Source organism: Microchirus variegatus (genome assembly GCF_963457635.1).
Source record: "Microchirus variegatus genome assembly, chromosome: 13".
In the NCBI taxonomy this organism is placed as follows: domain Eukaryota; kingdom Metazoa; phylum Chordata; class Actinopteri; order Pleuronectiformes; family Soleidae; genus Microchirus; species Microchirus variegatus.
The window spans coordinates 8,622,516-8,683,463 of record NC_139814.1 but is presented as its reverse complement, the minus strand read 5'-3'; the positions used below and the strand labels follow the sequence as shown (position 1 = coordinate 8,683,463).

Here is a 60,948-nt window from a genome sequence, read left to right as displayed (position 1 = left end):
CCCCGGTAACATACAAAGCGGGGAACATAGGACAAAACTACGCAGATTAAATTCTACATCAGGAAAGTCTTCTCTGACTGCAAACTGAAGTTTGTGTCGCTTTGTAAAAGGTCACTCTCTGGCACCAAAGTCCAGAGAGAAAATGTGAGATTTTGAAGGCACACAGGAGTTGCTAATCCACTGCTGCCTCTATCAGTAAATTCAAATGTGTTATTTTGTAACTTTGATTGTTTGAAATCCTTTCTTCATATTTACCTAAGTAATACAATCTTAATAAATGAGGCAGCAGTAGACCAGCATCTCCCATATCCCTGTGAGCTAAAAACACTGATTTTCTCTATGGACTTTGGTATATGAGACCCAGAGACGTGCAGTGAGCTCTAGGGTAGGCAGGCAGTCACAGACCAAGACGTACACACACTAAATTAGTATTTCATACGTTGCAGACAGTGCATCATGCAATCTGAGAATATCAAGATTGTAGTATTGTACTATAACAGAAACTTAAACTGTGTGTGTGTGCGTTGCGTGTTACACAGAGGGAGTGCCCTCGCTTAGCTCATTTGAAGATGAAGTCCATGCGCCGTTCCTTCTTCACAAAGTTGTCGATGACAGAGTTATCAAAGTCTCTTGACTTGGCCTTCAGTTTACAGAGTCTACAGAGTTTACAGTTGCTCTGTCTGTTTTCTTATTCCACTCCTTTTGAAAAGAACGTATCATTTTCTGTCCCTTCCTTTGGAGAAGGTCCGGTAGCTCAGTCGTGGGTCTCCCCTCTAATAAAAGCTTCCGTTATCCATCAAATTCCAGCCTTAAGAAATGTTTAAGCCTCTCTTGTAGAGCCATCGTTACACCTCCCGCTAAATTGCTGGACGAAAAACAGCGAGAGGGCAGCGTAGCATTGTGCTTTTTGACGTACATTTTAACTATACAGGAAACATCAGTCAGTCACATACACGGCGATGAGACATAAAGGCAGAGCAGGTCTGTGCCTTTGCTCTGTAATCGAACGCTATGGCGAGCGACTTGTGCAGCCGCCGCTGCCTGACCAGAAAACAGCACTGTTGAGTCGCTTTTATTAGACTATGAAAATCACCAAATGCGGACACCTGAAACCTGAAATTAAAAAACACAAAATTTAAAAAAAATAATCCAACCTTACATGAACGTCACTGATGAGACTGAGCTTTAAAATATAAAGGTATTTGTAGTACCCAATTGAGTCGAGTGGTTTCCTTTCTAATGCACCCATTACAAATTCTCACCTCACACACTCTGCAGAGGTTTTATGTGAATGTTTTAAAAGCAGTGGGGAAAACACCTAATTGCACAGTACTGTTATTTTCCTGTTGACCTCAAAAGTCAACAAACCACTCAGCTCTTTTTCCCTTTACTGCAAAAAAATCATTCCGCAAACACAAATAAGAAGACAGTCACACGGTTAAGAACAATATTTTACTCTGTGGAGATGTCCACACACACATCGACATTAACTTGACTTACAATATTTTACGGTCACACCCAGCAATAACACACGTCAACTGCATTTTTTTTTTACAGGTTTAAATGAAAAACGACTGGACATCTCATAAGGTGCTTCGTAATATGCAACGGGAATGTCACGAAAAATGTCCACACATCCTACAGAAACACCAATACTGCATCTACATAATATGCATAATATAAAACAATCTACACAAAAAAATAAAGCAAATATTTACAGAACAAACTATTTACAACATCCAAAAAGAACGAAAAGGATAAAGCATGTATACAGTATAAGTTTATATATATATATACTGTATATGCATGCTGTAAATATAATTATTTGTGTTAGATTAATGTACACATGGAGTCTGTGGTGAAATGTTGAAAATCATGAATTAGCCATTTGCAGCAGCTGTTCTTTGAACTGCTGCGAGTGGTGTGAGAGATCGGTGACTCTGTCCACCATGTCCTGGATGGCGGCCGTGTTCGGGTAGTTCAGGGCGGCCGTTTTGGTCGCAGTCACCACCGTCTTTAACAAGTCACACAGCACGTTGCTGGAGTTCATCACCCTGTTTGCCACGTCGGGCGCCGACGCCTGCCTGGACAGAGTGTCCCCGATGAAGACCAGCTTGTGTGCGCTGAGGATCACGAACTTGCTGTGTGCCACGAAGATGCGAGGAGGCTGCCCGGCGCTGACGCACGCGAAGAAGGCGTCGACGGCGCTGAGGAGCGTGACGAAGTGCTGCTCGCACTGCTCCGAGTAGAAGCCGAGCAGCTGGCGGTCCCGAGCGCACACCTCAGCGGACGGAGGCGGGGGGGAGGAGGAGGAAGAGTCCGAGGTTACAGGCAGGTTCTGTTGAGGCGCCCACTGTGTGATGTCGTTCTCCACGGGTTTGATCACTTCCTGCTCCAGCTTCTTGAACTGATTGATCTGTGAAGGGTTAAAGGAATCAGATTATTCTACATCATGCTTATTTTAGCATGTACAATATCGAATTTCAGGGACATTTGAGGTCATGTTCTGTGAAATTTCATTTCTGGCCTTTGCTGTAAGACAAACTCATGCCAAATGACATGCCAAATATTTGCTGGTTACATTTTCTTAAAGCTCACATAGAGTGGTCCTGTTGCACATATATGTTAGTTATGGAGGTCTACTTAAATACATGAAGTTGTTTTTATGGTCAAAAACCTCCTAGTTGCTGTAAACGAGCCGATAGAAATCCTCTTTTCTGAAGGTGTTTCCCAGCCGCGAGACTTGAGACTCAAATCTCTCAACCCGGAAGTGACATAATCAGCACACCCGCTCTCAGAAGCACAGCTCCCCCCCTGGGACGGTGGATGCACTGCTCCTCATTATCAAAACATTATTTTAACAATGTTTAAAAATAGCTTCTTCATGACTCCCCGCTGCAGTCCCTTTTATGACTTTGACCCGGAGTCATACCCAGAGTCAGAAGACACGGTCACTCGTGAAACACCTCCACAGCGGACGTTATTCTTCTTCTGCGGTTCAATGTACGCAACCGGATGTGCCCGGACTAGTGCCCGGAGCAGGAGGATCTGCTGTTCAGGAGAACCCCTGCTTACGTAACTTTAACGGGTTTTTTCAGAGATCTCACTGAGCCCGAGATTACAATAAAACACAGCGTTCTCAGCAGTGACTGAACTGTTTGTTTAGAACCTTCAGGGCTTCTTAAACAAGGTAATGACGCAGATACACACTAAAAAACAGCGTTAATTGGAACTTCCGGTCTAGTTCCGCTTTAAATATGAAGCATTTCTGATTGTTTTTAGAACTTATTTTTTTCATTTTGTCCTAAAGACTCTTGGTAAAAAGGTTAAATTAAATCAAGTGAAACTAAAGCCCGTCTTCTGCAGCTAACGCCACTCGATGCCTGCTTTTGATTAGGCAAAGAATCCAAACGAAGAACAATTTCCTTATTTATTCATTTTAATCCACAAAATTCTTCTTCAACGATCTGCTTCAGCCCATCATCTGTCATCAGATTTTGATTTAAACACTGCTTAATCCTAAATTGGTAGCATATTAAGAATAGCGCAGAGAAATCTCCCTCCAGAAGGATCCAAAGAACACTTGGCAGAGTATTGTGTGTTCATGTAGCACTGTAGCGCTCATAGTAAGAAGCTGATTGAGAACATATGCTCTCAGGGTTTTAAATATCTAAGATTATTCTAAGTATATATCTATGAGGTAATGTGGTTACAACAATGTTTGACTTCCACCGATCGGGTTTTTGTCTCGCTAAGTCTTTGCTCCCATGAGACACAAAAGGCTCTTTGTCACAGATTACATGGTAAATTAATATCTTAACATTTACAGCAGAGGATGAAGAATTACACAGAAGCTACATTGAATAAAAGAAACAAGAAGCCTCACTTGTTCTTGGCCCAGTTGGACTTGACTCTGCTTGATAATGTTTTCTTTCTCCAACAGCTCCTTCTGCTGTCGTTCAAAGTCCTCTTTACCCTGTGGAGGAAGGCCAACAAGTGAGAGAAGGCATGTGAGGTGAACTCCGTACACACCGGCCATGTTAGACCAATCATCCGCGCTTCGTGATTCAGACAACAGAGGGAATGAAACTCGGTAAACGTTAAGTAGGTAATGAGCTGTGAAATCCCAATAAACTGTTACTGGACTGTGAAAACCATTAACTCTTTTTTACTACACACTTAGGACAAAGGCCATTAGTTTATAAAATATTCTAAACATGCTGATCACAAAATGATGGGAGATTTATTGAAGCTCCCATGAGTATGATTTGAAAGAGTCTGGGTTTGGGGACTTGCTATACTGTGATCCCCCAATACATGGTTTGTCTGTGTCCGTTACGGTAGGGTGCTATGCAAAACCCATGGACACATAATGCGTGATGTATGGAGAGGCCTAATTGCGGTCACACCGAGTACAAATTATCACTCCATGCTTCACTTTTTTGCACTTTTTGAGCATTCGAGTCTAATGCGAGAGTGGCACGAATACCAGAATTCAATATATTTTGGCCGGAGAGAAGACAGGAAAAGTGGGTATTTCTTTTCACCACCAACATGGCTGAAGAAATGCGGATTGTGTGACTGTGTCTGATGAGACTACAGGAGAACATGGGCTAACAGCAAATGTTTTGAAGGTCCAGAGAATAAGAACTAGTCACATCTGATGATGAGACTGCAGGACTTGAGGGAAACTACGGTGGCCTTTGCATAACAATAATGGGTGTGAACACCCACTTAGTCTCTCATTTCTCTTTGTTTGCATAGTAAGCTTCTGCTTCAAAATGCAGAACGCACATCCATTTGGGCTGCTGTAGAAACTTAACGCCACAAAAGAGTATAAAAGGCTTATTTTAAGTCTACCAAAAAAACAAGTTTAGTTTTAAAGTAATTATACACCGAGTAGTAAATGTAATCTCTGCCAATAAACTCACCTAACAGTTACACACACTCTGTGTAATGTGTAATATTCACAACACACAGGGTCAACACTAGTGGTTAGCACTCTCGCCTTTGCAGCAAGAAGGCCTGGGTTCCTGGGTTCAAACCCCCTGTTGGAACAACTTCGAGCCACATTTGGAACAAGAGCCTTTCTGCAAAGAGTTTGCATGTTCTCCCCGTGAGTGTGCGTGGGTTTTCTCCTAGTTCTCCGGCTTCCTCCCACAGTTTTCGAAAAAACATGTAATGTATGTATGAATGATGGTGGTGGTCGGAGGGACCGTTTGGCGCACATTGGTAGCCACGCTTCCGTCAGTCTGCTGCAGAGCAGTTGTGGCTACACGTAGCTTACCACCACCAGTGAGTATGTGTTCATTAATAATGGCGCTCTAGAAATGTAATGAATAATAATAATAAAAGTACTTATACTGTGTCTTGTTTACCTGCAGATGTACGTAATCGTAGTCCTCCATCCAGCTCTTCACACACTTCTCACTGTGGTTCATGTTGTCTTTGTCTTGGCTGGATGGAACAGGGAAGGGCTTGGTCTGCTCCCTGTAGTTGTCGTTATCTGAGGAGGGGGACGTGAGCGGGTGGATCATGTTCTCATCAGGTGTGCTCCCGTTAGAGAAAGACCCGTCCATGTGCGTCTGCCTGAACAGCAGCTCAGCGTTGCTGCCTATAGTGGAGACCAGCTGCTTGGCGTCATCGGGGACGGTTCTTGAGACCATGACGAAGCGGTCCAGGTCGTCACTCTTGTTGTGGTGCTTTCCAGAGGAGGCCAGTGTGTTCAGAGCCCAGCTGCAGTTCTCCAGAACTTGATAGATCTGCAGGAGGATCTGCTGCGAGTCCTCCAGGCGTCCCAGCTGCCGCCTCATCTTACTATGCAGGCTGGAGTCTGACAGAGACGTAGCGTTTGCCGCAGCCCCTCGGCCAAACACAATGAAGTCCCCCAGAGCAGCCCGGACCCTGTCAAGCACTGTGCGGACATCATTAGCATGACGCTCCATGAAGGGAAATGTTCTCCAGTGAGGGGAAGCTGCCATTGAATGCAAAGCCCAGACCGAAGCCTCCACCGCCTGCTGAAGGCGGTATAATCTCTGGACAGCAGCATCCACATCCAGAACGAGGCGGCTCTCAGAGCTGGAGCCTGTGGAGGATGAGGACGTGGACATGCTGCTGCGTGTGCTGCCAGTGCTGGAGAATGACAGACGGTTCACACCGTCCGTCACGTCTCCTACAGCTCGGGCATCCTGAGGGGGGATGTCGTAGATGCCTTTGCTTCCGTCTCTGTCAGTGGGCAAAGTTTTGTGATGGGAGGGCTGTTTACTTCGGGGGATGTCATATATGTCTGTTTGAGATGCTGCCCCCGAATGAAGGGCCGGCGGAGGCACGTCATAAATGCCTTCATTGCTGTTGGTATTTGTTTGTTGGTGATGGGCAGCAGGCTCAACACTGGGAGGGAAGTCATAATGCGACTGGGGGCTCTGTGTTGGCTTGGTGAGGGCAGGTGGTGGAACATCGTAGATGCCCTCCTGCTTGTGTTTGAGAGGCTGGGGAAAGTCGTAGTTTCCCTCCTGGAGTGCAGGGTTGGTCCTGCAGGGAGGCACTGAGTAAACCTATGGAAGAGGACAAAAACATTTTTTTTTTTTATTTCCAGAGCAAAGTCATAAAAATGCAATCAGTGTAAATTCTCATTCATTCAGGTAACAGTTCTGCAAATGTCACAGAATCATTTGGAATAGAAAAAGGTCTCTCAAAGCACAAGCCTTTTAACATTCAGTCATGATACAACTACTAATAAAACAAAAATGTGTGTATCCTATGTCACACTTTTCGTAGTGTTCATTATTTAGCTTTGCAACGACAATATCTTTCTTGGTTCACCAGGAACACAAAAATAATCATAAGTAGGTAATGAGCTGTGAAATCCCAATACACTGTTACTGGATTGTGAAAATCCTTGACTCTAACAATAACTACAAATTTAGGAGAAACACCATCAGTTTAGAAAATATTCTAAATGTGCTGATCACAAAAGTATGGTGTTTTTATTGAAGCTCTCATCAGTGTGATTTAAAAGATTCTGGGTTTCGGGGACTGGTATGCTGTGACCCCACCATTGAGTTAATGCAGAGATTCTATAGAATTCCAGGTATGGAACAGTGGACATACAGAATATACATAAGCAGAACCCGTACATAACTCTTAGTGGAAACAAAATGTGAAAGTGTGGACAGGTCTGAGGAATATATGCTAAAACCAAATATATGAGGGCCCAGAGTATAAGCACTAGTGACAATGCAAACAGAGTGCAGCATTTGAAGGACTCCTTCCTTCGGTCTTCTTCTTCCAAGTGCTTTAGGAAACTACGGTGGACTTGACATACCAAAAACCGATTCATGGAATGGAACACCCATTTAAAAGTCTCTCATTTGTCTTTGTTTACATAGTAAATGCATATCTATTTTGGGCTGCTTTAGAAACGTTACGGCACAAAATGGCTACCTAAAGCTAGCTAGTTAGTTTTACCATCACACCTAACCCCTGATACAAACCTTTAGTGTCGAAAAATAAACATATGCGACACGTAAATGTTTGAATGTGGGCTGGTCTGACACTTGGTGCTAAGTGAGATATCGGAGCTTGGCAGAGCAGTCTTCCATGGCTAACTCCGTAAGGAAAACTAATCGATATGCCAAGTCCTTCATTGCTTCAGCCATTAGCTTACTAAACACAGCAGTCACTAGAGCTGCGATGTAGGCTATTGCTTGTTGAACACTGCCCTGTTGATGCTGCTTGCATGTGATGCTGATCTGATGTTTCTTATGTTTACATTTTTAGGACATACATCTTATTTACTATTTCCTGTTGTTGAATATGTATGACTGTGTTGTCTTATGTGCTTATCTCTGTGGATGGTTTAAGCTACGAATGAATTGCCCTTTTGGGACCAATAAAGTTGTTTGAATTGAATTGAGGTAGCAAGAGTTGCATAAGTGGTGGCCATGACTCTGTCTGACAAAAAAACAACAACAGTAACGAGGAGAACAGTATTAACCCAAAGCTCAGTTGTGTTGTGTTTGAGCTCAATGTTAAATGCGATATTTATATAACGTGATTAGCTGACAACCAAGCGGAAGCTTGACTCCGAACCACAATGCAATTGGGCTACACTTGACGCTATCATATCACAGCAGGATGCCGTTTCAAATCTCTGTCGCGCAAATGCAACGGTGCACAAAAGAACAACCTCACCGTTTCTGTGTTAAGCACCATGTTGTTGCTATCAGACATCATGTTACAAAGGGAAACCAGGTTACACAAGTGATCGTGGGACACGTGGACATGCACTGTAATAACACGGTTATTGGAAGCCTGTGCATACAGTAGTCTCTACTTGACCCTAACTTTATTTTGGAAAACCTGGTTTTCTTCTGATTTTGGATTGAATAATCTGACACAAGAACATGTTGCTACATGCAATATTATCCTTTCCTCCCGTCTCATTTCTGCTGCTTTGACTCTCTGCAGGCTATTGTCAGGCACATATGTGCACTCATCAAAATTGATGAGAAATCAACAGCTGACCTCAATTATAAAAGCCGGTTCATACAAGACAATATAGGAATCAGCTTAGTGAGAGCAGTCAACATGAAAAGCATTTTGTGTAACAGTGCTGCAGTTAGAGGCTGGGGAAGTAAAGACGACTTCTGGCTCTTCTCAATTTGAAACCTCAAACTATCAACATTTGATTCCTTCCTCTAAAGCAGCAGCAGACAGAGCAGAGTGTGTTTCTTGATGTACATGACACAAAGCATGACGGTAACACAGTAAGGTGAATAAAATGGTGGCCAGTAAGTGATTTCCATCAGTGTTAAAAGTGCACTTTTTACAGCTCGACATGGCCGGCCTAAAACTGTAATTAAGAGCGACGCAAATAACAGGTCCCAGCATATTTCACGTTATTATAAACAAACGGATGGGGTTCTGCCTGGTTGGGTCTGGAAGTCTGGCGAAATCTTAGAGGGCCTGGAAAGAAAAGAGTTATGTCCTTGACTTTTTATCCTTTCTTGGAGACTTCAGACAGAACCAGTCTCAAGGAATCTTGGTTAAACTCTCCTGGCAGGCAAAGCTTTCATTAAGTGCAGCCACAAGAATGTCATAAATATGACATTGGATGTATTATTCATTCATTGCAGACAATTAAGAGAAATACTAGGAACTGTATCAATAAACATGAAATAACATTTTCCGGACGTAAGCGCCCATCGCTTCCTCAATCCATCTTTGTTTTTGCCGAAAACAAATGGTGTGTCTGAATAATGCGCACTTTCAATGTGGTGAAATGTTCTCTTACTCCTTGCGAAGACGAAGGTATGTCGTAAATGCCTTGTGTCCTGGGGTCCATTTGAGAGGGGGGCACATCATAGACGCCCTGGTTTCTGGCTGTGTTGTGCTGACCTCCGAACATCTGACCAGGTGGAATATCATACACCTTGAAGGAGAGGTAAAGTTTAACAAGTGAGGTGAAAGAATCTTACAATGTTTTAAAACTACTATGCCATTTAGAAATTTCAGTTAATTTGATTAGGTTAAGGTAAATTATAGTCTTTATCAAAAACAAAATCTTCAATAATCTTCCTTTAAATAATGCAGTAAACCAAAAACAAGCTCTACTTAATGAGTGAAACTACAGCGTTGTAGGTTAACAAGCTAAAGACAACAATTTGAAGGATCTTTTGGGACAAAATAGGATAGAAGCAGTTGTTCAAATGCTTTTCTTTTCTTTTCATACAACATGGAACTCTGACAAAACCTAGTGCAGAATGAATGTAATCAATCTGATACATAACAGAAGGAATATATCCTGTAATTTAATTGTATGGAAAGCTGTGGATGTCTTACAGGTGGGAAAATGCATTCAAATGTTTGAACACACATCGACATAGAAGACAATGGTGATAATGAATGTGAAGTATGTGATATTTGTAGTACAAAGACAAGAGCATACTGGTATGATCCATTAAACTATATGTTAAAGAATGTTTTCATTTCAACATTTCATGCAAACATGACTTGAACATTTTACCTCAATCTTACAAATATAATTTCATTCGCTTTTGTAATTACGTCGTAACCCTCATGGATGATTATTTACATTATTAGATGATTCAACTGTCCAGCCATAAGTAGACAGAATAGGTCCTGCTGTTGTACAGTACATGCTGTGGACATGTGGGACACCTACCCCCTGCGGTCTACTGGGTGGGACATCATAGAGGTCCGGTTGGTTGTGTTGGCCCGGGCTGTAAGTGTAGGACTGTCCCACTCTGGTCGGGGTCACCACCTGTCCAATCACAGCAGGAGGACAGACAAACAATGAGTGCTTCTGCTTGAATAAGGACATCAGTGCTCACTCAGTCGGTCACAAATGCTGAGTCAGTCACAAACGACAAACCCACTGCTGTCCCCTGTGTCCTCGCACTCTTGCTGTTTTGCTCGTTTGTAATCCCAGACTTCAAACGGCACAGAGACAGATAGTGATAACAACAGAGGTAAGATATATGTTCTGTGACAGACGTACCCTCCCTGTTTCAGGATATTGTGAAGAACCCAGGAAATAAAGTGATAAACAGCTAAACCTGAAGATACAGAGAGATAAAAAAAAAAAAACCTTCACAGAGCATCCTGGTGGTCTAGAATTTAGGAGTCCAGCTATGTATCCCAATGACCCAGGCTTCCTGTCAGATTTATTAATCAATGTCTTGTTAAAAAGAGGCAGAAAATATAAGACTATTCTTCTTTTCGCTCATTTTTTATTCATGTTTTGGGTTTTTCTTTGTTGTGCTTGTGCTTGGTTTGAAGAATGAAGCAAAGATATAAAATTGAGACAAAAACAATGGACATGGAGAAAAATAAGAAAGAAACGTTTCGTGTGCGCACGTGATCGTTTCGGGTGCTCACCAGATACTGTTAGAGGCTAAGCTAAGCTAACCAACTATGTGTGTGAGTGACGTCAGTGAGTGAAACAGGAAGTGTGTGTGCGCCGTGTTGTTGTTTATGTTGGAGAGCCGCAGCGAGAGACTGTCACGCTTCATACTGTTGCTTGGTTATTTTCTCCCCTTTACGAGAGAGTCTCTTTGTACCCAGAGAGGCTGTGCATCACCCTGCAGTAATGAAATAAAGTGCCGTGTTCAACGCAGACGGAGTCCCGCAGCTGTTGTGTTGTTGCCGAACGAGCTAACCCAAGCTAAGGAGTTAGCGGTCCCTTTACTACGGTTCGGGGAACTGCCGGATTGGCGTTGTTAGCGTGTTAATACTTTCTCGTGCTCATCAGAAAGTAATTGCATGTGGGCATGATGTCCGTGAGATCATCTACTGCAGCCATTTCGGTTTGTGTTTCTGTGTGAAAATGACAGTAGCTGAAGGAGTTATTTCGGCTATCTTTTAGCTCTACTTGCTGTCTACGTCACAGTCAGGTTGTGTCTGAAATACATTTAAAACATGTTTTGAAGTCTTTGGAGTCTGTTTCGACGCAAAGGATACATCACTTTGGATCGTGTTGTTCATTTTATTCATTAACAGTTACAAACGCCAGCCGCTCCAACATTTCGAGTTGCGCCTTTTCTGCCAACACTATGGCAAATACTTAGACAACTGGCAAAGACAACTGGGAAAGTCAACGTGTTGGCACTTTATTTCATTACTGCAGGGTGATGCACAGCCTCTCTGGGTACAATGAGAATCTCTCGTAAAGCAGAGAACATAACCAAGCAACAGTATGAAGCGTGACAGTCTCTCGCTGCGGGTCTCCAACATAAACAACACATTTCTTCCTGTTTCACTCACTGACGTCACACGCACGCACACACATAGTTGGTTAGCTTAGCTTAGCCTCTAACAGTATCTGGTGAGCACGCGAAACGATCACGTGCGCACGCGAAACTATCTGGTGAGCACTCGAAACATTTCTTTTTTTCTCCATGTCCCTTTAGGGGCCTCCGTAAAACTATTTTAATGAGCAAAACCAAAACAATATTAGATTCACTTTATAATCAATAATAACTTGTAATTTTATAAAGCTGGTAAAATGTGATCAAATGTGGAACAGAATACATTTGTTTTCCGTTTCAGTAATTGCTATTTTGGCAACTTTAGCTTACTTTACGCCACATTAGTAAGCAAGACCACAACAAGACAGTGGTGTTTTATTTAATCCCTTTCATTTTAATATAATTTGATTGATCTACTTAGTGCTCTAATTGTGGTCTCAATTCAGAGGCGAAAAATATGAGACTTAAACAAAAAGAGAAACAAGTTTAAAGCTAAAGTTAGCTCATATTAGCCTGTAAATGCTACTGGTTCTTCTGCAGTACCCAAAAATGTGATGTTGTGAATAAATCTGTGCACATTTTTGCGTTAGGGACATTTTACTTCAATGTACAATCCATGCTGGATTGCACACTGGATGCAAAATAAAGCTGTGAATACAGAGTAAAAAAAGGCTTGTGATGGGCTGTTATTTCAGCAAAGTGCTCTACTGGGCAAAAAAAACAGATGAAGACTGCGGCTCAAGCAATAAAAAAGAAATAAAACATGAAACGAAATGTGGGTGTGCAGTAAAATAAGGTAAAGTAAAACTTTGAGCAGCACTTTCTGAGAACTTTAAGGCGATGCTATTTCGCTAGTGCTGACTTCATCAGAAAATATGTTTTTATGATTGAACGGGTGTTTGAGAAGGCGTTTCATCACAGTATTGCCTGAATTGAGAGATTTTAGATCACATACTCATTGGTACACATGACCACCACTATTAAAACACACCTCTACAATATTTTACACTGTGGTACAGACATGGCTTATTATAATGGTGTGATAACTGCTTGGGGTGGGGGAACCTCAGACACAACCAGACTCATCTATAGAATGTTTGTGACATTAATTTTAGCCCCTACTCATTTCTTTTTCATCAGATTTTCCCTCATTCTTGTCCTGTCAGTGTTAATCAATCCCTCCTCACCTAATCACAGGGTTTCCACCCCCATTTCCCCATGCTGTTGTCTTGCATCTCCTAAAAGCAGAGCTGCAGACCTCCTTGCTGCGTCAGACAGACGGAGGAATGCTGGGAATGTCATTCCCTCAGCCCAGCACTCGTCCTCCTGCCCCCACGCACCACTACTGCCACACTGGAACAAACAGGGTTCATTAACAGGGCTCGAAAATAGGAACCATACGCATGGCTTCCTGGTAAAGGGGAACGTCTCAAGGGAGGTATAAGACTGTCATTCCATTATTTGGTCACAAGTCGCCATATAGCGCAGCTCATATCCTAATATCATCTCCTGTACTGTGGACTCATTGATCGGAGAGTGAGCAGCAGGAGCCATAACCTCAGCCAACTGCGAATGGGATTAATGTATCTGAGAGAGAGGAGGAATTGGTTTGTAAAAGAGATTTATTTAAAAAAAACAGAAACAGTGGTGGAGGAGGGAGGGGAAAAAGAAAGGAACGGAAAATGAGAGTGCGTCGCCTAGTATGGAAAGGAATGCCATTCATCTGAGCTGGAGTCTGACTAACAGTAGTGCATATGGTTCTCATAAGTGTAATCTGAACAAGCCCATGGTGATTTAAGGTGTTCATTGTTGGCATTCCTGTCCATACATACATCATCCCAAAAGGGCCTGTGGGGTCAGCGCTGAAACCTACACTGTGGGCTTTAAATACGTCAACCAGCTCTGTTATAAGCCAGCAGAGGAATAAATAGCTGAACTGCTTTCACTCTTCTCACGCATGGTTGCTCATACATCTCTGGGTGTATACATTTGAAGATGTTTTATCTACTTGATAATAATGTATGTGGTGGATGACATACTGCTGTACATATGTGATATAAGGGGTTTAAGTCTGAAATCCAGAAAAAAACGTTAAATTGTATTTGAAAAAGTTAATATTAATGGATTTTGTGACTCCAATATTTGGTGTTTTGCTTCAATTTACAATTTTTTCAATTTCAATTTGGTCTGTTGTTTTTCATTTTCCTCTTGACAATACCCAATAGATACTCTATGGGGTTCAGGTCTGGTGAGTTTGCTGGAGATGGTGGTCAAGCACACCAATACCATGGTCATTTAACCAACTTTCAGTGCTTCTTGCAGTGTGAGCAGGTGCCAAATCCTGCTGGAAAATGAAATCAGCATCTTCAAAAAGCTCATCGGCAGGAGGAAGCATGAAGTGCTCTTAAATGTCTTGGTAAACGGGTGCAGTGACATTGGTTTTCAAAAAAACAAAGTGGACCAACACCAGCAGATGACATTGCACCCCAAACCATCACAGACTGTGGAAACTTAACACTGGACTTCAAGCAACTTGGGTTATGTGCTTCTTCGGTCTGCGTGTACTGAATGTATATAATACACAAGTTTCACCATTTGAGTTGAATTACTGAAATAAATGAACTCCTCCACGATATTCTAATTTATTGAGATGCACCTGTATATCCTTTGTTTATTTTGTACTCATTTGCAAACTAAATGTGCTGTGAATTTAAAAAAACAACCTCCTAGAGCTTGTAACCAAGCCCGGCTGACAGGGAGATGGCCTTTCACTAAGTAACAACAAAGCGATGCTTGGTAAAAGGTCACTTTAGCCCGGCTGTTTGTGTCCCTGCGGGTGGAGCCTGCATGCTGACGATAAGCAGATGTCTGGACTCCTCTGTCACACACAGATGGCAGCGAGGTGTCTGTCAAAGACCTTCACGACCTTTTCCACAGGTACGTGTCATTGCTCTCATGCCGTCAGCAGCTCCTCTCTGCCACTGCCAGATGCACAGTGCTCATTTATTTCCCATCTCCGTCCCTCTGTTTACCCAGCAGGCTGTTGCTCTGAGGCCGCTAGGCGCTGCTATAATTGCTGCTGGGTAAATATTTACCGCCTCCGATGAGGTTGATGCTTGCATGGCCGCGATAGCGGTCTTTAAAGAGAGCGATGATATCATGAAGAGCCGGGGCGACTGTGCAAACATTTGTTCCCACTCAGGTGATGGGCACTTAGGATTCTTTCATGGACGAGGCAGAGCAAACTACGAGTCTTAAGAGGGATCAGGTTTAGACTCGTGGCCGAGGAGGCAGATAGATGCCTTGTTAACGCTCCTACACATTACGATGAGTGATTCATGGCTCTTTCAGCAATACTGTGTTTACTTAGCATCCAGGCAGGCTCAGGTTTTGGCAGGCAAGACTTTTCAGCTTTACCCCAGAGTCATTTGAGAGGTGTCGTCATAGTGTCAACAACTACCTCACAACTTCGTTCTGTTGTGCACTGATGGGCAGCTCAACATTTAGTCAGTGCTGAAGGTGCGGTAGATAAATCAGTCATCTGTATCATATTATCACAATGCAATCACATGATGTTATTGTTGCTGTACATGATAGTAGAGATGAAACTGATGTTTGGTTTCTATTATAAAGGCCCACCTAGTTACATAAATACAACTCTGTATACAGAAGATACAACGTAACATCACCACAAACTGAATCGTTAAAGGACAGAACGTTCATGAAGCCGAGGTTTAAAATGTATGTTCATTTCAGTTATCTGATATTGAACTTAAAATCACAAAACTCATCCCTTTACATTATGTAAGGTGTTTTTCGTAGGTCCCGTAAGTGGTGGCTGCACCTTTTCCTCTGTTTATGTTTGTTTGACGTATTTAACTAGACGTCACATGGAAATAAATATCCTTTTTTACAAATGTTCTAAAATATCCCTAATTAGAGCTGAATCAAATCAATTGGAGGGTTGAGAATCTAACCAGTGGAGTAAATCAGTGGCGACACCAAGCCCCGAGCTGGACTGTTGTTATTCTGCTCCCATTTTACCTTGTTTAATCCTAATAAACTGGCAACATCTGTTTTGATTTAACTAGGTACATTTGTTTGTAAAGTGCCAAAAATGCACTTGTTTGAATTCTGCAACGTGAAATCTTTGTCGTACCATGATTTAATGCTGGACAGTTTTTTTTATGATAATAAAATAATCTGTGCGAGTAGAAATGAGTAGTTGTGATGGTCACTGTCTTACTATATTAAGCCAACCAATCAATTAAATAAATATAAAATGATAACAATCATTAGCTGCAGCCCTATAATAAAGTGGAACACAGTTAATTGCCTTGAGGGTCAATTTGCATATGTTTGCCACACTGCGTTATGCAGACAGATGGCCAATTAAAGGAAAGACCTGAATAAATAAGTGGAAAAACACACCGTGGCAACACTGGATTGTTTGAAAAGTGAAAATTATGCAAATCACGTGTATTTTCGGCCTTGGCATTCGATATGACTCAACCCAACCCAACACTATTTGGGGGTTTTGGAAACAGATCTCTTCAGCGTCATCATCATAACCACCAATTGGAGCTGTTATTGTTTCGAGGTGGCTCAATAAATTATGTAATATTTTCCCATATCATATTTTCCATCAAGGTGCCCAACCCTGCTTCATTTCTGCAAAAGCGCCAGTGGGTGAATAACAACAAGGTTTCAAAGGACGGCATCATTTCACGCCTTTTCATCGGTTACTTACACACACGCACATCTACTTCCCCTCTGCTAATGACTTGCTGACATGAATCAACAGCCCTGAAAAAAGGCTTTTCAACAGGGTTCCGGTTAAAGAAAAGATGGTGAGAATGATGCTGCCGTTGATGTGGCAAATGCACTATAGAATTTCATCCATCCATCTCCTTATTCAGACCTCCTCATCACCAAACTGGACGACACGCACCTGTTTCTACCGTTCCCTCTGTCAACGCAGAACTGTGAGTTCACCTTTAAAAGTAGGGCCACCAGAGGACAACCAACCTCAGCAAACCACACGTGCAATCACTCTTGTGTTATCTAAAATAGTTATATTTTGTAAATGACAGCATCCTTTAAATGTAGGGTGCATTTCTTCTCTGTAATAACCTGCCTTTTCTCTGCTTTGCTGAATCATATCATAAAGACGTGTCTTGCAGCATTGTGGGCCATTTTCCTTGCTCCTCAGAACAGCGTGGTAATGCCCCCCCCCCCCCCCCCCGCCTGCTGCTCGGAGCTGCACCAACTTATTAAAGTCACAAACTAATTAATGCGAGTAATTAAGTCTCGAATCCTGTGAGGCCTCAGCCGTCTTCATAACACCTCCAAGTAGCTAAACCTAAACAGACAGCAGGCTTAATGAGGAGCGTTAAAAGGGAAGATTTTATGCAGTAACAGAGATCGTCGCTTATCCTCTCAGATCAAAGCGGTTTCTTAATCTGGCGGCGCGATTATGTGCAGAGAAGTAATGACAAAAGATGCGTTTGACATTCAGCGTTTGCAACAATGTCAAAGGCATAATCCTTGAAGGAAAAAGGATAATGTGAAATGAGAAATGTCTTGAAGCTTAAATCGTAACAGGGAATAAGACAGAGTGTCCTCGTGAGGCTGAACTTTGGCATTCAGATCACAAATACAACCCAGCTGCATTCAGAATAATATTTCATAAAAAGAAATGTGGGTGACGATACAATTTCTGGTAGTTAATGTGGTTAGGTTTAAAAAAAAAAAAAAAAAATAGCACTTGGTAAAGGCAATGAAAAATATAAAGGTTTTCCATGAAAACAATGGAATATCCTCATAACAGAAACAATACACAACAAATCTTCTGGCATTTGGTGTCAAACTGCTCTGAAACTCTGGACTACTGCTTGGCGGACATTTTGCTAAGAAGACATTCTTGCATGGAGAACCACCCACTTTATCACCTCCTCCACTTGGAGATATATACACTAATATGGCAACACTGGTAATGGGTTTTGGAATGTGATAAAATGTACCTAACTCTTGAAAATTTGAGGTAAAAATGGGGCACGCTGAGGCTTTTTGAAGGACCATGGGCAAGTAAACTCAAAATGGAAAAAAACGGAAAAAACAAAATTAATTATTATGCCAATTCTGTAACATTGTCGCAGCCAAATTTTGCATGCGTCACCACAACATCGTTTCGGTGGAAACGGGAGGAAAAGATAGGGCATCTTTGGGGCGTCCTGCCTAAAAGTAGGAAGACTAATCTCTTATTATTTCCCCAGTCCCCAGGACGCCCAGACACCCTGCTGGCTAAAAGCCTGACCTAACTACTTCCTAACCTGAAACTGATCAAGAAGTAATTGCTTTCCCATGTATTTTGTCAAAAATAAGTCAATAAACACCCATACATGTCCACCTTTTTCTGGTGCCAGTACGATTCATCCTCTGGAAAACCATGACCTTCAGTCGTAGATTTTATTGGCAGTCTCTCCAATAGATGTTGTGATATTTGAGTCTGGAATAAAGTAATGGCTTGGCCAACAGAAGCAAAGGCGAAGACAAAAAATTAAATTGCTTTGGTTGCCTAAATCATAATTTTTACTGTTTTATGTGGAGTTCTGTTTCATGAAAACAACTCTCTTTGGGTTCAGAGCAATAGTTTAAAAAAAGCTATTTGACAACGTCCACTCATGTTAGTAGCAGCACAGCTAAAAATGTCCTGTTTTTCCTCCTTTTCATCATATTTTCAGTTTCTAAACTTTCAAGGGAGAGAGTTTGCAGTTGTACAACATATGTAACAAAAAGTATGTACAACGCAGTGCCGGCAACTTTTGTACAGCTTATTTACGACCTTGGCCCCTTGGTCACATTATCACGGGCCAGTGATTCATCACAAATGTGACAATGGGGAGCAGACAAGCATCTGAAGGAGCCGGCCTGCTCCAGGAAGAAATAACTCACTTATCTGTTACTGAGATCACTGTGTGGCTGATTAGGCAGAGAAAATATGGTGAAGGCAAACAAAAAAAAGCCAGGTTTTCTTTACACATAATCTTGTTACTTCCAAAAGGAGCTTTATCAAGGTAGATGGCACACCCTCATCATCCATAAACAGTTATCAGAGGACTTCCTTGAGTTGTGGGGTTGAGTTGTAGTTTATTAATCCTTTTGTTCCACCCCCTACCTCTTTATGACACCAATGAGCAGATTGAATCTATAGGTATGCCACAGTGAATGGAGGAAATGCCCATACAAGGAGCAAACCACATGAAGGCAGGAAGTGAGGAATGAAAAGGCCGTCTGGTGGGAGTAGATAAGACGGAGATCTTTGAACTCTGAACCCAACCAATCTCTGAACAAGCGTGACCTAAGAGTCTGAGTCAGAGAGGGGGAAGCACAGAGGAGACGGAAACAGACACACCTTTCAGAGCTGCAGAAGAAAGCGCTCACTGGAGAAGAAGTGGAGTGGGATGAAAAATGGGCCTTTAGGAGCAGAATGCTAAAAGGCGGTGACAAGACATCTCCTGGCCTTGGCGTGAGGGGGCTCATTGTGTGAACAGAGAGCTGCAGGCATATGCCGAACTGCATGGTCCCAACTCAGAGAGGCCTTAAGGAGTGTGGGAGAGCAGAGGGTGGGGGTAACTCCCAATAGGGTCACCCAAGGACAAGGCCGCAGCATCAAACCAAACAGCCAGAGAGGAAGAGAGCTCCAAACCCCAGTGTGCCTTTTATATACCAGAGCCCTACACCACATGAAGAGAAAATAACTAGACGCCAATCTGGATTTACACTGCAGAGCTGGCATGCAAACGGAGGACGCGTTCTGCAGGGTATGTGAAGCAGACATGCCTGACTCGACACACATGGCGAAGGACATGCAGGAATTGCTCTCTAAGAGAGGGGGATGAAGTCTTTAGAGGAATTTCAGAGGGTATTATCAGTCTAAGAAGCCTGCATCCGCCTACATAATCATTTAAAAAGAGGGTATATGCGCGTGTTTTGACATGCGCAGTCGTAATGGTAAACAAGAAAATGACACGTTACATTGACACACACAAGATGAGTCAACGCTCACAGTTTGTCATCAATAATATACACCAATTATCAATAACAATCGGTGTTTTGAAGGGCAAAAGTCAGGGTTTGATTACACATCATTATATTTTACATGGGGGGATTGAAATATTTATAGTGATTATAGTTCAGAAAAATCAAGTAGGAGAGTAAAATGTCCACCAAAGCAGTCATATCATTATAAATGCAACATATGACGATTTTTTTTAGCTTTTGGAACCGTTCTTATACTACTAGCAATTGTTCTCCATAAATTGGTCTTTTGCAATTTCATTACTAATAGCCCTCCTGCTGTTTGGCTTTAACAGGACTGACTGTAGTCACAGAGACTGAAGGTGCATCTGTCCAACAGCCAGACAGTCACTGGAAAACAACTGAGCCTTGTCTAGACTCCTGCAAATACACAGACATGCACACTCACAGTCGTACAAAAATCCTTCTATTTATCAGGACAGGACCAAATGCCAAAAATTGCAGCACTTTGATAACCACAGATTGGAGGGAAACGTCAGCGTCCAAGACTTAAATTAATCTCCCCAATAACATGATTGCAGCTCAACACGCATTGCTGTTTGAAGCACATTTAATTTTCCATGCTATCACCAAAGCGGTTTTTAATACCATTCCTCAGCTAAGCCTTGAGGCCTGTTACTGGAAAAGAGAGGTGTTGGTTGACAGGTCCATGAGTGTGGATGTGTGTGTGACTGTTCAGGTTGATTGGCAGGTCTCTAGTCACAGCACCACAGCTCTGACTGACTCTTTAACACTCACTCCTGTGCAGTGGACCAAACAAATCCCCTAAGCTCCTGGCGCCTGTTGACTATTTACCTACTTAAATGCACACCTTAGCTCATTTATATGATGACTGCAGCTGATTTGTATGAAAGAAAAAAAAAACCCTTAGGGTATCAAAATCTAATCCAGCATATAATTATTATCCGTCTCCTGGAGGAATGAGCCGGTCTGAGGTGCTGGAACTAGTTAAACAGTTGAATAAACAGGGAAATGATGCTTTTCCACACCTGGCAATGACTTTCCTTTAATGAGGATCACTCCTCTCACGCTCATGGTGCATTACAAGCAATTTTACATAGCATTTGCTAAGACATGGCCTATTTGTCCACAATTGAGCCAAAGTCATAACAAAATAGTTCACCAAGCTGCCATTACTAATGTAAAAATAGCTTATCCTAGCGAACATGAGTCCCTTACGGTTAATGTTGTCGAACATCAGCTAAAATTAGCCACCATGACAACTCCTAACCTAACAATTATGTTTATAGTTAGCTAATAACTGCAAACAGAACCTAAGCAGCCATTAACTAAAATCCACTTACATCTACTAAAACTAGTATTATTTAGCTAACATTAACTAACTTTCTTAAGTTAGTGACAAGATAGTAAGCTTATACTATCTTAAGTTGGTTAATGTCTGGTAACATTATCTACAATGACTATTGTTATCAAACATTATTTAAACTTAACACTTGCAATTATGTTATCTAATATCTGCAAACAGAACCTAAGTAGCCGTTTACTAAAATCCAGTGACTCACATCTACTAGTTATAAAAAGCTTACATGTCTTTGTGTTGCTTTTCCATGATACAGTTCTAGCACCATTCCATTAGGGAGAGTACCTGGTACCTGGGGCGAGGTGAGGAGGTACTATAGTAATGGAAAGCGACATGCCTGATACCAAACCGAGTAGAGTAGAGCCGAGCAGTGCTAGAACTGTATCATGGAAAAGTGCCATTAGTTTGGCTGTCAGGTAACATCATCTACCACAACTATTATTATCTAACATTTAGCTAACATTAGCTTACCAAAACAGCTATTAACCCAAATCAAGTCATTTGCTAAAGTGACAGATGCTAAGCTTAAGTTGGTCGGAGAACATCATCTAACATGACTACTGTTAAACATTTATGTTTTATGGCTAATGCTTGCTATCGTCAGCGAGCATTACATGGGCGACGGCAATGACCCACTCATTGAAACATAAAGCTTTTGTATATCTGAGTATTGTAAATAAACATGTGTGGATAATTCCTCTGCCTGTGTACAAGACCTAATGTGAGTGTCTGTAGAAAACTGGTTATCCTTCTTTGCTATATTATAGACTCTATGTACAGTGATTCAGTATATGCTGATCAAGCAAGTATAAAACTGATCTAGCCAATAAAACAAAACTATATTGGACACTCTGCATGGAAATGCACTACTGTAACCAGTCCAAGTTAAATGGGTAAGTACTGACCATATGCAGCATTTAAAAAAAAAAAAAAAATATATATATATTCAGGCTCCTGGGCTCCACCAAAATCCAAAACACATTTCTATGCTGTTTGCTTTTCCAAAGGTTTTTCCCACATTCACTGCCCTTCTGTGGCTTAGACTGGCTCAGCAACCCAAAATGTGCCAATATACAAGTAATATGGGAGCCTGGCTCAAAAACACTACCCTGCTCTGTGGTGAACGCCAGGCCCAGTTCACCCATGTTCTCTTTTCACATCCGACCCACAATCTCTCTATCGCACTGAGGAAAGCAGCTGCAAATTGCACGCCAACAGGTCACGTGTAAATGCATACACACCACATCCTATAACTAGTAATTCCCACATTCACCAGAACAGATCACACTCTACTGGGGCTGATGTTTTAAATCCACTGTGATCCACTCTATAATCACACCCCATTCCTCTATTTCTACCACTTTTTCCTCAGTTTTTCCTCTATTTCTACTAGTGTTTTCTTCTAGTCTGTATGAGAAGTAACAACTATGTGTAAACCATAGTACCAAATGTTCTCCAAGTGCAGAGACTTTGAATACTCCTGCAAGAATATTTTCTTCTAAAGCGGTTTAAATATGACACCTTTCCATACTTTACTTTTTAGACTATGAAAATGAACGGTTAACTATAGCAAGGTAACTCAATCAGGGATGGGAAATCTTGTGTTCACAAGTGTTCCACTGATTGGTTCTTCCTCTCTATTATATGGTTATCAGTGAAATCAGCCATTGGTATTTAAAACCTCCACATTGCTTGCTATCCATGGATTAATCACAAAAAGCAAATTGCAGATTAATTAGTAATGATAGTAGTAATAAGTTGCACTCCTCAGGGTAGGACTCCACTGTTTCTCACCTTGCTGGGTGTGTTGTCTGCAGCTAGTGTACTCCTTGGTGGGACTTGGTAGACGTCTTGTCCAGACGGAACCTGGTAGACACTCTGCTGTTGTGGACTCTGGAGGGATGGGGGCACCTGGTAGAGCCCCTGAGACCCTGAACCAGCCTTCTGCTGATAGCTCTGAGGAGAATGGGCAACAGTAGTAGCCGCGGAGGCAGCTGGTGACTGCGAGTCAAACATGGGTCCGATTAGCAGTTTCAGTCGGTTGCCTGGGGCGATGCCTTGGCGGCCGTGCAGGGAGCAGAGCCACCAGCCTTCCAGGCCTCCCGTGTTCTGCTCAATGACTGTCAGGATGTCCCCTTTACGGAAGGCCAGTTCCTCGGGGGATTCGGGCATATTGTCGTACAATGCTTTGGCCATCAGGTTCTGCAGAAAGAAAGAGATTTTCTTATTTCAAGTTTTGCCCACCAAAATCAAACAGATCTGAGAGCTAGTGAAATTAGCTTAGCACAAAAACTAGAAACAACATGAAGGTTCTGTCCTTTAGTATTTTAACTCCACTTATCCACACCACACCTAGGGCTAAACCATAACCTTATATCATCAGCTAAGCCAACTACAACATCATGTTCACTGTACAACATTGAGAGGGGTACCAGTTTCACAGAATACCAACAATTTGTTCAAAACAATAGAGGCTACCATGCTTAATTGTGCTTCTTTGGCGAGCGACATGCTGGTGAACTCTACACATTACCATACAGGACTGCTATTGGCCTACAGCTCCACGCCAGATGTCTTTCAAACCAAATCTAAACTTGATGGGATTTTCTCAGCTTGCGCGTTGTGCTCCAGGGCAGCTATCAAAAGGCCAGTGAGGGCTGAGGGATAATGACTCAAACCCACAGATTTTGGAGATAGGAAAAGCCCCAGAGTGTGCCACCTCTGTGTCTGAGAGAGAAGCATTTAAGGCTAATTGCCTCTGTAAATGCACCAGTCTCTTCCCTTTAGCTGTTATTCATCCACGGAAGGAGTTAACTGGGCATGAAAACCCCTTTTCAGCAGCTTGATACTTGAACAGATTTCACTCGTGGAAGTAGCCACACATGCTTTTGTTGTGTTTGTTGTATTGTTTTAATTTATCCATGAGCTTCACATTATTATCCAAATAATAATTAGCAAAAATGTATTTGTTTATTCTTTTACTTTCCAGTACCGGTATGACTTGATGATTTGTTTTTAGTTGTTCTGGGTTTTCCCATTAGATTAACTTTGAAACAGACAGTGGGATTTAAGATACATTCATCCTCATACACTCATCTATTAGTATAATGAGTCCGCAAAATGTCAAGAATGTTGAAAAACGGTGACCACTGTTTCCCAAACCTCAAAAAATGTTCTCAGAAGTGTTATTTTGTTCAAAAACTGAAATAAATCAGATGTAAGATGAAAACTAGAACTTAATTTATTATTAACTAACTAAATAACTAAAACCAATCAAAATGTCAATGACAATATTTGATGGTTCATTTAGTAATCGTTTGGATCACCAATACATATTCCAACAGACTTCTGAAGGATTATCAGAAAAACATGTAAGCAAGAGACTGGTTTGAAAAGTTTCTGGAAGATTTTCAAAATCAGGTAGTGTTTCATGTTGGTCTGTGTTATTAACACCTCACCCTTCAGTGGCTCAGTGTGGGAATCAGGAAGCCCACTTAGGTTTTAGGCTTTTCTTGAACCTTATTTGGCCTTCCTCTTTCTAACCCGCCTAATTCAGACAGTTCCCATGTGAAACTCTCTTTGATAGAAACACTGTTATCTCTTACTATGGGGCCTGGCTTCCCTGGCTAGTGTCGAATGACACTGACAGGGAAGCCATTAGCCAGCAACACCCATCAGACAATCAAACCCACAACCACCACCAACCAAACCAAATAGCTGCTTGATGTTGGACTGTGATTCCACAGCTCAGTGGTATCAGACCTGGATGTTTTTTTCACTTTTAACTGAAAAACATATCATACTTTATATAGAAGTTTATTTTTGGCAATCAATAACACTTCTACAGATTAACCAGTCACCCACCATCATATGTCATAAATGTATTGGTGATGTCATGATGACATGACATGACCCCCAGTGTCACTACTGCTCTTAAATCAGTTCCAGTCATGAACTTATCCACGACTCTTGAATAATGCCTGTCCTGCTTTGGTTAACCTGGTCAGTGTATGATGCTCAGGGGAAATTAAATCACCTCACAGACACAAGAGCAGCACCTTCCATGCTTCTCTGTCCTCTTCTGTGTCTGACAGTAGTCAATGCCACGTGCACACACACCGTCACAAACAAACTCTGAAGTGAAAACCACTTGTATCTGAGCAGAGGAGGAACATTTCTGCCAAATATCTTAAAGATGTCAAGTCCTCAGTGACACATTCACAGACATGCAACAAGCATCGCTGCAGATTTGAGAAAATAACACTATCACTGCATTGATCATATAGCTAATACCTGGCTAGAGGATGTGTGTAGTGCCAGTTTGTTTCTTGCAAGACATTGATTCTGAGGAGCCTGGGTCGCCCTGATCTTGCAAGGCTGTTTTTCTACTATCAGACAGTAGGGAGAGTGCCGACACCCCCTAATTAAGGTGAACCTCGTGCTTAGTTCTGCTTTAAGGTTTCTACAGTCAATTTTAACATACTTCCCACTTCTTTCATATTCGTGACTCTCATTTACTTTTATGAGAATTGCATTTAAGCATAATTTTGAACAGATTGACCTTCAAAATCACATTTCAGCAGCTCATCTTTGCACGTTCTGCTTATCCAGATAGAAATTAGCTGCCTGCTGAATCTCGCTGCTTGTAGGAAACATCTTTCATCATTTGAGATTAATGCACTTCTACACAGACTCAGACCTTTGTTTTACAAGGTTACCAAACACATACATCGTGAACATCTTAATATTTCAGAGGCCGAACACATTTTCGCACACAAAACAGGATTTTTCAATTTGACTCAAACAACATGGTGACTGTCAAAATAATTTCCTACAGTAGTTCTGGTTAATATTAGTTGGTAAATGACTATGACTTTGACAGGAGGCACAAACATCTGGTCTTGTGCAGAGGTCCACCATCAGTGTGTGTACATGAACATCATCTGTTGTGGTGAACGCGGGCACCACAAAGATCCCAATGAGAGCAGCTCAAAAGTATTTTCACACATTTACACTTTTTTTTCTTGCCGTGGCCTGGTTTTTATTTGAGCTTGCGGTTGGTTAAACATACAGACTTTATACAAACAGGTGATTGGTTATTTAACGTTGCGGTGGATCAGTGTGTTTTTCTCTGTCTAGCCATGAGCATTATTGAAAATGTAAAAATAAGCTTAATTTGATATTACAGATAGTTGAAGCCTTATAAACAGAGGTACAGACATGCACTGCTTTGCCGTAATGTGGTTGATCGGGTACATTTATGACGCCTCGACTTGGAGCGATCCCCTCATGATCCACCAGATTTGATTCCAAACATGACAACCCACACTAACACCAGCCTGAATCCCACTGAACAAACAGGTTGTTTGCTGTAATTACCAGCAGCTCGAGCTCATGCAGATCTGTTTGAAGGGATGCAGATGGTTGGAAACGCTCAGCCCCTTTAGTCTTGTTTTTGTTTGTTTCAGTCCGCTACACCACTGTAATCGTCACAGGTGAAACTGACTATTAAAGCGGGCGTCAGATCTCTGGCATAAACACCGGTTACTCACAACACGGTGACTCCATCACTTACCACTGATCCGCCTATAAACACATGTGTTTGCCATTTGTCAGGCATAGGCAGGGCATGGAGAGAGGGAGGGGAGGGTGAGGCCCTTGAGTGTGAGCTTCCAGGAAGTTATCTGTTATAAGTCAGCCAAGCGGGAGATGATCTACTGCTTCCTCATGTCAATATGTTGTGTTTCTGGTCCAGGAATTTGATTTTTAGTGGGTTAAACAGAAAAAAAGGTCTTTTCAAGCCTCAGAGCTCTTATTTTGTGTGTTACATGCTCTGAAAACACTAAAGGGACAATTGCCTCTTTCATTATTCAGATTTAACTTTTTCTTAAAACTGATTTACAGTAGTTACATGTCTGTTATTTGTTCAGATTTAGTCCACTGGTTGCAGATGATTTGACTCACAAAACCACATCACTGCAGTCTGTTAAATAAAAAAAAAACAAGTTTTCTTTCTCCAACTCTTTATAACATTGAGTTTACTCTTCTGGAACATAATGTTTGCTATTTTTTACACATTTAGCTTGAAATCCATTTAACCATAAATGACAAAGTTGCGGATATTTTCTTTGTTTATTGTTAGCTTGATTAATGGTTTTGATATTTTTCGAGCAGAAAACCTCAAACACACGTGTGTTTTCCTCATGCTTCCCTTGACAACAACTGGCTTTGAGAAGGTGCCACGGCCTGGTATGTTTTTGTCATTAAAAAGTAAAAAAATCGTGCAAAGGTGAGCCATCCATATTGGCACCTGGAGGACAACATCCAGCCTGGGGACCCAGCTGTCTGAGCCCACCACCACATATCCCTCCAATGACTCACACATCTCTACATCAAAAGTGCAGTTTTATTTTCCCACTAGCGTCTCGCCTGAATATAAACACTGCGAACGTCCTTTCATTCATATGAACCTTCATTGACAAGTCCAGACCAAAAATAAAACCAATCTTATATAACTTGGAGAGGCCCATCATTGCTCTCTGGGTGGTTTCAGCTCTCCGGGGTACACATCAGTCTAATAATAATGAAGGTGGCTTTGGCTAAACAAGCTCACAAACACTCTAATTCCCCAGCTACTGTGGCCAAAAACACCACCACACCACATAGCAGAAACCCGCGTCTCCACAGCAACGGGGGCTAGTGCTGCTTTCAAAGACACGAGGACGTTTCAACCCAAACAAAATCAGCCTGCTCCCAAAAAAAGTGGTACACTCTGACTGCGAGACCACTGCCAGGTACTGGTGCAGCAGGGGGCTGGTGTGAAAATGAGGGCTGTACCACTGTAGCACGTGTCCCGGGGTTTTTCATACACACTCATTTAGCCTCATTTCACATGGTTAAATATAGAAAATAATTATAGTAATGACGATAATGAGGACCTGATGACTTTTACGAGTCTTTCCTTAGAGTGCAGCTTGGTGCGGGTGAGAGCCAGTTCAAATAACTGGGCCGTGTGAAGGGTTCTGGGTAGAAAAGGCTCATGGGATGCGGTTGAGAGCTTAGTGTACATGGTAGTTTCTTAATTTGGACAGTTTTCAGGAAAGCTGACCCTCTGATTACAGCCTCTTTATAAGTCCTGCCAGTGGCTGTGTATTAACATGATTACACAGCAGGCTCGGTGAAATTTTACCTTCTCTGTTTCTGAAAATCGTCTTGTGGAAAAAAGTGTTTGTGTCAGTGTGGAGCTTTCCTTTTAAACCTCAGCAACACAGAGAGACATGATCCAACACATGCACAGATGCCGCACTAACACTGATATGTTGATCAATACTTATTTACACCACAGTTACAGAGAGAGAAAGAGAGTTGTAACCAACTAATCAAAAACCCCACTGGGTGGATATTTCAGAGCGTTTACTTCCTCATTTGTCCTTGTTTTGCGACTTAAATATACATATTGTGTTTTCATTCAACGGCAACTACAGAGACAGAACAAACCAGGCTCCTCTGAACTGACAGAAAAGGCTCCATTCAGTGTATAACACTGAATAAAAGACTATTGTATCCTCAGGGTAAATATGACACCCACCCCTATTTGTGATTCACAAGCCGCAGCACTTTGACAGCATCAGTCGTGGCGACTGTCTCTTCAACGGGATCTCTGTCGATCCCACAGTGCAAGCTACGACAAAACCACCGCAGCTCAAAACATCAGAGTTTGAGAGATTGCATGTTTGTTTTGTCGGTGGCTGAAACTCTGTGTCATAATGGTGGTTTCCCTGACGACAAAACGCAAGAAGACAGCACTCAGCTCTTTTAAAAATGTAACTGTATGTAAAATGTAAATGTGATTGATGGATTGTTTGAATTATAGATCACCAATATGACCATTTTCTTTAAAATTAGTTTTAGTCTTAAGTTTTATAGAACAAACAATTAACCAATTATTAATTTTTATGGAAGATACAATAAGGTATACTTTACTTTAACACCATCTTGCAAAAGTTGTCTTAATTAGTTCATCATTATTGTACCAGTTGTGCAGTTTCTACAAAAAAAATATGTAATCAATGTTATTCTTACACTGTATCTGAGTTTCAGAGTGACAGTTATGAAGAAACAGTGCAGTACGACGTGAAAGTGACAGGTGCATGCATTCTGAACACAACAGGAAGTTCACTATTGCAGCAGCAGCAATGGCTGTGACACAGATATGACAGACATTTTTTGTTTGAAATTCAATTTCAGCCTCACTTACATGCATTATTTAGATGTAATAAATGTCCATAAACCTGCCATGAAACTAGGGCCCGACCAATGTATTGGTTGGCTGATGTAATTAGCCAACAGAAGCCTTGATACAGACATACTGGTGTTGACATTTACGACTGCCTGAAAGACATTTATTGGTCAAAAGGGTTCGTGGTAATCACAGGGACATCGGAGGCATTGTCATTTTTTTTCTATATGGACCAATATATTAGAACAATCTGACATTTGTTATTAATACTTGAAATCATCTTCTTTCTTATTGCCACAGCAGCTCATCTGCCTCCATCTCGTCTTATCCCTTGTGTCCTCTTCTGTTACACAAGCTGTCCTCCTTCACAACATCAACTTCTTGAAATATATATCAGTCCCAAAAATCTATATTACTTGAATAGAAAAATCCACAAATACAAGCAGGTGCTTAGTGATGCAGAGCTTCCCGAGAAAGAGCAGCTTTTGAAGTTGTCTTTATTGATGGCTACTTTCTTGTTTTGCCCTTTGTCATGATTGAGTGCGTTCAGGGCTGTAATTGGACTTTTGTCCATAAAAGAACAAACTCATGTACACTATATAACCTCCATTTTATGGAAAATATGTTGTCACTGTGAAGGTTATACTGATTTTGACACAAAAAAATGTAAAATCAATTACCAACCAAATTAATATTCACTTGTATACAACAGCGGTTCTACCTTCCTGGCAGTGACCTTTGCTTTGGTCAAACTCCACACTGAAGCTCATCAGTCTATAGTAGTAAAACTTATGAGTCAACTGGACACACCAGCAACCTTTACGATAACTCACAGGAAATGATCTGACTAACTTCAGCTCCTCCTCACTGTTCCTATTAATCACAATTGTATTACTAAAAGTAGTATTATTACTACTGTCATGTTAACCACAAGGTAACTTGACATTTCCAGCCCACTCCTTAGCCTGCAGCATTTCCTGCCTCCTGTACAATCCAAAGATATCCAGGCTACAAACGACCAGTTCTTATCATTTCACATCTTGGACTCTTGCTCTGGCCATGAACGCCATGTGTAACCTATAATTAGACATAAAAGCCATGCTGGAGACACATTCTGTGAACTGCAAAGGCTGCTGGGGAAGTTACATTGTGCAACGTTGACTCTTGTTCACTGCCAAGTCATTCTGAGGCCTGAGAAAAGCAGCAGGAAGAGAAACTGTCACTCAAACTGAAGACCCATACATCCACACTGCTGAATCCCTGCTAAGTCGAGGGTTTCTCTTTGACATCTGACTTAAAATGGACAATTTACTGCATCCACGGGGGGTTTAAGATCCGTCAGAAAGACAAGAAGACAACGGTATGGATGGTACTCATGGGTCCTCAGCCAAAATGCACTCAAGCTTGGCGGTGCAGAGACAACATGGATTATTTCCAAGCCTATAGTGCCAATGCCAAAAGAAGGCACACAAGTGCATCATGGTAACCCCCAGAGATTGGAGCTAATCCCTCTAAAAGGGAACCAAGATGTAAAATATGTTTAGCAGTATCTTTGCGGGGCCACATTTGATGGCTTTACATATAGGAATAACTAATGAGGTGGAGATGCACCCCAGTGTCAACCCGATTTCACGCTACGCGCAAGGATCTCATAGACAAACAACTGAGGCTGCCATCATCTGCCTCTGAGACATGAAGGCTTCCACGGATTAAAGGACACTCTTCACTAGAGGGAAAATATTCACTTGAACAATTACTGTTTAGAACATCTACATATGGTGCTGTTTGCTTCTAGATTTCTTCATTTTTGCAAGTAAGAACTGATTATGTCTGCAGCAATAAAATCCACAAGTATTTGTGGTTGAAACAGAGAAAAGACAGTAGTTTTAATATTGAAGATGCTGAAGCAAATTTAAAATCAAATGATTTAAATTGTCAACAGTGAACTGTTGTGTCTCTTTCTCGGAAAATATTCTTCCTGTTAATCATTGGCCTCGGTTTCATTGACTTCCAACAATCAGGCAGAAGTGTTGAATACAAAAGCACTAGATTCCCATTTCACCACCAACAGAAGCTTCAATAAACCACAAAAGTCCTGCTGTCAGTCTTATTTTTTTTGTGGGATTCCATTTTAAAAAAACAAAATAAAACAAAAAAAACATTTGTTTTTAATGGATGTGCAGGCCATCAGGATTCATCAGTCATTGTTTCATTAATTAATTCACAAAGTTGCAAACACAATCATTAGTTTATCATCTGGTATGACAAAGAATAACAGCCATTGTTCACATTTAAGGAGTTGCCAGCTAAGGAGTCTCTATTGAAATCTACACACTGGTTTATTGATCGCCATATTTTCAAAGGGTCAACTCAGGCGTTGACTCACTACGACTTGAGAGATGACCCTGCTAAATAGTTGGCATTCCTCAAATTAGAGGACTGGGGGTTGTATGGGTTGGCGAGAATTATTTCTGCCAAGCAGGTCAAGCAAACAAAAAAATGTAATTATGTGTTTAGAGCTGCTGACATTGGGTTGTCGCTCTAACTCTAAATGAATCTAGCACACATTGTATGCAGTTAGTCTACATGCTGACTGATTCAAAAATATTAATAGTTGGCTCATGGTGTGAGGGCACAGTGAGGGATGAGGGGTGGGGGTGCAGGAGGGACTGCTATTCATTCTCACTGGGAGAGAAGCTCTTCACACTCACTGGAATCCTGCACAGGAGCAACATCGCAGTGAGGGGATGGGAAAGTCAAGCAGCACAGCGTCACAGCACAACAATTCCACAACTTTTTTAACATGTGGTGGAATAATGAGGGGTCTGTGTTAAATTCGGTCTCAAATATTACATGACAGAAAGCCAGTGGGCTGGAAAAGCAATTTCGCTGCTGAAATGTGTGAAACGTGCAGCGAATTCTCAAAAAAAAAAGAGAGGAAGAAGCAGAAGCAACAAGAAGTTTTTTCATTTGTTAAATTGTTTGTTTTTTTTGGCACTGTTGTTGTGCCAAGGTAATACAAAAAAGTGTCTTCCTGCACAATTCCACCGCCCTACAGACACAGGAAAAAAAAGGACCGGGCATACCCTGCTGCCAGACTCATTAACTATGTAAAGAGGCACCTTGAAACAATCATGTGCATCTTCCGAACAACCTTCCCATGCACCATTGCCTGGTTTGCTCTCATTCTCACGGGGCGCCCCTAGACCTCCCAACTTCCATCCCCCCACCACAATACATCCAACTCTGTTTGCCCTCTTGTTCCCCCCACAACTTCCTCTCTCTTTCATTTTCTGCAGCCCCTTTCAGCATCACAGATCCTCCTCCTCCCCCTCTCTTCATCCTCCTCCTCCCTCTCACTCACAAAACAATGTCTGCTCTCCTCCAGCTCCCTTCGCTTTTGGACCAGTGCCTGGAACCTGAACCCATAAAAGAGAGAAAGTGAGGAGAAGACACATATTGGCCAGTGTATGGGTTCACATCTCCACTCCTCAGTGTGGTTGTGAAGCTATTTCTGCAACAGTTACGTCAGCTGCGAAAGAATGATTTGAAAGGTTGTGGAAGTCTCAAGGCAAGAGAGCACGCAAGAGGCTTTTGTTTAGCCATTGTGTCCCTGCAGTTAGGTTATCACACCACATAAACTGCCAAATATTAGCTTACCACAGATATAATAAGATGCCAAAGGATTCAGGGTACTTCAGTTTGTCAACAAAAGAGCAGGTTCCCTCTCAACATTCAGAGGTTAGTAAATTCACCATAGGTGTGAATGTGAAATTGTTTACATGTAGGTTGTCCTTGTGATGGACTGACGACTTGTCCAGGGTTTTCCTCACCTTCTGCCCCAATCTCAGCTGGGATTGGTTCCAGCGCCCCATGACTTTCAGATGGAGGATAAAGTGGTAGACAATGAATGAATGACTGAACAAACCAAAGTGTACAAAAGGTCAATTCATAGTTTCCGCTTCCGTCCTGAAGTCCACTATGGTCGGCAAATGTCATCCAATGTCTCCAGCGTTACTGTCAGACTCAATGTGGATGTCTACATTGAGTCTGACAGCCACACTGACCAGAACGTGAGTGCAAAACTTTAGCTGAGGCTGTGTCAAGTTTTGCCCAGGATCTTGGTTCCAATTCACAAAACAAATCTGAGGGGATCGGTATCTAGATGATTGTTTATGTGCTATCAGCTAAAATGACATTGACAATACTATGAGCCTCAGAAATACAGCATTGTTCAAGCTTGTTTGTGAAGGTTCTCAGTAATCCAGGTCACAGTCATCTCCTGTGGTTGGCTGTAGGCGACTGGACTTGCTTAAGTTAAGTTTAAAGGCGTCACCTCTCGTCCGAGAGTCTTCTTCACTTCTGACTAACTGGTGGAAAAACCCAAGTATTTAGCCTCTGAAGGCTGGATAACCTGACATTGTTCAAGGCTATTAATTTTCAAAGAGCCAGACACTAAATTTGAGTATAGTTCGATACTACACTACTACTACTACTACTACTAAGTGAAGAATAAAAACGTTTTTACTAGTTATTATCTATGCTGTGCTAATCTACCTGGCTGCTAGACTTAATGTTAATGTTGAACTACAACTTTAAACTTACTCATATTTTTTCTTAATGTATCTTCCATGCTGCTACTTCTCAGAAATCCCTGGGCCTCCCTAGAGAGAGAGGTTGGAGACCCATCTGTGCCCCCGGGTTCATCATGGGGATTATACGCATTAAGTGACCTATAGTGGAAAAGCCTTTCCTTCACACCTGAGCATCTGTTGGAAACTATCCGTAATGCCATTGACGTGGAGGAGGAGGAAGGCAGTGCCTTGTCAGACTGCAGCCGTACCATGGCTCAAGATGTGTGGCAGGGCAGCCGCCACTGGGGCAACCTTGTTAAGCTTCTCTTTAAATATTACAGCTCAACATGGAAAACAGTGCTTAAAATAGCTGTGAATTATTCATGGCGGTTGAGATCAAGAGAAAAAAAAAAAAGGGGGGGGGGGGTCATAAACTTTGACACTGTAAACTTCAGCAGTGATGTGAGCCAGAATAAACTTGATAAACAATCTATCCATGACAAGGTCGTGTTACCTGCCTGATTTGTCACCTCTCTCCCCAGCAACCTCTTGCTTCCCCTGGCAGTGTTACATAATAATGAAGATCAAAGAGCACAGGTTTCTATGCACCCATCTGGCCTGAATGTTCAACATAAACAAAGGCAAGGAGACACACTTCTACGTCGGAGAGTGTTCACGTGTATTTACATTAACCGTCTTGTTCAGAATGAGGTAAACAATCTTGAAGGTTGTGTTGAAGTTCCTTCCGCCTGCAAATTCCTTGCGACACTCACTGGCCTTGCACTTTCCCCATCACTGTCGACTTCCCCTGGTTCTGAGAAGTGTGTGCTCTCTTGAACATTTTAGTCAGTGAAGACTATGATACACATGTGGACATGTCCATCAAATCACAACCAAACCCTGACACCAGGCCCAGGCAGGGCAGGTTCCCGAAGAGTCCTGAATTACACAACTCACAGCTTGTGCTAGGTCACGTCTGCAGTCTGAGCCAAAACTCTGGCAAACAGCAGCTACAACACCGTTCAGGACACATCGAGTTAAAAAAGTGAAGACACTCCCCTCCAAACCCGTGAATCATGACTGCACGAGAAAGAGAGCAGTTATTACTTCCATTTTACTGTGAGGCAGAATTCTGACTAAAGAGAATGCTTTTCATGACAATTTGCCAAAAGTACCACAAATAATCTAAACATTTCCCAAGATGAACGGTGAAAGCAGACAAGCTGAAATGACTCGGACACAATAAACTGAATATGTTAAGGCTTCATACTGTAAAACAAGACTTCATGTGGACATATCAATAAAACCAGCAATTCAGAATACAATCAGTGGATTAAACAATAATAACAACAAACAACTTATTTTTGAAGCCTTTAGTCTCTGGGTAAACCTATATTTCAGTTGTAAAAAAAAGGCAAAACATATTTATCTTCTTTGTAATACAAGACAGTAATAGTATTGATTAAATATCTAGCATTTTTATTCAAATTGAATGCGTTACTATTCAGATAAACGTCAAATATAATTTATCTATTTGTCCATACTTCTACATGGGCGTGGGGGGGGGGGGGGGGGGGGGGGGGGGGGGGGCACGGAGGGAGCAGGGTTTGGGTTGCATCTTTACTGTATGTACGCCCCTGTCGGGAGCTGTATCACAGCTCACCGAGATGATACATATATACACACACACACACGTCAGCCTGGTACGTGTAACATGAAAATACCCAGCATCATCTTCTTGACATTCCGCCATTTTAAAAACGCCAACTTTAACAGTTAAGACCAAGCTTCGCATAAAGAAATTGACTGAGCGTCAAAGTCTCCAAACCATGAAACGGACTTACTTTGTATTTCATCTTGCTGCTCTTCCTCTGCGACTCCGGGAAAAGTGAGAAAATATCCGTTTTATCGCAGCAAAGTGCGACACATCTGAAGGAGAGAAGAGTTTGTGTGCGCCGTTAACGAACCATCCACCGCGTCAGTGACGCACGAGTACAGGGAGCAGCGAGCGAGTCCGCACCGAAAGATTTCTACCGCACAACTCCAGAATACTCTTCAGCACACTCACCGTCCAACTGCTCATTTACATACACGGCCGCTGATTGGATATAAAACAGGTCCTGTCCCCGCCCCTCCCCACTACAACCCCCCGCCCTAACAGCTGACGTCATTGTCACCGCAGCACAGTAGGATTAGAGTGTGTTTTTCTGGGGAAAAAAAGAGACACTTTGCAATAAAATAAAGTTGTTTTCTTTCATTCCTGTTTAATCTGAAATCACTGGAATGTAATGAAATTGGTATTTTTGGGTGATTGATAACCACCAACCAGAGGGAATAAGGCCTAAGGCCAAGGTTCATGCTGCAGACGCAATACGACTGAAAAATGACCACAAGATACAAGAACATTCAGAGACTCAAGAACAACCACAGAGAGATGAGATAACATCCACAGACACACAAATGACCAGTAAGAGAAATGCAAAATGACCAAAAGTCTTTCAAATGACTACAAAGAGATGCAAAAATGACCACAAGACGCAAAAATGAGCAGTGAGAGAAAGGAAAATGACCAAATTTCTTTAAAATTACTGCAAAGAGGTGCAAAAATGACCAGTGGGAGTGATGTAAAATGACAAAAGTCTTTAAAATGACTGCAAAGATGCAAAAATGACCACAAGACGCAAAAATGACCAGTGAGAGAAAGGAAAATGACCAAATTTCTTTAAAATAACTGCAAAGAGATGCAAAAATGACCAGTGAGAGTGATGTTAAATGACAAAAGTCTTTAAAATGACTGCAGAGATGCAAAAATGACCACAAAAGACCACAAGACGCAAAAATGACCAGTGAGAGAAAGGAAAATGACCAAAAAAAATTTAAATAACTGCAAAGGGATGCAAAAATGACCACAAGACACAAAAATGACCAGTGAGAGAGAGGGAAAATGACCAAATGTCTTTAAAATAACTGCAAAGAGATGCAAAAATTACCAGTGAGAGTGATGTAAAATGACAAGTCTTTAAAATCACTGCAGAGATGCAAAAATGACCACAAAAGACCACAAGACGCAAAAATGACCAGTGAGAGAGAGGGAAAATGACCAAATTTCTTTAAAATAACTGCAAAGAGATGCAAAAATGACCAGTGAGAGAGATGTAAAATGACAAAAGTCTTTAAAATGACTGCAAAGAGATGCAAAATGACTACAAGAACAAGAACAATTAGCACGACCCAAGAACAACTAGAGAGAGATGAGATAACAACCACATGAAGGCAAAACTACCATGAGACACAAACATGATCAGTGCGAGAGGCAAAATGACCAGTGAGAGAGAGGGAAAATGACAAGTCTTTAAAATGACTGCAAAGATGCAAAAATGACCACAAAAGACCACGAGACGCAAAAATGACCAGTGAGAGAAAGGAAAATGACCAAATTTCTTTAAAATAACTGCAAAGAGATGCAAAAATTACCAGTGAGAGTGATGTTAAATGACAAAAGTCTTTTAAATGCCTGCAGAGATGCAAAAATGACCACAAGACGCAAAAATGACCAGTGAGAGAAAGGAAAATGACCAATTTTTTAAAAAAATAACTGCAAAGAGATGTAAAAATGACCACAAGACACAAAAATGACCAGTGAGATAGAGGGGAAAATACCAAATTTCTTAAAAATTACTGCAAAGAGATGCAAAAATGACCAGTGAGAGTGATGTAAAATGACAAAATTCTTTAAAATGACTGCAAAGAGATGCACAAATTACCACAAAAATGACCACAAGACGCAAAAATTACCAGTGAGAGTGATGTAAAATGACAAAAGTCTTTAAAATGACTGCAAAGAGATGCACAAATTACCACAAAAATGACCACAAGACGCAAAAATTACCACAAAATGACCACAAGACGCAAAAATGACCAGTGAGAGAAAGGAAAATGACCAAATTTCTTTAAAATAACTGCAAAGAGATGCAAAAATGACCAGTGAGAGTGATGTTAAATGACAAAAGTCTTTAAAATGACTGCAGAGATGCAAAAATGACCACAAAAGACCACAAGACGCAAAAATGACCAGTGAGAGAAAGGAAAATGACCAAAAAAAATTTAAACAACTGCAAAGGGATGCAAAAATGACCACAAGACACAAAAATGACCAGTGAGAGAGAGGGAAAATGACCAAATGTCTTTAAAATAACTGCAAAGAGATGCAAAAATTACCAGTGAGAGTGATGTAAAATGACAAGTCTTTAAAATCACTGCAGAGATGCAAAAATGACCACAAAAGACCACAAGACGCAAAAATGACCAGTGAGAGAGAGGGAAAATGACCAAATTTCTTTAAAATAACTGCAAAGAGATGCAAAAATGACCAGTGAGAGAGATGTAAAATGACAAAAGTCTTTAAAATGACTGCAAAGAGATGCAAAATGACTACAAGAACAAGAACAATTAGCACGACCCAAGAACAACTAGAGAGAGATGAGATAACAACCACATGAAGGCAAAATTACCATGAGACACAAACATGATCAGTGCGAGAGGCAAAATGACCAGAAGGCTCAAGATCACCCACAAAGAAAAAAAACCCCACAGAGACGTGAAATTATCACAAGACACAAGAATGACCTCAAGGAGACCAAAGAACTACCTCAAAGATCAGAAAACAACCACAGCGAGTCAGAAAATGACCTCAAGACACAGAGACACACACACACACACACACAGAGAGGAGAGAGAGAGAGAGAGAGAGAGAGAGAGAGAGAGAGAGAGAGAGAGAGAGAACCAACCACAAATGCACAAAACAACATCAACACAAAAAACAAGACAGAGACCTTACAAAAAACACAGGGATGCAAAATGTCCACCAAACACAAGAATCACCAGAGAAAAGGAATCATTTTAAGAAGACCAACAATGACCCCAGGACACAAATAATAATATCGTCGATCAGAAAAATTCTAAATGACAAAAAAAGAGACGCAGAATGAGGAAGAGAGAAAATGTGACCACAACCTAAAGACCATAAAGAAACTCAAAACAACCACAAGGCTTAGAATAGAAGACCATGCATTTATGGGGTCGGGTCAGATATACATTTTACAGGCAGTGTTGCCACTTTAGCACTACTTCCTGTCAAAGTAGTTTGGTCAAATTTAGGAACCTTAAATTAAAATTTAATAGCTTACATTAACACACACACACACACACTCATTTCAACAGGCTGCTACTTTACTGTAGTGATGTCAGATTGAAGTTTCTCACATCCTGCTGAGCTGTTCGAACAACATGAATCACCTTTCATGATGTGATCATATTGTTGAATAAAAGATTGTAAAAACTCAAATTATACTGCTGGCAGTGCCTGAGTAGATGCAACCGAGTTCTATTTTAAAAGTTGTTATTTTCTACCATGTTTACTGATAGAAAGTATGAGTACTAACAAAGAGGAAGTTAAACATAGTAGTTAAAAAAAAGTACAGGTCAGATATTTACAATATCGACTAAGATAGATTATTTAAATGTTAATGTATTGCTCACCCTGACTTTAGTGAAGATATTGCAGATGTCTTCAGATGATATTGCAGATGTAAGCTGAGATGTCACCTCCACACATGCAGTTCAACGTTTGCTAGAGGTGAGAAAAAACACCCAGGGTGATCTGATCTGTGGCAGGAAGGTCTACATCAGCCCACTCAGTCCTTTCTCTGTAAAGTGTGACTGTGATCTGAGAAATGCACTTCTATTGTTGAGTTAAAAATCCAGTTTTAGTTAAATATTTAATGTTTAATAGGTTGAAAACTGGTTTAAGCACTCTTTATTCCAACGTAAAGAAGACAATTTAAAGACGTGACTTGATTCCAACACATACATGTGGCATAAGACAATAATATAAGGATACAACTTACATATAACCCAACAATTGAAGCCTTTGGAATTCATTAAGTTGTGTTTTGGAATTTTCTACAATTCATTGTTTGAACACAGCCTTGACAAAGACATATTCTGAATTATAGAACCTTTTTTCTGCTTTTATTCAGTTGTGCCGAATAAAAGTTGTGTCTCAAACTTGCAGCACTCGCGGGCAAATGCGGCCCTTTAAACGATTTCATGCCGTCCACCACTTTGTTTTTCATATTCATACATTAATTTTGCATGATAAATGTGTTTTTTTATAACCCTAACCCAAATTATGTTGCAGTAATTGCTAATATCGTTCACCCCTACTGAAGAGTTGTTGCTCATGTGGCCTCTGGGCAGGGGCGGAGGGTGTATAGGGAAGATTTGGGCGACGTCCTACCAACTAGGAGGAGAAATAGAATTTTCTTTCCAAAGCAATTCCAAAGATCCTTAGTACTACTATTCCTTTCAGCCATCTCTGCCAGAAAAAGTAGTTATTATCAGTGTTCTAGACATATTATCTGTCATTGTGCAATCAGAATCGTCAGATTCAAGTCATGTTTTGTGGTCCTGCCTCTTTTGGGGCGATTCGACTGACGTGAAGAACAATTCTCCCTTTGACTCTCATGTTAAAAAAGTTTGTTAGCTTATTTGCTAACATTGTTGATGTTTGTATCCTTCAGGGTTTAACTGCAGGTTAAACTTCAGACTCAGAAATCAGACTGTTTTGTGTAAGAGAGTATTGTTTAAAGATGCATTTAGCAACACATCCAACTCTGCACGTTCCTTTACACTTAATGAATCATTTGACTGCACTATCTTGTCATATGTTTGTTGTATGTATCTGGTAAAGGTTGTGAAAGCTCTTGATCCTTGGTCAGTTAATAAATACTTGACTTAACATTCTGCCCCTGTCTTTATGTTGTTGCTGGACACATCTCGTGTCCCGTTTAGCTATTTTACATCATACATTAGATTCATGTAAATAATTTTTGTTTATCAAGTTGCCATCTAGTGGACACAATCATCTAACAACAAATTGATACCGTCTTTCTTTATGCACTTATTGAATGGGTCACCTCAATTATCAGAAAAAATAGGCCACTGTCTCTGGGTCATTTGAGATTGAGACCCCTGCAATCGAGGGAAAACAAACTTTGTACATCCACTTCTTAAGACAAATGTGTTAAGAGAAAAACGTTGATCATTGAGAAGCAAGGAATGGTTTCCGCAAAACTTTCTTGCAAGTTCAGACAGTGTGTGAGAGTCCAAAAGGTCACTTCTGCTCTGTAAGTAGAAAATATTTATTTTTTGGAAGTCCAAGATCTTAATTAAAAGGTAGAAAACATGTATGCATTGGAATGCAAAGATTCTCTGGAAATGGTGCAGAGGTTCTTTAAGTGAGAAAGGAAATGTATACAGAAGTTGTTCCGGATGTTCTTCAAAAATTCCTCTGCCTGCCTTCTTCTTAAATCTTTACGTAACGTCCGAGTGAGCTCATGAAAGAGGGCCAAAGGAGAAACACTTGTGGGTGAATGGACACAAGCGTCCTACTCCCCTGCATTCTCAAGCCTGGTGCCAGCCCTCGTCTGGATCTCACCCAGATGAATGTGTTCTTCCTACGTGAATATCTCCAGACCAAGCACGTACCCAATTCTCTGGACATTATCAGCAGTACATCTGTAAAAAAAAGTCAAGCAACCACACAGAATTTTACCAATGCACTGAGCATAAGATAATCTCTGGAGGAACTGTATGTGAGAACACAACTTCCAACATTTTGCAGAACTTGTCCTGCAAGCACACATGTCAGAGTCAGCGTGAACGTATGAGAACACAGCAGGAAGATCTCCGGATAATTCAGAGAATGTCTGGAAAATCACCTGGACATTCTGGACATTCTGCTGCTGTTGTGAATGTGCCCGACAGTCAATCTCCTGCTGGTCATGTCTGGACCCAATCTTCTGGAGTCTGGAAACATCTGGAGAAACAACCACTTCACACAATCCAACCGTAATCCTTCGGACTGAAGGTCATGTGCAGGAGTGGGGAGTGGGGGGGGGGGGGGGTGCCCTTTCTGTTTGTGCCCATTTTCTCATAATCTGCCCTGTTGTTACAGAGACAGTTCTCTGTGCCCCTGCCCTCTTTAAAGCGGCAAACATCTCCTGTAATTAGCCTGCCTCTCATGTGTTTCCTACTGCTCTAGTTTGTGTCAGCTCATTTATCACAATCACAGGGACCCTATCGGCTCTCATTGTCCCCTGCGAACAGTCATATCCTCAGATGAATGCCTCTCATGAAAGCATGTTCAAAACACTTATTTGTGTAGTATACACTGTGCCCAGCTGGAGCCCATTCTCTGGGCCACAAGTGGGTATGGGGGACCATTCTTCTCTGAGTAAGGCATGTGATTATGTGCATGCGAGCACCTGTTTCCTCCGACAAACAGCTTGCTTTCCCATTTGTTTGTATCAGCGCTTCAGAAAAAAAACAGCCTGAAATTAGCCAAAAAGGGTTGTTTATTACCTTATACAACATCTGGCTGAACTGAATGAGTCCATTAGTCTTGTTTCTCCAGTGGCGCTTCATTTCAACTGGTGCCAAGTCGAGCTTGACATACAGTATGTTATCAGATTGTTGTCACTGGTAGAATGTCTGGTATGGTAAATGGTCTATGCACGGTTTTAAAGACCACTGAAAGTGCTCCATGCGACTGTTTTGCCCTTCAAACAGTCACATGCACATCCAGCGCAAAGGACACTGGCAGATGAACGAGGGATCACGCCGCCTATCCACTGGTTAGAAGATGACTAACTTGAGATGGGGTCACAGCAACATCCCCCTAATCTGGGGCCCCATTGCACACAAACTCAAATTTCTTTTTTAGCTTTAAATTGACATTGTTCTTTTTTTGTCTTGCCTCTATATTGTTTTATTGTCTTTGTGTGTGTTAATATGAAATGTGATGAAGGACCCACTGACATCACATGTAGTGTGGCTTGGGAGCTCATTTGCCAGACAAGGTTCACCTGGAGACTGGGGACAAACGATGGTGGGAAAAGAATTGGCTTTGGCCATGTGAGTGCTGTTCACTGTCTCAAGGCAAATTTCCACTGGGCGCGTAACAGACGTGCCGCGGTTCTGCTTCGTCCTCTGCCCGGCGTCAATCCCCCTCCGGGCGCGTTACGGCAGCGGCGCGGTGCCTTGGGAGCCAGCGGTATTCACGGAAGATCGCGCGATAATCTCGAACGGACGCGAGTTTGCGAGATCATGTGATAGACTGTGTGTATAAAGGAAACAACAACAACAGCTTCTTTTCATTCTCCGACATGGAAGAACTGTTGATCTGGTGTCAAAACTGATTTTATGTTTCTCCACTTCAACAATCAGTCTCTCGTCGTACATTATGACTCTCAGAGACGCTCTGATTAATTGACTGTTGACCTGGCAGCACCGGTCACGACGTAATGTTGATGTGAAGGTGTGACAGGCTATATGACCTGCGTATTGTGTTTTATTTTGAAAAGGGGGGCGGAAATGTTTTACTTTGAGTCTGTGGCAGACTTCCTGTCTGGTACAATCTGTTGAAATTAACGCGGTTCAGCAGCTGCAACGGCAAAAAGGGGTTAGTTAGTTTTAAAGTTATTATACTTAATTATGATAATACTTTTTAGCTGGGCACAACTAGCTAATGTTCACCGAAAAATAATTTTAACACCAACTGCATGATCCTGTGTCTCAACTATATTGTGTGTGTGTGTGTTTTTGTGATTAAAATTGGTTCCATCTTTTGTTATGTCTGTATAGTGCACATTTGGAAATCCTCTAGTTTGCACCAGAAAAAAAGCGGATTTGAAGCTTGAGGTGCTGCCCAAAATCCTCATTTTGAATCTCAGCAGCCAAGGGAAGAGCGTAGAGTCTCAGTCGCCATGACAACTGCCACCACGGCTGGAGTATTTGCGCTCTAATACAGTCTGTATTTCATGGGCAGAGCAAGCCTCCGGTCTTTATGGGCTCACAGGTCTCTAGGTGTTATTATGGCACATTTCAGCGTGGAAATAGCGAGTGAAAAATGAGCCTGGCGTCTTTCATCTCCGCCAGGTGTCTGTGATGTTTAGGTTACATAAGTGCCCCTGCAGAACTGACCCTGGGTTTAACGGAGGGCAGAACAGCCATACATCTTCCATAAGTGGAGATCACAGGGCTCTGTAGCCTGGAGCAGGGATCATCACTGCGGCGCTGGGCGGATGGACAGAAGCAGGAGGTGCTGTGGAGGACAGAAGGCTGACAACAGCTCCTCTGTTGAGGCCCCTCACTGCTTCCCCGTGAAAGTCCGTCCCTCAAACTCTCGCAAAACCGGCTCAGGCAGATTTATGGGACCACCGTCCCTCTACCCCCCTCTTCAACATCACCACCCTCCTTGTTGCTACACAGTCGGCACTCAGAGAGGGGAGGCCCCCCCACTCGTCTTCAGTGTCTCCCTCTTTGTGCCCTGTGACCCTGTGCTGCCTCGTGGCCGAGCAGCAGCAGAGAGGAATGCACAAAACACACAAGACAGAGGAGAGTGAGAAAATATGAGTCTGACACAGTTGGGGCCTTGATGTTTTTCTGCCATTTGTGTTTTAAACTTTGCATATAGTTGCCTTACAAGGGTCATTTTTCTCAATAGCAACAACAACTAAAAAAAACCTAAATATTTAACTGTCAGTAGCGGGGGAAAAAAACACACGGAGCTTCGTACATAAGTAGCCTCAGGAGCCTCCTTACTTTTTAAATATTGAGCGTTAAAACTGTGACTATATTTTAGATTTAAAACTCAACATATCTGCTGTGGCATCAATATGGCTAAAACAGCCGCTAAAACAAGGAAAAACTAGAAAAGCTGCTGATGTTTTAATTCGAAAATGCCTTCTGGAACACAACGATTCTTTCATCAATTCATTGTCTACTGCTTTATCCTCCATACGAGGGTCACAGGACCACTGGTGCCAATCGCAGCTGACATAGGGTGAAAGGTAGGGTCCATCACAAGGCCAACACATGGACAACCTTGTTTTTATGCTCAAAAACCTTCTAGTTGCTGTAAACGAGCCGATAGAAATCCTCTTTTTTAATGCTGTTAGTGACAGACTGAACTCTCACACCCAGAAGAAGAGTGTGTTGTGATTGGCCAGCCAGCGTAGAGCCTTCTCAACTGTCTTGTGATTGGCCATTAACCGGAAGTGACATATTCAGCACACCCGCTCTCAGAAGCGCAGCTCCCCCCTCTTTTATGACTTTGACCCGGAGTCAGACCCAGAGTCAGAAGACACTGTCGCTCGTGAAACACCTCCACAGCGGACGTTATTCTTCTTCTGTGGTTCAATGTACGCAACCGGATGTGCCCGGACTAGTGCCCGGAGCAGGACGATCTGCTGTTCAGGAGAACCGGTGTTTACGGAACCGGACCGGGTTTTTTCAGAGATCTCGCTGAGCCCGAGATTACAATAAAACACAGCGTTCTCAGCAATGGCTGAACTGTTTGTTTAGAACCTTCAGGGCTTCTTAAACAAGGTAATGACGCAGATACACACTAAAAAACAGCGTTAATTGGAACTTCCCGTCTAGGTCCGCTTTAAAGATAATAATAAAAGAACAGAATAGAATACAACATGTATGAAACATAACGCAACTCTACATAAACATGAAGGTTTAAACTGTGAAATGATAAACTGTATGCCAGTAAAAACTATATAATGATGGTATAATATTGAATATCATGCATTTTGCACTGCTGTAGAATAGTATGCATGCAAGTCAATGATAGACAATGGTGATGATAAACTTGAACGCATGTTTTGAAGAGAAGCTCTTTATGAGGACAGAGCCCCACTCTGAAACTCTGCTTTGCCTTTTCTTGTTTTAAACCTTTTTGTGTCACCATCACTACTTACTGGGATGGAATGTGGGATCAGGCGTGCCTGTGTGGAATAACAAACTGCTTCAGATGGTCATTTTGGTAAGAATTTATGGATGAATGTACACAATCAGTGGACACAGCATGTGAAAAGGATGGGAAGGTCTGGAGAAGGAGGTGGAGGAGGGACGGATTAACCTATGAGCAACTGCCTGTCTCAAACCTCCCACTCACACCTCTAAGGCATTTTGACGGCTACATTGTTTTTCTAAGGATTTGGTTTAAGTGATGAGTTATTCCCATTTTCAGAGCGAATGTTGGTCGAGGCAACACAATGAAATTGAGAGAAAAATGAGATCGGGCTTTCCAAGTCGCTGCACCATGACTGCTCTCACAGTCTTTATGGTCTGTGCTTGATGTTCTCAGTCACACTGCTCAAACATTACAGTAGATTAATTCCCTTCTGCGCCATTAGCTGAATCAGCCTCAGATCAGAAGAAACAGTCGCAGCTCTATTGCTCTGTAGCCTTTAGCGACTGTGCCAAGGCTCCAGTTTGACCAACCTCACTAACAAGAAGGGCTACATTTACGTCTGATTGTCACAGTTGTATTTCAATGATCTGAATAGCTCCTTGTGCACGGCTTGAGGCTTTTGCTTTATTTGGCCTCCAACTTGGCAGTGATATAAATGATCCACGGTCGCTGAAAAACAAGGCCATAAAAGTCTGTATTAGACCTAGATTGCGCTGCACACGTTACTGCTCACTGTGAGCGTGAATTACTCTTAACTGGGCACTGAGGCCATCTTTTAAAACCCAGAGTTCAATGATCGCTCTGTTTTTCATTCCTCTCGCTTGTTCATTCATTGTACATTGCCTGGGCACACCTTCCCCAGTGAGTAATTTGCCTCTAGATTGGTCTTGTATTCCGCTGCAGAGCTAACTGTTCATCATTCTGTCACCAGCTACTGCAGAATAATGCTTCAGTGTCAAGAGCAGTTTTTAAAATTCAGACGACATACAGATCCCTGCATACAACAGGGGTGCAGAAAAAAAGGAGAAGTGCAAAATCCCTTTTTTGCACTTGAAGTCCAAGGACACAGAGGTCATACATTTGAAATTGACACCATATAGACGTTAGGTCTTGCACTCAATCATATCCTCCAGTGAACAATAAGCCAAACACAGTACTGTATGCCCCCCTGGTCGACAGATGGGAGCAGATTGCAGTCAGAAAACAGCTCACATGAACGATTCTTTCTCCAGGCACGAGCATTATCCCCATGATTAAGCATCTTACAGTGAGCTCTAACAAGAATACTAACACCACAGGGTGTTCTGCTACTGCAAAGTGGTTAGGAGAACAACTGTAGTAGAACTCCTATTGAATGTCCATGAGGGGGCTATTTAAGCCTTAGGTAACATCACAATAACTTTTGATTTATTATGTCAAATATGTACCTGAGAAGTTTATTGTCTTAATTACCTGTGCATTGCATTAACTCGCCATTGTCTACTGCTTTATCCTGCACATGAGGGCCACAGGGCTATTGGCGCCAATCCCAGCTGACATAGGGTAAAGGCGGGGTACACTCTAGACAGATTGCCAGTCTTTTGCAGGGCCAACATTTAGAAAAAGAGCATGTTGGGTGCATGGGGATAGTGCATGCGTGAACTAAAAGTATAAGTATAAGCCCCACTCACCAAAAAGACATTCCAGCAACGGAAGAAGTAGTCGCCAAATATAGTCATCTGAGCCTTGACATGGCGAGCCAGGAACTAGCTGACACAACTCTCCTCATCTTTGGTAGTAATGCATCCTTTTCCCTGTGTCCAGACTTGATACGCAAGTCCGTGATATGCGACATGCACACTTTGGGGCACATGTCATGTGCAACGGCATGTGCACGGAAGTATACCGGGGCTTTTAGGTGTAACAAATGGTGGTATACCAAAATAACTGCATCTTAAGTCGCTACACAGACCCATGGTGGTACAGTAGTCCACTGAAATAGTTTTCATAGTCTAAAAGTATGTTAAATGTGTCAACTAAAAAAAGGAAATACATAATGCCTAATGGATAATCCTCAAATTGAAGGCTAATCGTGGCTGAAACGTCCAGGTATGAATGTTAAAGGATGAAAACTGACAATTAATTGCATGGAAACATATTGTAATGACACATTTTGATGTGATTAACAGTTGTAAACAACATAATGAATTCACATGAACACATGGTTGGCACTGATAAAGTGACCTGAGTTTGTCTGGTAGGGGTTGTGGGGGGAGGTCGGCAGTCTTGGATTTGGAGTCTGTGGCTGTGATTTGTGTGTGATGATGCCTGATAATGTGTTGACGCTCACATTTGTGCTGTGAGATTCTCCACCTGGCTTGATGTGTGATAAGACCTCATGTTGGCAGCGTGACAGACTGAGCTTATTGACCCCCTCCCCGTGTTCTCTGTTTGACTGGAGAGATGTGCACGTGACCATGTGTGTGTGTGTGTGTGTGTGTGTGTGTGTTTACTGTATACGGTGTGTGTTACAGGGATGTGTGAGCACATACAGCTTTAATCAGGCCACTAATCCCAGGGTGCTTGAAAGCTGCAGCACTGTGGGTAGTGAAATGAGACATGTTTAAAGCCAAGCATTCGTGGGTGAGGGTGTTTTTGTGAGCCTGCGTTGTCGAATTAAGTGGCTATTTTTTCTCATTAACCAATTGATTATTCAGTGTAGAGTCACATATCACCAACATGAGAAGTTGAAATGTTTAACTTATTTTTTATTTATTTTTTATAAATTTGAATCTTTTACACAAAGGTTTCCACAATTTTTTCAGTTTAGTTTATTTCGAACATGTGAATAATAACAACAACGAAAGAAGAAATGAAAATAAAAAAACAACAACAACAATAAAAATATATAAATTAAAAGAAACATACAAAATATAGCAACAATGGATTTCCTAATCATATGGTGACCAATTATGCAAACATAAGGTTGCTAGAACATTATCATACCATGCCATAACCAAAAGAATCAATTCATTCACTCATGGAATAAAGGATCAGTGTTGCAAATACAGATAAAATATCTAACATGAAATAATCCTATATATTCTTTGAAAGCTTAGCTCATTAATATGAGATATCATGTGACTCTGCTTCCTTGCAATAACAATAACGGTCTACTGTAGATCAGGTTTCATTCAATTTCAAATTCAAAAAACTTTATATGTCCCCAAGGGGGAATTCACAACAGTATTTTTAATGCCATAATGTCCCTTTTCTCGAGTGTGTCTTTATTTCACTTCACCATTCTTCCTGTAGACTTTATTAATGCTACATTTAATTACAGTCTGTTGGCCGATAAGCACAAACACAACAGAGCCACTGGTGTTTTGGTCTGAATGAGCCGACTGTTGAGTCTCTGTTTACCACGTTTCAAGTTCACAACTCCCACGGTGACGTATTTAATTCCGTTTTGTCTGACTAACACATATAAATTCACCATAATATTAAACTTACACAAAACCGACTGAACGTTTGAGGAGAGGAAAGAAGGCAGCGTGTGACAGTTTTGCATGATACATGTATTAAACTTATTTCCTTTCAGGTAAAAAAAAAGGGGCTTAACATCAACACATTCTAACCTTTTCACATTATTTATAATCATGTACAGACAAGTTGGACTACTCTGGTCATTTCAACCAACAGTTTTCTTCTCAATTGATCAAATTCAATGCTTTTGTTTCCCCCTGCGTTTAGATGTGTGCCAAAGATTTATCTGTCCCTGAGATGGATCCAGCACATTTGGACAGGAGCGAGTTTCTGGAGTGAACTATCTGGGGCTTTGAAACAAAGCATGGAGAGAAAAACATAGTGGTTTTGGCTCCGCTCTTCTAGTTATTTATGGAGAGGATCCATCCATCCTTTTGTGCTCTGCGGGCAGAGGCAATGCAGGAGGGGGATTCTGGGAAGTGAAACGATCTAAACGAGGCAACAACCCTCAGCTCCAAACATGCTGGGGTTTGGGGAGGACCACCAGCGCCTCTGGCTGAAACGTGTGATGTTCCAAAGTACAATTAGGGCACATTCTCGGTTTTAAAATGTGCATAGAGAGAGCAAACAAACACAATTGTAAGAGGAATTCCTAACTTCTGCTTCCACGTACATCTCGGTTACTCACATTGTGTTGGAAGCCAAACAATCCTCTGCCAATTGACCTACTTTTGGTGTCTTCTGACGACAGAGTACACATTAACCTTATCTCCCTCACGCTTTATTTAGCCAGCAATCCGAATGTTCTCCAAGACTTTGAGCCCCTCAAGTCCTACCTACGTGTAAGTGTTTCTGTAAGTTAATCTCTCAAATCAAAAGAATAAAGCACAATCATACATCATCACCAAAGAGCTTATATCTGAATATCTGAATAGGAAAGGAAAGTCAGTGATACATTGCAAGCCATCCGTGCCGGGGTCTTTGTGTGAGAGTATGACCGGCAGTGTATTGGAAATGAGGTTCTGGTTTCCTGCATACCCCTTCGAACAGAGATGAATGGGTGTAGTGTGGGCAGTTTCTTAATGGACTCATAGCAGGGTGTAGTCTAGGGCAGGCTGATTGCTCAACACCAGGTTTGGAGCAAAAACTGTACATATCCAATTGTGGCTCTTGAACGCAGTCTGATTACTTTCTGGTTGCTGTTGTCAGGACACAGAGCTCTGCCCGGTATCTGTGGCTGAAAAAGTACCTCTGGCTTACATCTGAATGTGTTGTTGGCTCTGGATGGAAGAGACATGAGGAGACACACTGAAATGAGGGAAATCTTTATTATTGATGCTGCAATGTTTTCCTTAGTGGAACATGGGAACAAACAGATTATACCAGAAAGGTTGTAGCTATGAGTGAAACCACATTGGATACCACCCAGTAGGTCAGGAGAAAGCGTACCTTAGTTTGGAACAGGGGCAGGCTTGAGCTAAATGTTTAGCAACTCGGTTAAATGTAAAAAAATTACATTTAAACCATCACACCACCTTTAAAACTGTTAGTACAGATTGTCTCACCCAATTAGCATTAGCATTTTTCACAACCACCTTCCGCACCTACCTACCTTTTCGTAGTGTTTTTAAAAGTCATGTAAAATAACATGGTCGCGGGCCACGGTTGCATTGTCACTGTTAGCATCGAGACGCCATGTTTCTACGGGAGCCTGTAAGGACAAACGCGAGAGAACAAATCAAGCGTCCCTTTACTTGTAGCGGAAGTCCCGCCTCCACACTCTCCGCTTCGTCTGCTACGGCCGCGGTAGCTCGCCCTCTCCCTCGCCTCACGAACCTCATCTGCTGACACGGAGAAAGACGACGAGGACGACATTTGACCGGCTGAGGATACCGTAGTGCTCAGGGAAGGGAGGGGGTGAGCAGAGGAGCAGTTCTTTGTTGTAAATTTCAGCCTCTCCTCTAGATGTCACTATAAACTACTTACTTCACCTTTAAGTAGTAGTTAGTAAGAGGTTAATAGTTAGGCTGCTATAGCTGCATAACTAAGGGATAGATCAGATAGTCCTGAGATAGCTCTGACATACACTTTATCAATGATGAGGATTTTAATTGGTTACTGAAGTTGAAGTTCTAGCTCTACTCGAATCGACTCTATGTGGTATCAAACACATTGTTTTCCAGTACCTCCATAGACAGTTCACCAGTCCATCGCAGGGCCACATACAGAGACAAAGAAGCATTCACTCTCACTCCCCACACTTATGGTCAATTTAGTGTGGCTAGTTTACCTAATTCCCATATTGAATTTTTTTTGACCAGCCAAGCCAGAGAACCCTGAGAACCCCCCCCCCCCCCCCCCCCACACACGGGGAGAACATGAAAACCAGAAAGTTATGTGAAAAATAAAAGGCACACCAGGAAAAGTTAAAATCAGCCATTTCAGACCACTGCAAACGACAGAGTCATTAGGGCAGAAGAAATCTGGTCATGGAGGCAGTGGAGATAAGGAAATGCAGACAGGACGATGAACCGGGATGAGGGAACTAACATGCTGTCACACACCTGGAGCCCTGTTCCGGGGGAGCGACCTGACAGCTGGAGGCGTGGTCGACCCTTCAAATCCACAGCAACAGCTGATAAGGCACGTCACCACCTGACATCAGGTGACAGTTCTGAGGAAGGCAAAAGATGCACACCGAAACTAACAAGTTAAAGAAAACCAACCAAAACAAAAAACAACAACTTTCACATTATGTCTACACAGCCATCAGGAGCAATGTGGGGTTAAGGTTCAGCATGCAGACTATAGTGGAGCTGGGAATCTAAGCCACAACCTTCCAGTTGAAAGACAACTTGCTCTACCGCCGATCCACCGTCCACCAATGATGTGTTCCGATTGGGACGTGGTCTACCATGTTTAGACTGTAAGTAGGAACACCAGATTCCATTCAGTAATTGGAAGAGGCTAGTACAGTAGTTAGATCTTTCTATGATTTGATTTTTTCAGTGACTCAAAAAGCTCTAGCTAAGTAATGGTTGTGGAAACCCTGGAATGGATATTCTTTCACCAAGTTTTATTGTAGGAACATATCTTATGCTTGTTCCACGTCTTTTGGTCGGAATTGTTTTTCGGACAAGCGGCTGCATTGAAAACATTCAACGGCTAGCACATTAGCGAGCACACAAAACAGATGTTTACAACAAAGGCTGTGATTGTTAGCACACAATAATCAATCCAAAAGTTCAAACCTCAGCAGCAATAACTGAACCCAAACTCAAAACATTTCACGTCTTTTCAAAGACGGCTGAGTTTTATATTTAGAAATTCCAAGGACTTCCAATATTTAAACCATCGCTTGAAAGTCCTCCACTTAAATCACTTCTGTCCTTTTCTCTCTGACCAGCACCGCCAAACTTGTGGTCAACAGCTTGATCCAGTTTCTGCTCTCCACCATCCGGAGTGGTTTTGTTGTAATGCCATGCCCCCCCCCCCCCCACACACACACACATATATGCAATCTGAGTAAAAGCAGCTACACATGTAGTAGTTATACATGGGCCTTCACATTTAACATGCATAGTTTTTGTTGACCAATGTTGTTGCATTGCAAAAAAATACTTTAAACACAATTTTATTCTCCTTTTACATGTGTATTTGCAGAATTTGGCTAAAAACGAACAAAGCGGAACAGCTAGTACTTTTGACCCCAGATACATTTATTTTGCATGGTCACTGTTTTGGAAAAATAAGTGGGTTTTTAAACATTTCTGATAAAGTGAGGGTTTTCTCAGCCAATGATGGAGAATCTAATCCTTCAGCAGAGGTACTTTTGTTTACGTCGACACACGGTTGACTGGTTTCAGTGATTATGTAACCGCATACATTTTCCATTCTGACCACACACCTTCATCATGTGGACAATATTATGCAACATCGATTACAGCGAGCTAAGATTTGACGAAGCCATGGATGTATGGACTCTAATTATGTATGTGAATAAATACCAGTTTCATGATTTTTTTGTGCAAAGCAAATGAAGTTGAGTCGAAAACATTGATTCAGAGGAAAGCTGAAGTACAGGCAAGAGGTCAAGTTAAGTCAAAAGTAATTTGTTTATGTTTGAAATAATGTTTAAGATTACACAGCAATCAGTGTATATGTCCCAAAATGAATTGTACTCACATTACATTCACTGGCAAAATCCACAAAACAACAGAGGGAAGGTTAGCAGACAGAATGTGGGATTGTCTGCAGGGGTGCTGCTGGAGTTAAAGCAGATCCACAAAGTGTGTCATCAGTGCAATCAAGACTGCTGCATGAAGTCAGCTCATCCATTTTTAACCATGCCAGAAACTCTAGGCGTGTCCCAAAAGTGATTCTGCTTTCTTCCCGATTCTTAATCTGCCGCCAACTATCTTAAAGAACGATTCTAATATCAAAATAATGATTATTTAGTTGTAAGTTAGTTGCAGTATAGTTTTCAGTCGGTTTTAGGTACGTTTTATATTCGTTTTAATTGAGTTTAGTTTGGATGGAGCCTTTAGATTTTGTCATATTTTTATAATAATAACAATAATAATAATAATAATATTACATATGAAGAAGATTCAACATATATGCCAGCGTGTGATGTTTCTCACATGGTTATGCTGTGAACTCTTAATCCTATAGAAACCTTAATAAATGTCACTTTGCAGCCATACAATCATATCATCATCTACAGCAGTAAATTCAACGGTAATATTAATCCAAGCTCATCAGATATAATACAATGGACATGTCGCTGTAATGTAGTTTACCTACTTCACCACAGAAATTAAACATAATCTTATATGTATATATCTATATATATATAGATATATATATATGCTGAGCAGAGAGGCCCTGGTCGTGCTTCTGGACCTTCTCAACCAAGACATTTATATACCATTGAATGTAAATGGTGTTAAAATTGTGTTAATAGTGCTTGTTTTGTGTTTTACACACACACACACACACACACACACATATATATATAGGCATAACATTATGCTTATCTTTTAGGAACGACAACGTCTTTGCCAGAGTGAAGAGGTGAGCTCATCTCTGAGGAGAATAAATCGAGCATCATTTTGTTAGAAAATAAAATGATTAACGTATGTTTTTTTTCTTGCCACCAACTACAAGCAGTGTACTTGGTGAAATAAGCATTATATAACACCGCCACATCTATGTTAATTCAAGTTTAACGTAAATCAAAGGTTTGAAAGTTACGCCGTGATTAAAACTACATAATAATAGATAGCGTAAATAAATAGCGGTACGACTTTTAAAACAGAAAAAACGTTTATTGTGTTTTGTGTGATTGATTTGTCATAGTTGCGTTTCAAAAACGAAAATCGCTTCCCCCAGCCGAAACACGTCCGCCATGTGGGATTGGAAAAGTTTTGCTACTGGCACGCAAAGAATAGTGGGATATGGTCGGCTGCGAACGACACCCCAGACCTATCCTTCAAAAACAAGCTATCGTCGGCCGTATATATCTCGGCCACATACGGAGCAGTCGAGGTGGACCGGTTCATTTGGAACAGCCGACGCCGCATCGCTGTGACGCAATTTGACGACATCCGGGCGACGAATCCACACTTCCTCGGCCACAACCTCGCTTTGGGGACACGCCTTGTGATTGTCAGTGATACATACAAATTTTTAGTTTTTTTATTAAATAAATCAAATGTAGTTTTTCTGTGTTTTCCCATTTCTTGATTTACTTGTTGCCATCCGTGTCTCTGACCACATTCACCTTATAGACCCTCACCTCCTTCTCTAGTGTCTGAGTCCCTCATCTCTGGCTCTTGTGTTTAATTCCTGTGAACATACTGTATATTCGTTCCAGTAAATTCATTTCGCCGATTCTTGTTTACTGCCCACTACTTTGGAATCATAAGATATATTGATTGACACTGAGACGGAGTTGTGTTTTGGGTCAAGGGAGACTTGGGAGAGGGAGAGGAGTCCATCTTGGTTTTTACTAACTCAATTTGAATATAGGAAGAGACGAGGAGTGAAGAGAGATGGATAGAGACGAATGGAAGGTGAGGAATGAGGTGGATGGGTTGATAAAATTGCAGGCTGATGGGCACAACCATCAGTAGGCTTGACAGGTAATTAGAGGAGTAATAAAGGTGTTGCTCTGCTCCAAAACAACCTTTAGAATTTGGCATAACGCTTCACAGTAATTATGAGCTTTTACCCTCTGACAGATGGTACAGTTCCAGCAGGCAAACTTAATTGTCTTAAAAAGTCCTTCGTTCCTACATCTGACTTATAGGTTGGTGACTTGAGGCCAGGGATGTGCAATGGTTTTAATGGTGTTTTTAACGATTGTTACTGCTTTAACTGAACTGTATTTTACTGTTGTGTTTTATAATTTTTTGTGGGACAATTTCCCTATGGGACAATAAAGTATATTGAATTAATTCTTAGCTTTTTATTTAAAGTTCTGATTGACACAATCCCACTTTCGCAGCACAAACCGTCATCTTTATTATTATAATAATTATTTTGGTTTTCCTTGCTGCTCCGTGTTTCTCTCTCCCTCTCTCTCTGCAGGAGGCGTGGCTGACCTACTTTCTGTGAAGACGCTGGTGATCAGCTCCACCTGCGCGGCTCCGCCCCAGCTGCTCCTGATGAGCAATCAGGAGACTTCTTAAGCCGGAGCCGCCTGCTCACAAGCGTCAGATCGTTGTTTGTTAGCAAATGGTCACCACGTCTCCTGCCTCCAGAGGCGGTTCTAGAGTCAGTTGGGGCCCTGAGCAAAGATTCCCAGGGGGCCCTTCTGACAAGTGTTCATCACCATTACGTTATAAATAATGTGATACCAGCGAAAAATGTATGAATTACTATTATTATTGTTATTAATAATATTAACATGGAAAAACCTTGTAATTTTGCAAAATCGATAAAGTATGTGAGAATATAAATGTTAAGAACATGTAAATAGTTTTTAAAAAACTAACTAAACTTAGTAAAAAATAAACACATGACTAAATATTCTAAATGTCCAAGGGGGGTGTTGAATGCAGTCTTCTATTCATCTCCCTCTCTGATCCAAACCAGGTGGTAAGCGTTAGCTAACCCTAACCCCGGTGAGTCGAATTGCGGGTTAATCAATGTTTGAGATGGAAATTAGCTTTTCAAAAATATAAGAGAAGTTATAAGTTCACCGCCTCTTTTCCCAGAATGCTTCTCAAATGATTCACACAAGCATGTGTATTTTTTTTTTCTTCTAAATATCTTTTTGCGCTAGTATGTTTTTAGACATTATCAAATCGCAAATGAATGTCGTAGTAAATCACAAAAAAACTTTTGTTTACAATTATTTTCACATTTCCAGAATTTTTATTCCACCTCAGACAAATTTCCGAGTAACAGATGCAGAGCACGAGACAAACCTTAACAACAGATGAAAAAGCCATTGGTGGAAGAATGTGCACCAGGCTCACTGCCTGACTTAACCAGTCATTTGTTTTTGCTATTGAGCTCATCTACGCGTAGGAATCTTAAGTGATGTTTATATTTGTATTTCCCTGGCTGGACGGAGCAGCTAGGATTTTAATGTGGGTGTAAAAATGTGCCTTTGCTGTAAATCATTTCATATTCTGAATCATTGTCGGAACCAGTGAAGCTTCACTCAGAGTTATGTTGTGATTCTGGGAAATAATGACTTTTTATTTTGGGACCCTTGCATGAAATATGGTATTGAGAAATTTATATCCCGAGCCATTTGTTCTGTATTTGATCCAAAGATCATTTCACCAATAGTGAATGTTTTTCTTGCATGCAGAGACACGAAGCAAACTGCAAAACCTTTGTCTCAGAGCCATACATGTCTGGTTTTACCACAGACGATTAAGTTGTTGCACTGCACAGGCAGACAGTGCAGATTTCCATATTTAGCTGCAAATATGGATTTCTCATCCACCACTGTACCCGGGGCTAAACCTATTCCACCAGAACTGCTCCCTGAGTGGAGGGTTGTAATGAAAACAGGGCAGCTGGGTATCCAGCTTCGATCATGACCTGATACAAACCCACATACACTTGTTCCCCCTACAGGCCTCACTGCTGCTGCTTCTGAACCAAACTTCACCCAAGACCATCTCATTATACATACAATAACTGTGAGAAGAACCACGTTAGGCTTTAAGCAAGGGCAGAGATGTTTTTTTCATTTTGTTGTTGCAGGAATGGAGGCCCAGGGGCGGGTTAACAAAACCCCTTTAAAAGGCTACAATATATATTTACCATGTGTTTTTTTGGGGGGGGGATTTTGAGCTTGTGTCTCTCATGAGACTATACTGTATATATCTGAGAGAGAGAGAGAGAGAGAGAGAGAGAGAGAGAGAGAGAGAGAGAGAGAGAGAGAGAGAGAGAGAGAGAGAGAGAGAGAGAGAGAGAGAGAGAGAGAGAGAGAGAGAGAGAGAGAGAGAGAGAGAGAGAGAGAGAGAGAGAGAGAGAGAGAGAGAGAGAGAGAAAGAGTTTCTCATGCTAACATAAACTTAGTTGGGTTAGTTGACATTTTGGGTCCATGTGGACAGAATAATGTATGACTGCCATGTGTCCTAAATGTGAATCCTGTGACCGGGTGAGATCAGATTTGGCTTCCCTGTCCTTTACTCAAATACAAAATGATGCTGAGACCAAGAATAATAGTGCTTTTAACTAGTCTGGCCAGTGTTTGAGCGTGCATTTCTGTGTCTGCATAAGATATTGTAAACACGTCTGGCAAGGAAGCCATTTTGGCCAACTTCAGAATGTAAAAAAAAAAGGGACCCAATAAGACTTCTCCTAACATTACAGATGCACAACTCAAACGTAAATTACATTATCTTTGGGATAGTGGAAGTTGCGATTGACTGGAAAATGGTAAGAAGAATGGTAGCACGGTAGCAAGTAATTCAGTTATTATAGTAATGAATAGCTGGAACCCCACCTCCATGAGCTAACCCTAACCCTAACCCACCACTTCATGTGGAGGAAGACAGTAGGTCCTCCATATTATTTCTTTCTTTTATCCTTTTTTCTCTCGTTTCCTTTTTTGTGCTTGCGTGCTGGAGGCTGGCTTAACACGATGACGACAGAAGTGATGCATCTTGAGCAGCTGTCTTTCCATTCGGTTGTTGCCTAAAGTGACTTGTTGCAAAAGTCATTAGATGCAATTACTGGATACCCTTTGCTCTTAGAAAACTACAATAAGCACGTTTCTTGATTGACATGTTTTCCATCTCTCTGCATATGTCATCCAGATCATTGGTCTGATTGGTTGTAGGTCTGTCCAACCAGAGGTATTTTGTCCGTTGGTCACCCCTCTGTGAAGAGGGAGATGACTGCACCCTTTCCAGACATGGGTTAGCCAGGCTAGATTTAACATTACAAAAATAAAAAAATATAGTTTTTTTTCCATGCTGTCAGATTAGTGTAAAAATAATTAAAAAAAACCCTGAAAGTACTGCATGTCAGAGGACAACTGTGATAGAAGCAGTCTCTAATTAGTCTTGAGGAAGGATTGTGTTCAAGAGTTAGGGGTGCTCAGGAGTGTGGTCACATGCATCCTCAAAACCACCTCGTGAATGTGCTTTTTTGTGATCAGAGGCTGGTTGCACCACCTCTCACTATGTGTTTAGTAAAGCCTGCCCCACATTAGCGAATAATTGTCCAGATTTTGGTCCCAATCCGGCCCTTCCGACAATCGTGGGTGTCTTCCGATTTTGGCCAAATTATGTAGTAGTGTGAGGGGTTAGCAGGTTTGATTTCAACGTCTTATCGAAGGTTTAAAACATGTTTGATATTCACGACTGAACGACGATTGGGGCGTGAGCAGAACCCATCAATAACCAATGAGAGCGAGTTGACAGGGAAATGGATGTTGCCTACTTTTGTTTCGAACTGTAACTTGTACAAGCCAATTAGACTCCATCTTCTCCACCATGACTTCATCCACAGTTTTTTGCCAGCTTGTTCACTCATAACTACTTGCACATTACTTTGAATTTACTAAATATTGATTGTTTGTTGCAACCAAAATTAGTTAACTACTACATGCAAATTAGCCACCCGGCCAGCAAGTCCATGTGGGCTCCATCAGGGTTATATTCAGGCTGGCTTTACACAGCAACGCTCCCGGGTGAAACCGACAAAATATTTTATCAGATGTTCCTTTCGGTTAGACAGCGACGGCGTTTTTGGGGCTTAAAAACTCAAAAAAATGAAACCCACCCTCCAGAGTGGAAATCTTAATAACGCTCCGCTGTCGCATTCCCGTCTAAAGGGTTGAAAACGCAAAAGTGTTTTCTGAGCTGCTCACGCTGGCACGACGCTGAAGTTGGTACCACATTCGACGCTGAAGTTGGCACCACATTCGCCTCAGGTTCTTTAAAGAGAACCGGGGGTGAATGTGGTGCCAACTTCAGCGTCGTCACGCTGGCTATCCTCCTGTACGCTGATGTCAGATCCATGTTCAGTACAGACAAACAACAACAAACATGTCGGATTCGATCCATCTGTCCGACATTCAAGCTGCCTTAGCTGCTCTGATACCTATCCAGGAGTCATTTCAGCAATTACGCCAAATTAATTTTGTGGTTTTTGACTGTGGGCAACTCAGCGCTACTAGAGAGAAGTAGAAGGACGTTTCAGCGCATTCGCGCGCTCCTGGTGTTGTTGTATGACCGTGCTTTACAGTGCCACCTAGCCACCTGGCATGCATACTACATCAAATTTCACACACTTTTGCGTCACCGTGTGCATGCAGATTTCCACCCAAAGACGCTCGTCTAAACGCGAAATAAAAAGTGGGAACGCAACGCCACTTTGGCGGTTTGTGTTCAGATCGCTGTCGTGTAAAGCCAGCCTCAGGCTGACAATATGGGTCCCAAACAGGTTTGTCTGTGGTTTCCATGGTGGCTCACCTGTGTTTGCTCACTTCAAGCCCATGTCCATTTAATACCCTTTCCAGGCTACCTGGGTACCAAGTGGGTACTTGGTGGGCGTGGGCTTGAAGTGGGCAAATTACACAGGTCTCATATGGTTTTAGTAACATGTGGCCCACATAGGAAGCCTCATCTGAGGACACATTCAGGACACATTAGGAGTGTTGTCTGTTGTTTATCTCCCTCATGACATTCTGTGGAGTTCAGTACTAACACAAAAAAAACAATGAAGAGAATAGTGTTGACTTCGATCTATCATGTTTTCACCCAATGTGTGCTTGTTATGTCACAAAAAACTATCCATGTCCTTACTGTTGTCTTGCTCCTGTGTGTGTACAACAATGACCAGACAGGAACCACCAGGGACACGAAAGTAGTCTTTTGCTCCTTTAACCTTGTGTTTCCAATCTGCGAACAAAGACACACACACACACACAAAGACACTTTTATTACACTGGTGCTCACGGCAACCTCGTGAAACCACGCTGTTGTTTGGACTTACCAGCGGACAAGCCCATGTTCTGTTTATTTTCCTGCCCTGCTTGGCACTTTGGAACAATAGCAGGTTTATCAGTAGAATTTCCTATTCTCATATTATGCAGTTCTGCAGCTGAATGTGTGTCGAGCTGAGCTACAAATGGCCACGTCCTGTTATAATAACAAGTGGAGTGACACACA

General features: G+C 41.7%; 1 protein-coding gene across 1 annotated transcript; it reads right to left on the bottom strand.

The window, feature by feature from the left end:
- Positions 1-1,873: 1,873 nt before the first annotated feature.
- On the bottom strand, positions 1,874-35,934 carry nedd9 (neural precursor cell expressed, developmentally down-regulated 9; the record flags this gene model as incomplete). Its single annotated transcript, XM_083900192.1, has 7 exons — positions 35,850-35,934; positions 22,987-23,394; positions 10,187-10,285; positions 9,296-9,433; positions 5,379-6,554; positions 3,887-3,976; positions 1,874-2,416 (listed from the first exon to the last, which is right to left on the bottom strand). Exons 1-7 carry the CDS (start codon positions 35,859-35,861, stop codon positions 1,874-1,876), a joined length of 2,466 nt encoding a protein of 821 aa, XP_083756318.1. The 5' UTR covers positions 35,862-35,934.
- Between the last annotated feature and the right edge of the window lie 25,014 nt (positions 35,935-60,948).